Source organism: Chaetodon auriga, chromosome 22, assembly GCF_051107435.1.
Source record: "Chaetodon auriga isolate fChaAug3 chromosome 22, fChaAug3.hap1, whole genome shotgun sequence".
NCBI classification, from domain to species: Eukaryota; Metazoa; Chordata; class Actinopteri; order Chaetodontiformes; family Chaetodontidae; genus Chaetodon; species Chaetodon auriga.
Genome location: NC_135095.1, coordinates 6,224,336 through 6,281,747, shown reverse-complemented (window position 1 = coordinate 6,281,747; position 57,412 = coordinate 6,224,336). Strand labels below are relative to the sequence as shown.

At 42.7% G+C, this 57,412-nt stretch overlaps 3 protein-coding genes across 3 annotated transcripts; all 3 read right to left on the bottom strand.

Moving 5' to 3' along the window:
- Nucleotides 1-27,315: 27,315 nt before the first annotated feature.
- On the bottom strand, nt 27,316-42,282 carry etnk1 (ethanolamine kinase 1). The gene is made up of 8 exons (XM_076722824.1): nt 41,944-42,282; nt 40,226-40,485; nt 39,560-39,700; nt 36,851-36,993; nt 32,039-32,122; nt 31,215-31,375; nt 30,467-30,540; nt 27,316-30,225 (listed from the first exon to the last, which is right to left on the bottom strand). The coding sequence occupies exons 1-8, from the start codon at nt 42,088-42,090 to the stop codon at nt 30,153-30,155; spliced, it is 1,083 nt and encodes a 360-aa protein (XP_076578939.1). The 5' UTR covers nt 42,091-42,282; the 3' UTR covers nt 27,316-30,152.
- Nucleotides 42,283-44,025: 1,743 nt separating this feature from the next.
- On the bottom strand, nt 44,026-50,034 carry pyroxd1 (pyridine nucleotide-disulphide oxidoreductase domain 1). The gene is made up of 13 exons (XM_076722807.1): nt 49,675-50,034; nt 49,473-49,553; nt 49,181-49,300; nt 48,698-48,826; nt 48,217-48,290; nt 47,895-48,091; nt 47,687-47,784; nt 47,452-47,554; nt 47,231-47,346; nt 46,659-46,781; nt 45,977-46,114; nt 45,684-45,773; nt 44,026-45,301 (listed from the first exon to the last, which is right to left on the bottom strand). The coding sequence occupies exons 1-13, from the start codon at nt 49,750-49,752 to the stop codon at nt 45,143-45,145; spliced, it is 1,506 nt and encodes a 501-aa protein (XP_076578922.1). The 5' UTR covers nt 49,753-50,034; the 3' UTR covers nt 44,026-45,142.
- Nucleotides 50,035-54,302: 4,268 nt separating this feature from the next.
- On the bottom strand, nt 54,303-57,005 carry iapp (islet amyloid polypeptide). The gene is made up of 4 exons (XM_076722697.1): nt 56,886-57,005; nt 55,603-55,698; nt 54,992-55,132; nt 54,303-54,883 (listed from the first exon to the last, which is right to left on the bottom strand). The coding sequence occupies exons 2-4, from the start codon at nt 55,680-55,682 to the stop codon at nt 54,709-54,711; spliced, it is 396 nt and encodes a 131-aa protein (XP_076578812.1). The 5' UTR covers nt 55,683-55,698; nt 56,886-57,005; the 3' UTR covers nt 54,303-54,708.
- Between the last annotated feature and the right edge of the window lie 407 nt (nt 57,006-57,412).

Here is a 57,412-nt window from a genome sequence, read left to right as displayed (position 1 = left end):
GCGGCCACAATGAGCACGCTCAGAGGCCGCGCCGAAATTGAGCTGGACGCGGACCAGCGGACAGGAAGTCGACTAATCCTCTGGAGCCGGAGGTCAGGGGTCAACGTCCTGCTTTTGAAGTGGAGGAGGAGAGGCCGACAGATGAAAAATATCATTGTCTCCTCGAATTTTGTTTAGTGTTTTCATGTGACAATTGTTTGCTTTCAACTTTGCTTTTTCTTTTTTTCTTTTTTTTTTATTTTTCCCCCCGCTCAGATCCACACACTCAGAGAAATGCCCCAGACGGGTGTAATTGGTGTGTAGGGACGGCTGCTGCAAATAACTGTAATTACCAGAAATGACTTGTTTCATGAAAACAGTCACGCGTGTCATTTTATGTTTGAGTGCGGGGGTCAGACGCCAGTGGAACTTTGGGTAACAGCACTTTGCAACTCATTTTTAACACATTAAAGCTCATTGTTTTCAGTCACGCTGCGGCTCCTGCTGAACTCTTCACAGGCTGGTGTGAAATGAACTTCTGAGTGTTTTTACTGCCGCGGAGCCGGTAGAAAGAGGGGTCAGCTGCCCCCTTTGATAATGATAATGCACAACACACGCGAGCATACGGATACACAGAACAGGCGGGCGGGCGGAGGACGACGAGCGTGCCTGCAGAAGCACTTGTCAACAGAGAGGCGTAAACACACACAGGCACAAAACTCACTCATCGCTTCAGTTGTGCCCTTTGAAGTCCTCAAATATCATGAAGCATTGACAATCTAATTATGTGCGTCCCCCCCCCCCCCCCTTCACTCTCCCTCTGTTCTCCCCCCTCCGATCCCAGCTGTGAATCGAGGGGGGAGAATAAAAACCCCAACAACAATCAACAACCAGGAAACAGTGAAAGCATGACGCTGAGACCGCACGGAGAGAAGCAAACACAGGGGAGGGAGGGATGAGGAAGAGGAGGAGGCGGTTGTGTGTTGACAGTTGGTATGTCCGCCACTCTTTGGGTCATTAGGAAAGAGACACCCCCGCTGCCCATACCCCCTTCTCTGGGAAGTTGATCTAGAAGCTGCAGGCCACTTTGAACCAGGCCCAAGACTCATCACCCAGGCCTGTCCACCAAACCCCACCAGGCTGAGCCCGCGCTGGGATACGGAGCCTCTGAAGGCCCCTCGAGGCTCTGCGGGGACGACCGCAGGTGTTTTGTCAGTGTTTAAGTTCGTCTGTGTGAATTTATGTACAAATAAAAAAGCAGCTCCGGGCCACGGGGCCTCTCCAGCCAAGCCCGTCTTCTCGGTAAATAAATCTAAAACTGTCTCTTCACCGAGAGCTATAAAGAAACATTAAATCAAAAACAAACTCTCACTCGGAGGGAACAAATTAGTGAAAGGCAATCTGGGGAACAAGCTGTAAGTGTTGTGTGTGTGTTAGGACAACTGCTCCTGTGTGTGAACGCGTGTGTCTGCTGTCGCTGCTCAAACAGTTCGAAGTGATACAGTTTTATTTGCCACGGTGTGTGTGTGTGTGTGTGTGTGTATGTGTGTGTCAGTATAACAAGAACATAATCTATAGGAGGGTGCAAGGTGTGTGTCTGTGCACGTGGGCGGGCGATGGCTTGTGCCTCGAGTTTGTGCGTGTTTTTTTTTTTTCTGTGAATGCTAAGAAGGGAAAGAAAACACATTTAAAGAATATGCGTGTGTGTATGCGTGTGTGTGTGTGTGTGTGTGTGTGTGTGTGTGTATAGGGGAGGATCATGTGCGTCGGATGTGTCCCCATTTCTGCACGGTGCTCGTTTCTTTCCCTGTTTCCACCCATCGCAAATCTCGGCGGTGGCAGCGGCGGTGACATTTGGGAGCAATTTTTAAGTGCGCCTGCAAAGGTTGTCAAGGGATTAATCTCATCTCACGCTGGGGCGCAGAAAAAAACGGCTTCCTCCAAGAATTAAACACAATTTACCCATCAAGACAAGTCTTTCAGGACGGGAGACAAGCATAAATAATATCTCCTCGGTCCAGATTCGCTAATTTACAAGCTTAGCATCTCCAAATGTTATTAGCAGGAATGACGAGGTTACCAGAAGGCGCTGTAGGGAATGATTTGTTATCCGGGCAAGCAGCAGCTGCAGCAAAAAGGCGCATGTTGGAGTGCTGGGATAGAAAGACAGACATACCTGACACCCACTGCCTCACCCCTCCTTCCCCTCTACGACACCCGGGACTGCACACACCTCAGGCTGGCAGATAGTGAACTTGGCATCTCTCTAGCTAATGTTCTTTTCCACTCCTCTCATTCTCATTTGCTTTCAGTCTCCCCTTTCTCCCTCTCTCTTATTGCCGTTTATTTTCTCTGTTTTCCCTCGGTTCCTCTCCCTCTCTCCCTCTGTATCACTCTTTCTCTCCCACTTGCTCTTGAGGCTCGAAACATCAAATAGAACATTTGGGCAACCGTTGTCATCTTGGCAAGTGTTGAAGTAGCTCTCGTCTACAGTCAAAAAAAAAAAAAAAAAAAAAAAGAGAGAGGGAGAGGGAGAGAAGGAAGTTAGTTTTTTAGATATTCAGCCGCTCTCAACGTATCAGTCAAAGTGAATACAGATGTCTCTATGCCTCGTCCAAAAATATGTTCATCTCTTCTAAAGATCTATATCGGCATCTTTGCTTGGTCAACGTCAATCACGAGCCGCCTGAGTTCTCTGGCCAAGTATAGCAGAATTTTCCGTGATTAACTTTGTAAATAACCAGGTGCCTCCTGAATTTGGATGCTGCACCTTTTCTAAGCTGACAAGGAGCTAACACCCTCAATCTGACGTCGCCGTTGTGTGAGATGGATCACTCGCTCTGTGTGTGTGCGCCTTTGTGCGCGCATGTAGGTGTGCGTGCATCAGTGTGTGTGTGTGTGTGTGTGTGTGTGTGTGTGTGTGTGTTAAAGGGAGAGTATTTTGATCTGTGCTGGCTGTTTATCTTGCTGAAACAGGAGTCTCCCGTCACTCCAGCCCCTTTCTGATCCTGACAGATGAGTTCAACCCCAGCCTGCAGCCTCCGAGGGGAAGAGAGGAGAGAGAGAAAGGGAAGGGGAGGGAGAGAAAGAAACAGATGGATATAGGAAACAGAAATAGGAGAGAAAGTGAGAGAAAGAAAGAAACACACATAGGGATGGAGAAAGAGAAGGAGACAGACAGAAAAGGGAGAGGACTGGAGGAGAAAAGAGAGGGCGCTTAGCTTCACCTGCCAGTCTGTGTTAGCGGGGATGAGCCAGAGTTCCCTGCTTCTGGAAGCTTAGTGTCAAAGGTGGGACTGCAGGGCTCTGTCTGACGTGTGTGAGTGTGTGTGTGTGTGTGTACTGTATATGTGTGTGTGTGTGTGTGTGTGTGTGTGTGTGTGTGGGCATGTGTCTTCGTGCCCAGTAGGGGTTCCCCCGCACATTCCCACTTCTCGCCTCTCCACTGCTCCTCACATCACTTCTCCCTCTTGCCATCACTCAGAGGTTGGGGGGTTGATTTGTGTGTGTGTGTGTGTGTGTGTGTGTGTGTGTGTGTGTGTTTGTGTACAGTGGCGTGGATGGGTAACGTGGCAGGCACCTCCTCAGACAACCAAAACAGAGGACCCTGATCTCTCCCAGACTAATTGGATGATACAACTGTGTCTTGTTTTTGACGTGTTTTTTTTTTTTTTTTTTTTAACTATATTTTAAAATTATTTTGTGGGTCAAGCTGTTTTGGAGAAACAGGTATTTGTAGAATTGAAACTGGTGTAAAATAAAAACTGCCCCACAGTCAAATGAAGAAAAACACAGCAAGGGGGAGTTTAAATCTGCTGTGCTTCAGCTAAACCAACAGTCTCTACATTATATTCACAGGAGTAATATTCCACATCGCAGCACCAGGGATTACTAGTCACTTTTACGCATGTGGGCAAAAAAGTGTAAATATTACTCGAACGTCTTGTAGATCTTCCACTCAGACATCTTCTACCAATATTCCCATTAGTCACATCAGCACCATATTTGGTCAACTTTGATATAATCGGTCAGATTAAGAAGCTTTGTGACCTGCAGTGAACTATGACCTTAAAAGGAAAATAAAAACCAGCTCTTTAAATGCCTCCCTAATTTCAATACATCACGTTTATCATGTCGGTTACTGAGGAACACGGTAAATATGGATGTTCTGCATTCGGCACACATCACTGAAAAAAGGTGTTTCAGTCCACTGAAACAAAATGCTTTGATTAAAATTTTATAGTAAAAGAATCAAACTTAAAAAAGATGAAAATGCACCTGCTCCATTTAAAAACTCCTTCCCCCTCACAGTGGAAACAAGCTGTGAGCACGACACTGACACAGTCACCTTTTAAGTTGATATGGCAAAGTTGTTAACATACAGCCATTCATCAGAAGATAAGGAGCAACAGGAGCGTTCAGCAGGAGTCGTGCAGCCGGACGCCTGACGACTGGCGGTCCAGCCTGCACTCCGCTTACCGCTCTGTAACCGCTCACTCCTGAGGGGACTCTCTGGCTCTGTCGCTGCTAAATGCTCCACGGTGTTCACTCCACTCGTTAACTTTGTCTGCCTGGTCGCATTAGCATGCAGCAGGTTGATCAGAGCTTTTTTCATTCGAAACAGCGGCTGCTGCTGGAAACGAGACTGATGAGAGAGGTGAGAGCAAACTGAAACAGTCGAGCTGTGGGCCAGAAAACCATGACGGTGAGGTGAGAGTCACGATCAAGCTCGGTGGCACTGAGAGGAAATGCAGAGTCAGGTGATAATCCTCTGTTGGTTCGTCACCAAAAGGACCCCTCTCACTTATAAGCAGTCAGGTGTGTACAGATCAGGACTGCAGCTAACAATTATTTTCATTATTTCATTAATCTGTTGATCATTTTTTGTTTTTGTCCCAGAGATATTCAGCTTACTGTCGGAGGAATAAAGAACAGAAATGATCACATTTAAGAAGCTGGAATCAGAGAATTTAGATTTCATTTTATTCTATTTTATTTTTATTTGGACCCTTTTTTGTAAAAAGTTACTCAAACAGATTAATCAATGATCATAATAGCTGCTTATTAATTTAGCAATTGACAAGTAATTGATTCATCCCTGCAGCGCTCTCTATATGCTGCTTCCTGCGATTAAATCAAACAAGCAAATAACAAATGATGATAAAAGGGGTTATTATTTTTCCATATTTATGGTGGTGTAACAAAAAACAGTAATGCTGAGTTAATGCTGATACATAATGTAGTTCCTGCTTCACAGTAAATTGCACACTGTCTTTTGCCTGTTGTTCAATTCTATCACACTAATATTCACTGTAAATAAAAAAGAGATTTTTTTTTTTTGCCTCTGGGGGCAATGGCCAATGTTTAGGGGCTTCTGGTGTCATTGTTTACAGTCTGATTAGCAACTTGACTTTCAAACTCAACAAGAAGTCCACATTTCGGCTAATTTCTGTTAATATATCTGCAAATACTCAGCAGGTAAATGAAAAATAAAAAGCCAAATCATCATCAGACGACAGCCGATTTGTTCCCCCTCTGCTGCTCTCCACACGAACATGCAACCAAAGCCCGCTCAGTCGGGATTGGTTAATACCACTCGGACTACAAACACCTTGCCTACAGATTCTGCATGCATATACAGATATCTGTTAAAAGCGATTAAAGACAGACCTGAAACTATCAGCTGTTGCCTTTTCTTCATACAAAAGTACTGATTCTACCTCCTTTAAGGATGCTCAGGAGATACAGTTGAATTTCTAAATCATTTTTTACTTCGCTCTCGGGTTGCATCGAGTATTTTTCTGTTCGAGCACAGCAGCAGGAAGACACAATGACAAAACATTTAATCCACTGTTACCATGACGTCTGTGTCCTTCACTTTCCTCCTACTTGCTTTCAACTGCTCTCAACTTGTGTGACATGTGAGTCAACTGGTGGGTTGTAACCAGAAAGTGGTTCACCTGGCACTCCATAACAATGGACCTTGGAAAAATCCAGCTGTACTCCTATTTAGGTAAGCAGGCTTTATCCTGAATTAAAGGGCCTATTAGGCTGCAGCAAGGATATATTTTCCTCTGCTTGTGAGACAAAGATTTTTTGCCTTTAATGAGTGTCTTTTCACTCTCTGCAGGCTACTGGAGCCCTATTATTATTGCCTTATTATTTTGCTCATTACCCACCACTCTCACCTCAGATGCATGCGCTCAGTTAGGCCAGAAACACTGAAAGAATCGCTGTTGGAGTCAAAAAAACGTCCACACCTCTAAGACCGTGGTATGTCCATTCCTGCCTGCGGTGCCTCCAATGTGCAGGCTGTTAGCTCCGTTACTCTCTTTCATTTTTACCTTTGCATTTCTCTCATTTATCTGCTGCCACTTGTGCCTCTACTTTGCCTTTGCATCGTGCCACAATCTGTTGAGTGGTATGGAGTTGATCTGGATATGACTCCTGGGGTATAGCTGCTGTTCTGTTAGCTTCTGTAACTCAGTGCAATATACATGAGTTATTTTGACTGATTAGAGTTAGCATAGCCCCAAGCTAGCAGCTTGCTTGAAAGCTACGGTAGCCCTGCAACTAGTCGCCATGTCAGCAAGCTTCCACAACCGCATATAACGTGAAGACGCAAGGATGAATTTTATGGTTACCTTCCTGGTGTTGAGCTCAAACCACAGATCACAAATGCAGCTAAACAAACAAATATTAAACATTTTTAAAAGATGCAGTTCCTGTCAAGACAAATATCGTGAACTACACATGCTCAACTGAACCTCCCACCTGCCCCTCTGATTGACACCTTGCCCCTCTGACGAACCCCGACCACCTCTCCAAATCATTTCGTACCTCCCCGCCCACACGGGCCTCCTCCCCGCTTGCCTCCCTGTGCCAAGTCACAGAGAGCCCCCACCGTTGCCCGAGGCTCCACAGCGCTCTATCTCACTTGCATGCACACACACACACACACACTCACACACACTCTCGCCGCCACCACCTCGGCAGCACTGGGCCATCTGTAGAGTCTCGGTGCGGAGAGCCAAGTCACCTTGCTGCTACACAACTACTTTTCTAACCTTTCACATGCGCTACACCTTCAATTAGCTACACAGTCAGCAACAATGTGGGCTTTGTGTGTGTATTTGTGTGGAGGTAGGAGGCTTTTGCTCCGTGTGTGTCGGTGTGGAAGTGTGTTTGTGTTTCTGAAGGAGACACTGAAGCAGGAGAGCGCGAGCACAAGGGGCCAACGTGATTTCAGCCCAGCTATTGAATTGGTGTAATTGGGAGCATGACCGACAACGTAACGGCTGGAAGGCTATATGTCAGACCAACTGCTTTTTAGTAACATGTCTCCTTCCTTTTCTCTCTCGTTCACACACACACATGCACTCTTTCATCGCTTACCATCGCTTTACATTGCCTATTCTCACCTCCCACCCCTCCATCCATGTGTCTCTCCTGAATGGAAGCTCATTCCTTTCACAGCCGCACATCCTCGCCGAGACTCAGCCGAGAGGCCTTAAAGAATGCACCGTATGTGCAAGGGTCGGACCTTTTGCCCTGTCTCGACCTGCCCCAACACGAGGAAAAACAGCAGGTCTTTGTAGGCTTCTAAGCAGGGTCTGAAGTTTCTCCCACTCAGCGACGCAAAGAGACCTTGACTTTGACCCCGCGCTGTATCTGGCACCGCAAAATGGGAGCCGTAAATGCAGAATAGTTTTCATTGAAAAGAACGCTGGGCCGAAAGATGATGGCCAAATAGGCCAAATTGTCTGCAAACACCCCCCTACAAGGTGTTTGTTCACATTCTTGCACTTGTTATTTTATTAGAGAGTGTGCTTCTTGAAAAGTGGTGATAATGCTACAGGCCTGTAAAATTAGACCTTTCGGAGAGGTAGCTCAGCGATGCTTACCACTTAATCCACTTAGATACCCTGCCCCTGAGTCTTTCTCCATTTTTCTTTTTCTTTTCTTCTTCTATCTTGTTTACCTTAAACGCCTCTTTCTCTAACTCAAATCTACCTCACTTTTCATGTTTGTTTTTTTCCCTCTCTCCTCTCTCTCTCTCTCTCTCTCTCTCTCTCTGCGTCTCTTTCTCTCAGATCTGTGACAGATCGAAAGAAGACTACAGGGGCCACGGAGCGGAGGCTGTGAAAATCTCACCACACTTTTAATGACTTTTAATGAGATTCATAAAACATGCAGAAACTTGCAGAGAAAGGGAGAGAGAGAAAGAAACAGAGGGAGGGACTGAGAGCGAGAGACGGAGAGAAAGCAGCACCGCCCGCCACCAAGCTGACAGCGAGCAGGCTTGACATTTGGCCTCTCGTAATTAGGGAAGTGCCAGATTCCGTCCCACTAAATCTCAGCTCAGAATCATTATTCTCGACGGTGTTGACTCCGCAACGTCCGACCCGCTTAAGCCCTCCTCGGTGCTTTTTTGTCCCCCCCCCTCCTCCCCCCCCTTCTCCCCCGTAAATATCGCAGCCAAAATTACATTACAGTTTTGCGCTTGCCTCCCCCTTAATTGCTTGCCCTCCAAACACAATCTGCTTTGGCAATACATAAGATGGTATGTGAGTTAACAGCGACAGTGAGTTGGCAGCGAGGCAGCTGAGCGGCGGTCTGTGAAAAAAGGGAGCACTAAGACGAGGAGATAAAGTGTGGAGGAGAGCTGGAGAGGAGCTGATCACACACAGACAAGCTGGGGAGCAGCAGACAGATGCCATGAGAGCACGGCTGTCATCCGCACAGCCAGGATGGAGGGAGGAGAGGCGGAGCAGAGGGAGGAAGGAGAGGCCGGGGTACAGAGAGGTGGAGGAAGAGAGAGGCACGGGAAGAAAGGAGGAGTGGGAGAAGGAAAGGAAAGGAGAGGGAAATGTAAAGAAAAAGGTGAAAAGGGGTGAGTTGAGAGAACGGGGTGAAGGGAGGAGGAACGGACACGAAGGAGAAACTTTTAGAATTTAGCCAAAAAGTACAGGGAAGGAAAGGATGCGTGGTGCTATGTGACCGCTCAAATCTGTCATTTTCTCTTTCCATGCTTGCTCACGCTCCCTGAAAAAACTCTTTAAAGGATGCTTGCTCAGTAACACTGAGTATATGGACAAGCAGGACACGCGCCATAATATGGTGCTGTCTGTGTAAACTTTGTTTGATTTGTATACTGCCACTAAATGCTTAAAACCAGTCTAAAAGAAATTAAAGAATGGGAATAAAATATGCTGTTTTCTAAATGTGCAAAAACGCCGGGAGACAAATGACTCCTCCACTTCATTAAAATGCTGAGGAATTATGTTTTTCTGTTTAAGCACAGCCTCATTTCAAAGTTTGTGCATGTCCGTACTGAGTTTGGTATAGTTTTACACCGTGTGCACTGGTCAAAGTATTAATTACTGTACATGGATCTGTGCAGTGTTGACTGACGTTACATTTTAGAAAGAGAAAAAAGAGATCATTTCGGTCTTGTCTTGTATTTTAAGTTGCTTTAAGTGAATATGTTCTTCTTTTTAAAGTTTTTTTTCTTCAGTATTCTCTGGTTTCATTGCCTGTATGATTGTAAGTTGATATTAACGTCACACGTTACTAAATGCAAATACAACCTATTGAAGAAAAACAAAATGACTGTTAGAAGTGTAGATATATGTGTTATTTAACACACATATGCTAAAGTTCACTGCTAAATTAACTCATATAAAGAAGACAAAATGCTTCATCATTACAAGTCTGAGTGTTATTTTCTATTAATTAAAATCAATCAGTTTCAATCAAATGAATTAGAACAGCTGCACATTCTTTTTGCTTTGATTTACAGATATAAAATAGACAGGAAATTATGAGTGATGAAGGAAGTTTGATACTGGAGAAATATTACACAGTTAGAGCAAGAGAGTATAAAATATCACTACCTAATAGAATCACACTGTATTTCCTTCATAACTCTTTAATTGTAACTCTTTCATTATATTTTCCAGCCCGTCAAATATGTCAGAATGTTGAGAGACAAGCCGGAGCTGTTACTGACCTTACTTTTATTTTGAAATGTTGCACCATGTGAAGTATAGTGCATGAGGTTTACTTCTCAATATCCATTTTAGTTCATCATTCAACATCTGTTAAATCCAGATGATCCAGTCAGTGTCATCTTTAAAAAAAAAAAAAAAAAAAGTGCCGTGATTTGTTTTAAGCCTTTGCAGTCAATCATTTTGTATAAAAAAAAATAAGAATTCAAATATGCCATAACCACAAGTTAATATCCCCCAGCATGCACCATCATCCCACCGCACGCACAAAAAAATAAAAGAATTGCCACAAGCTCCTTTTTTTTGCCACTTTATGAGAAGTTTAGACAAAGTTCCCTCCTTTTCCTTACACTCGGAGGCTTGTGTCTTGCAGAGAGAGCCCATCACAAAGCGTCAGCTAATCTGGGAGATGGCAAAGAGGGGACATGGGTTTGACAGGGGCTCGCTTACTCCATAAGCCTGCCATTAACGCTAATCCTTATGTGTGATGAGCAGAGGAGGGGCAGTGGCAAGCGGGAAGGGACGAGACAGCCTGTAAATATCAATAACAAATAGGAGAAGTGGTGGTATTAGCCCCCTCCGCCCAGTTCCACCACCGCCACCAAACCCTCATCCCAGCCCAGTTTGGCCCTCATGTCTGTAGTCTTTATCTTGCAGGGATTGGTCTGAAGTTAATCTCTCCAGCCGTTATGACAGTCAATTAGCAGAGAAGAATATAGCTGGACTCAACATGCTTGAAAGTGAATGCATGGGGGGTTCATGGGGTGCGTTTGTGTGTGTGTGGGTGTGTGTCGGTGAGTTTGGTATCAAGGGGTGTGTGTGTGTGCGTGTGTGTGTGTGTGTGTGTGTGTGTGTGTGTGTGCATGTCTGTGGAGAGATGTTCCACAATGACAACTATCTCTCTGTCCGCCCCCCTGGAGAGCAGATGGGATATGAGCCTGCCAATGAGACAAGAAGAAAGAGTGGCGTGTGTGTGTGTGTATATATGTGTGCAAGTGTGTGTGTGTGTGTCAGTCATGCATATGCACGCACACATGCATAGGGGCGCTCTGTGTGTGAGTGTGTGTGTGTGTGAGTGAGTGTGTGTATCTGTGCATTCAGTGCAACAGTGTCTTCCCATAGTTGCACAGTTGTACAGTTCTACAGAGTTGATGAGAGCACATTTACTGAGGCTGCTGCCTGTGAATGTGATGCCTATGGACGTGACTCATTGGAGCAAGAAACACTGGCATCACAAACATCAATAATCAGACTTTTCTTTTCAGACTGTTTTTGATTGCTTTTCCTCACGGATTTGCTTTTAGAGGTTCTGAAAGTTTGGGTGATCAGTCAACTCGGAGGATGCAAAATCCCACTGTTAAATCACTGTTCTTAAAATTCCATTAAATGCTCAATTACAGGAAGTGCAGATTCACTAATCTGACGAATCAAGTTGATTTTTGGTCATATTTCACATAAGGAATCATGCATCCACCCACCGGTAGGTCATTTAGCTGAGAGCAGCGCACCAAACTCCCCTTTGAAAACAGAAAAAAAAGTGTTCCTTGAAACAGTCATATTTTCTATGACATTTTGTACAAGTTAAAGAAAAAAAAACTAATTCTCAAACCTCCCCAGACTTGGCTGTGAATTTAAGATACGTTGAAGTTTAGCTTCAGGGCTGCTGCAATTTCTTCTTTTCCCACACTTTTGAGGTAATATTATGATCAATAGCAGCGTGAACGATCTAACAGCAACAGATGGGTGATTTCAGTCTCTGCTCTCAATGTTTAGGAGTTTGCCAACAGGGCCAACGCTTAAAAACTTGTTGTTGACTTTTTAAACCTTTTCTCTTAGTTTTTGAGTTACATGATGTGTCATTCCTGTTTGAAAATGTTGCGCACCGTGGAGATATCAGACCAACAGACAATTACATTTAGGGTTGCAACTGATGATGTTTTTATTATGTATTAATTTGCTGATTATTGTATTGATTAATTGATGAATCACTGCTCTGTATAGTGTCAGAAAATAGTCTGTTTTGAGTGACCAATAGTCCAAAATTATCAGAAATGACCATGAAAAGCAACAAATTCACACATTTGTGAAGCTGCATTCAGAGAAGCTTTGACATTTTTGCTTAACTAATTAATAAATTATCAAAGTAGTTGGCAATTAATTTGCTGTTGATTGAGTAGCTGATTCACTGGTAAATAATTCCAATGATATTAAATTACATACTCTTGTACATTACTTAATTACTTCATTTAAACATGCATGCCTTCTTTTGAAAATGCCACTGGAAAAAAATTGTAAATGGGCCTTATTTGGAAGAGAGTAACATTGACATCTATCAAATTAAATCTCTCATCTAAAAAAAAATAAATAAAATGAAATAAAAAACAGTTCTGGGGAAAGAGCTAAAAGCGTCATTGTAAACTTGTTTACCTTTTAAGATGCTGGTGAAATAAACAGGCGGTGGTGGAGCCCAGCTCAGCACTGGCCTCCAGGGAGAGGTAGGGCAGCCACCCAGGTGCCCTGAACCAGAATGAGAGGCTAAACTGGGCCGCAGGATGCCCCTGGTCCCTTGAATGCTTCTCCCAGGACAGAGAGGATCCGGAGGCCAGACCAGCGTGGTCCAAAACTGAGCCCAAGTCAGCCCAGGGGACCAGGACAATAGCCAAGAATGTGTTCATATGGTAATGCAATCAACATCAAATCTAACTAGAACAGATTTGGGGTTTTCTGTTTATTTATGGTGCTTTTTTTTAAAGTTATGAAGGCGCACATACTCTCATGCCCATAAACCTTGCTGAACTGTGGGTAAACATAACCATCTCCACACATATAAGCAGGCTTACACACACGCGCGAGAAAACACACACAGGAGCAGCAGCAGGAGCAGCTGCATAAGTCTTTGGGTGAGTGCACATCTGTTAGACTGGCTTAGTACAGTGAAACTGGCTGTTGACAGCAAATGTTTTCACTAAAGCCCACATTGTGAGTTATTGTATATGGTGGCTGCTGTGTGGGGAAAAAGGACAAATTCATTTATGCTTTCTTTCTCTCTGTCATTCTTCTGTCTCTCATGCAAACTCTTTCAGCCTCCCTCTGGTTTTCCTTTCATCTGCTGCCCGTTCGAGACGCACTGGTCAGCAAGTTAAATCAATTATACTGCGAGCAGTTGAAATATTTGTGGCCATTTGAAATAAAATGCTTTGCCCGGGTATCTCTTGAAAACCCCCCATTTCCAGAGGGCAGGCGGCAGGTCGAGGTCACATAACTCCAGCCATCTATCATCTGCCACCTCTGCTTTGGCTGTAATAGCCTCTATTCCTTGTAAAATCAGAGTGAATGGTCGCACTAATAGAGAGGCATGTTTTTATGTACCTAAACTGTGGATAGATGTGATTGTATGATTGATTTGAAAACCTAGTGTTCTTTCCTGTGAGTCAGAGTATTTGTGTGTAGGCAGCAAATGAAAAATACCAGCATGTAGTGACTGGAACAAAACGATCTGACCCTCAACCTTCCAATCTTTTTAAGCGTCTTTCCATTCAAAGGTAGCTTTCAATGTGTTGAAATTCAATGGTATGATTACGCAGATGCAGCATGCTGTGTGTGTGTGTGTGTGTGTGTGTGTGTGCATGTGAGGGGAGTGGAGGGATATGCGTGGGTGTGGTTGTCGATGGGTAGGTGTGGAAGTTTTATGTGTATATGCGCGTGCTAATCACCTGTAGGCTGCTGGTTGGGGGGTGTTTGTGTTCAGGGCACCAAGCAGGCCTTTAGAGTGAGGTTGAGTGAGCAGCAGAGTCACACACACACATACGCACACACACACACCCACGTAGCAGCCAAGTCCAAGCCAGAGCTGAGCCAAGACTGTGTTTAGAACAAGAAAAACACTTTGTTTACGCTTTAGGGCCCTTCACTGCTCAACCGGCGAAAGAGGGAAATCAACTCATCCCTGGTTCCCTAGCCACCACCGAGTCGTCAACAGATGAAGTCAGCATCTCACACCCAACAGATGGGGCGCAGGGAACAGCAGCCTACTTTAACAAATGGACTTTTCTTTTCCCTGCTTCCCAATCTACTAATCAATGCTCGTCGTCTGCGCGATGGCACTGATGGCTGCAGGCGGAAGGTTAGCAAGTTGCTGGCTGAAGCAAAAGCACGATTATTCGAGGTGTGTGTCGGGGCTCGCTGCAGATCCGAACTCAATGTGGCATCAAGCTGGGTGAGAAAAGAAATAAAAATACATTTATTGTTGAAAAGGAATGTCTTTTCTTGGAAATAATCCTGCAGGGCTTGGTGGAAGTGCATCTGTGGCAGGGGATGTTTAATATCAGATGCTGCTTTTTTGAAATTGTCTTGCTGTGGTGAGATCAGAGCATCCAGATGATAAGGACACGCCCACCTAAACGCCCTCAATCAGATGAACAAACAACTCTGGCTCCAGAGGAAAAAACACACACACAATCTATTTATTTATTTTTTATCATTTATCCTTTAAGTCGTCTGGTTTTTTGTCCGTATAATTCCTTTATTCTTCACACCCAAATCAAGTGCCTCTGTGCGCAGCAGATAAATAGGAATTCCAAACTCCAATGGTTCATTTGTCATGGTGTGAATTCCAAGAGTGGAATCTAGAAATAGCTCGAGTGTTCAAGCGCGGTTGTTGCCTGGGGCTCGGTGGCATGTAGGAGGCTTTGGTGATATTTGCTTTTTGCATATTTTCTACTAGGGGGCTTTTTTGGAAGGGAGATATGCACTTTTCCCATTGCAAACATTGCAAAAAAAAAACCAAAAAAAAAAAAAAAAAAAAAAAACAGAAAAGATTTTTTTGTGTGTTCTGAGCTGCACGTTGTAGGAGGCTTTGCCCATTATTTTGGTATGACATTACAGTTTTAATTGAATTGAATGCAATTTATTCTTAAGAAAACTTTTAATTAAGTGCCATATGGACAGATTGTGGAGTAGTGGCCTCCATGATATTCCCTTGGGGACATTTGCTGCATAATTAAGAATATGAACTGTAATGACACAGTGAGATTTAATGGAAACTTGCAGTCTAAATAGACGATGTTGGAAAGCCATTATTACCCAGACAGAGAGAGCTTAGTAGGGTTCTCAAGGGACTGCAGGCTCCCCAGAGTGGAACCCTGGGAATAGAAACCCTCGAGAACAAGGAAGGAAGGAAGGAAGGAAGGAAGGAAGGAAGAAAGGAAGTGTCGTTCTTTATTTGACTCCTAAATGTATTCACTGACCAAAAACAGCAAATGTAGTGAATCTACCAATGTTGGCCGTAGCTAGCTAGCAATGTACGCACCGATCGACATACTGTACGTTTGCGAATTAGAGTCATGCAGCCGCCTGCTTGCCAAACGTTTTCACTCAAGATTAGACACTGACAGCTGACAGGGACACGTCTTTGCCGTAGTTTGCCCTCTCTTCAGCAAACTTGTGTCTGTTCGTGGCCACGTGGCTTCATGGAAAATTCGCTTCCCGTTCAGCCTGAACTTGATATAGAAGGTGCCGCTACGAGCAGTTAAAGTTTTTCACATGGACAAAAGAAAAATAAGTAAAATTGCAGGCGTAAGAGTTGTTATTTCTGTATGTGAACTTACAACTTGTACAGCTGGCTGGCGAGCTATGGACGGAAATGATGTCCTTAGGCCTAACCCTGCCAATCAGGCTCTGACATGTCGACTGTTTCTCACAGACCCATTTGAATTGGCTAATACTTCTTGTTATCATGCATAACTCTTGTCAGCGTGCTTCGGCTTTTACATTTCGACTTGTGACATACTTATTGTGCTTATTGTGCATCTCTATAGCTGTTTACACCTGTCACCAGGTGATGCAGTATAAAGAGCGACAAAGTCCACACAGGGAGGAGGTCACAGGGGACGAATGGCATTTTTGCCATTTATGTCGCTGTAACTTTACTTGTTGTGTTCCTGTCACTCTTCAGGCAGCCATTTTGTAATTGTGTAAGGACTTCATACTGCCCACAGGAAGCTCCTTGTTCATCAGCACCCTTTGATTCCCATGGAACAAATAACTTTAACAGCTATTTCTGTCAGAAGAGAACTTGGATGCCCACAATGGCTCAGCACAGAACTCATCAGTGTTTTGTGGAAAACTTCAATTGTTGTGGAGCACTAATAACAGTTGGAGGAGACTACCGCAGAATGAGGCTGCTGAAGTCAAGGTAAACTATTTGCCGTGAGCAACGCACAGCAAAATAGAGAATTCTTCTGTTGTTAGCGTTCAGTGAGCAAACAAAACAAAGAGAGGGAACAACGAATAAAGCAAAGATGTAAAAAGCTCACCGCGCCAAAGAATGTGGAACTGAGAGAAAAGAGAGGGAGAAAGATTGAGGAGAGAGAGAGAGAGAGAGAGTGAAAGAGAGGGTGTCGAGAGAGCCAAGGAGAGGGTAAATATGGAGGCCAGATAACAAGAAAACAAAGGCAAAGAGAAGAAAATCAAAAAGTGTGTGTGTGAAAATGAGAGAGAAATGAAAGGAAGGATAGACAGTTAGCCGCCCGCAGAACATAACAAACTCATTTACAGAGCAGTGCCAGACTTGAAAACAATTATCTGCCATCTCCGTTGCCTCTGTAGAAGAGTAGCCCGTTTTGTGGGGCTCTTTGTTTTTCTCAAGGACATATTCATTATTTCAGATGAGACCCATTTGAGTCTAAATAAAGACTTTCTCTCCTCTCTGTCAGATTCACTGGTGCTGTGATGCTGCATCTGAGGGGATGTGAAAACACGTTTGAAAAGGAGTCTGATGAAAGCACTTCTATGCCACTAATGCATGTTCATTAAGTTCAAATTCTCTTTTATTTCCACCTCCCTTTTCACATTTGAGTCCGGGTCCTAATATTTGTGTTTTTGTGTTTTTCTGTGTTTGCACGGTGCACAAGTTCTCTTGAAAAACGGAACGTTCGAGCAATCGGTGACATCTTTTTCTTTCGCTCGCCGCCCACGACAATAGTCGTCTGTCCAAACGGGCTCTTTGAAAGCAGGCCGCATCTTCTCCTGTGCATGCAAGGAAGAGGAAAAGGCTGGCACTAATCACATCCAGACAAAAGACACCTCTGACAAACAGTAAACAAGGAGCCAGAAGTCTTTTATGACTCACAGGGAACACACACACACATTTACAGAAAAGTGTTATTCCTCTCCGGATGAGAGGAGATTTTGACATTGCAAGAAATAATTCGCCGTTGTGTTCGTAGCCCCCTCGCTCCCTCTTAAGGTCACGACGGCGAGCGCGGATGGAATCAAAGTGACACGGTGGACGGCGGGGGGAAAATAACCAAACGGGCTTCAGGTCCCATCTTACCTGCTCGGGAGGTTGTCTCGTCTTCGCTGAAAGACCTCTGTGTGTGGAAATGAAAGAGGAGGGTACGGAGACAAACACACACACACACACACGCGCGCGCAAACACAACACACTTCAAATGGCCTTCGAGAGCGCCGCATTCCACATTTAATTGGAAGCGAAAAAATCCAGCATAGAGCACCCTCCAAAGTAAACTTCTCACAGCGGCGAGCCAGCCAATCACACGGGGAGGCCAGGTCTCCGGGGCCCCGCCCTCCAGAAACGGGCACAGATAACCTATTGTTGGAGCTCAAACAGTGGTCACACACACTCACACAGATGCCCTTATACACAAAAACACATATTCGCAGTGAGTATTACTTCTGAAAGTCGCAGCAAACATGTTTTGTGAAAAACTGGATGAGAGCGAGCAGCAGGTACTGCCAGTGTTTTCACAGCTATTTAATCCCAAAATTTGTCCACGCGATGAGAAACTAATGGAAACTAATGGATCAGAGTGGAGCAGAGCAGAGAAAGACACCGAGAAAGCAGGGATGGTGAAAAATAAAGGTATCCTTGGTAACTAGAATAACAAATGTAATATCAGGTTTACAAAGCTGGATTTCCTCCCCTCACACACACTTTTACGACGCACGCGGCACAATAACGAGGGATACACTCGCCTTCTTTAATTCACACGTATCAGTGCGATGTGACGTTTGCACTGTGGCATTGAAACGACAGCAGGTCTGCGAGCCCATGTGGGAAATTTGACGACACTGATCTGAGCTGGTGTGACTGCAGCCTGTCTCAAGATGAGGACAAAGGGCAGAAAAAAAACCTGCAGAGAGGAGAAAGTATTTTATTTTCATCGTGAATTGTGTTGAATTTGGGTTCAGAATCATCGGAATGTCAATAATCAGCCTGACATTTCTCCAGCGCCTGAAAGATCAGATCAGCTCGATGTTGCTGTTTCAGTCATTCTTCCATATTTCTCATAATTTAGGGCATTTGTTTTTGTTCTGGCACTGTGTATTTCCTATTTATTTTTTTTATTTTTTTTATTTTTTTTTTTTAAATGCACGATTTAAACTCTCACGCTCTGAAATAAATAAATGTGTCTGAATCCAATCTGGATTAAAACATTATAATTGTGAGCATTTATCCCTGAAAATCCACAGCTGAAATTTTAAGAGGATGTGAGCACTAGTTTTTATTTAACGCAAACACACACAGGGGGGACATCTGTGCTGAACGCTGACCAAATCCGCGGCGACTTTACTCACAATACAATTTTGTTGGAAGTGTTAGAATTTGTTTCAAGTTGATGGCACAGCCTCCATTTTGAGTTGACTTTGATATCATTCTGCGAACAGTGAAATGTCTGGATAAGTGTTGCGTTTAGGCCAGCCATCTGTACCATCTCCAACTCCAGAGCAGTTACATGCAGAGTACCCTCGATTTGCAGGGGGAGAGACGCGGCGGCGTTTTAAATGGTTCACTGCTGGCATCTACTGGAGAAACGGAGAAATCCAGGCGCTGAGACAACTTTGGCGGAGCCGCTGCCTTCACTCCTCTCCCTGCTCTTCCCTTCCACAGATGATCCGATTCCAGCATCATGCATACCATGATTAACAGACATTATGTGGTTTGGCAAGAAAGGCAAGATACAGTAGTTAATCATCATCATTTTTGCCAAAACTGACAGATTTCAGACTTCAGATTCCAGATTTTTCACTTCAGAGTGAAGTTTAAAAAAAAGTGTTAGTGTACATCACAATTACGCATCATGTCTCCCGCTAGGTGTAACGTACATGACATTAAGGACATCTCTGACATGGAGCTGCGGCCCATTTTGCACAACTCGTATTTTAACACCTAAAAAAAAAATGCCTTTATCTTTATATCTTCATTTACACCCAATCTGTACCTGATCTGTACCAATTTAATAAAGGAGAGCAATTGAGGGTTTCACAGGGATTCTATAAACTATAAATACAGCAAAGTAGAAATAATTGTTTTTCAAAGAAAAGCGTTAAATTATAGCTCTAATGTCAATATTTGGATGTCAGGTTCCTCCTATTTGCTTAAAAGTGCAATGGTTACTTGTATTGGCCACAAGTGTTAATTGTACAAGTCAGCACGTTTAGGCACATTAGTCATAAATTGATCATATGTCACTTTTTTCAGCTGTAAACTTTAAATTGCCGGACAAAAAAACCAAACATTTTTGCATCTGCACTGTCCTTTTTAAGAGCATTTAAACCCTGGAATGTTTTCACTGGTGCAGCAGAGTCTTTAAAAATCCAAATGGTTGTATGTAATCACTCAAAATCCCTTTTTTCTTGTGGAAATAATACAAACAACGGCAATAACTGTAAATACACGCACAAACACTACACGTGTTTGCGGTGCTGTATGTATGTGCATTCAGTATGGGTGCGTTTATTTTTATTCACAGCATCAGCGACAAATCCCACTGCTATAAATGCCTCTCTTCATCAAGCCCCATAATGTGTGTATAGGTTTGACTGTGCGAGTTAAAAGTGCAGTAAAAATGGTGCTAAAGGCATAAAAAGACTGTAAATAATGACACGCGCGCAACATGCTTTAAATAAAGATTAAGTGCCAGATGAATGATTATTTTCTGTCCCTCAGCTGATCAAGCGTTCGTGTGCATGCGCCGAGCGTCTGCTGAGGAATTTGCTCGTTTAAGTGTCACCAAGTTAAGTGAAAATGGAAAATTAAAGATGATTTGAGCACAATAATATTTCTATTCTTTCTCTTTCTTCATTTTTATGTGTGTTGATTTGCATGGCTTGGGGAAATCACTCGTGACAGAGGAAAGGCGGGAAAAAAAAAAAAACCCAGTCTGCGATGGAGATTTCCTGTGTGAAGGAATGTGATTACTGGGAGTTTTTTTTTTTTTTTTTTTCCTGCCGAGCACAATCCTCATCTAATTCTTGTAATTGTTGCCTCATAATATGACACATTCACATAAGCAAACGCATTCAGCTCCAGCCTGTTTGGGACGCTGCAGATTGAGTTAGAGAGTTCATCCATTACAATAAAGAACAAAGCGCTCCCCTATCTTTTTCAGACATTTCTCTCTTTATGATGCTGAGTATGGCTCTGAGGTTGTCAGAGAATTCAGCCAGACAATGTGTCGCTTTGAGATATATCGAGAGCTCCACAATAAGATCCTGTGTTGTTGATCATTTTGAAAGGGAGGGAGAGCGAGAGAGACAAACTCCAGACAAAAGCGATTGTCTCGATTATTTGTCCGTCAGCGATGTCAGGAGCGCATTATGAGCGACGATGGCTTCGAGGATAACGGCGACTGAGATTAGGCCCCGCTGAGGAAGAGAAAGGAGAAGAGAAAGAGGGGGCGAAAAAAGAGAGGAGCGAGAAAGAGCGAGGGAAGGAGAGTGAAGAGTGGAGAATAGGGATGTGACTAGACTGGAAGAGAGCTCTGTGATAACTGCCAGCCAACAGCCTGTTTGATCCTGAGGGATGGCAGAGGGATGTAAGGCGTTTGAAGCTGACAATCCCTTTGTGATGATAACACATGTTTTTCAGTGTGCGCGCTGATCCTCCCTCTCCTATTGTATTATGGGCAGCAGACGGCAGCTACCTTTAGGCCCAGCGCGGTTATGAGCAGCTGTCGGCATTGTGGGAAGTGCCGCTAATCTGCTTCAGTATCTTTAGCCCCTCGTTTAGCTCTTTGATCCTCTCCCACTATGCTTCCCTTCCCACCACGACGAGCGACTGAGCTCGGCAAAGCTGTGCTGGAATGTCGGATAGATAGCAGGAAGGGGGGAGAGAGACAAGGAGGAAAAATACACAATGCTCCCATCAGAGGCTCGCTATTAACAGATGTTTCTGGGGGGTTTTTTTGCGTGTGAGTCTCTGACAGAGACACAGGGGACAGGGCCTTTCATTTGTTCTCCATCGCTCTATTCAGGCTTTCAGTGTGGAGCCAGAGGTTGTGGTTAGGAGCAAAGATTTGACTCCCTCAAGGCACGAGCTCAGTGGTTAACATCACCTCAACTCATGGTTTTTAAATCCCAGTCTCTGCCTTTTCTGCTTCTTCCCACACTTCAAAGACATCTGAGGCAGGTGGGTGACACTGAGGAGCTTATTTGGGTTCATCAATGGTGCATGCTGCAAAGCGCAGTCATAGTAGGATGCCACGAGCGTCCAAGGTAAGCAACATGACTTTTGGTCATTTTTTGCAGTCAGAGGGGACAGCACACCCACTGTTAAGAAAGATGGGAGGACTTACAGTAGAGGAACACATCGTCTGTGGGTGTAGTAGCGGTTAGTGTCGGTCATGACTTACCCCATCACCTCTTTTCTTTGCACGCGGTCTGCTCTGTGTTGTAGCACTCAAACACTTGTGGGATCAGGATGTCATCACGAAAGGAAACCGTCTTTGTGCAGAAAGTGCAGAATCACACATCACCTGAAATTAGAGACAAAGATATACCTCTGGTTACCAGGATGCTGTGACTGTAGAAAGTGTCATGTCTGTCCTCTCGTGGAATCACTTTCCCAGGTGACAGTGAACCTTTTGAGGGACTCAGGAACTTTATCTGTTTCCACCAGACGAACCAGGTTAGCTGCTTGGCCATAACAGTGCATTCATGTGCTCCTCTGATGCCCCTCTGATGGTCCCACTTCCATAACTGGGAAGTTGTTATTCCAACTTCAGAGTGGCAGTATCCAAAGACGATCTGTTGGATTGTTTTCTAACGATCCACGTCGTTCTGCATGGACAGCAGTGGTTACAACGTAATACAATGTGCGACATAAAATTGATGTGCAATACGAGAATTAATAAAAAAGTTTCTGACTATCAATCAAAAATGTACTTTTCTCCACCATGTTTCTGCATAGATTGGAATATTTGTGTTGTGTATCAAGATTTTCGGCAACTTTCCCAGTCGGGAACTCATTTTTCCAATTATTCCGCCACCGCATGAATGTGCTATTACTGCAGTACTTTACAAACAGAGTGGGGTGACTCCTTCATGCAATTACAATGCTGAGTGCATGTGAACATCAGAAAAACACAGCAAATCTTCAGTTTTTATTTTTACTGTATTTCCTTATTTGAAATCATATTCGTCGACACGGTGTTCCTGCCGTTTGTTCTCAGCGTTGGTCTGTCCTGTTTCTAACTAACAAACATAATAAGAACGGAACCATTGCGCTTAAGAAACCTTTTCATTCCTACAATAGTTTCAGTTCTTGATAATAAAAGTTTCCTGGACTTTTGGTCAAAAATGCCCATTTTCAAGTCAAAGATATAAGCCACTGTTTTCTCTAGAACACATTCAAGCCAAAATGTGGAAAACTGGCAGGTAATTTCTCACAAGTTATCACTCTTTTGAAGACGTTTCCAGCATCCTCAAAGACTCCTCTATCCTGCCAGAACCATAAATATTCAGTCCAGTACAGAAGATTTTATCCAATTTCCCCATGTGGCTTCATTCCTTCAAACAAAGATGGCAACCAGAGGTGACACACATTTCTTTGCCTTTTCTGGTTGATATGAAGCATCACCAAAACTGAAAAGTTTCCGTGTCTGGCTCACTTATCTGTCATGTATTTGGGAATGAATAAGGTGGTTATATTTTGGGTGGCACAAACACTGATGAGTGGATAAAATAAGGCATGAACTGAGGCAAGGAGCACCGAATGTTCCTAAAAAAAATATTAAAAGCCAAGACCAGGACGTATTCTGATCAGAGAGGCAATGCCAGCTTCCACCACTCCTGCACGGCTTCATTACTAAACATTCACAGTCTGCTGTGCCCCTCTGTCCTCTGAAGCGCAGCTAAGTTCACCGAGAGTCATCAAAATATCCAAAACAAGAAAGGAGAGGTGAGAACGCACCGGTGAAATGTTAGACCGGAGATCCAGGCTAATAAGTAATTATGGCCAAGAAACAAATCAGGTATGAGACGAATGACAGTCTTTTAACAGCTTTGAGCAACACATAAAACATATAATAAGATGAGGTGGGTGTAGCGGAGGTGTGTCTGTGTGTGCGGATCATTGTGTGTGTGTCGGTCGGGGGTGCGAGCAAGCCGCAGCGAGCGGAGCGGATACAAGCTGCACACAATTAACAGAAACATAAATATCTCGCCGTGCTTAAGCAAGCCATTAATCAGATATAAATAGAGCAAAGGAGCCCTTTGTGATTAACGAGGTGAGACTCACTGCTAATTACTGTTTCCCTCTCCTCTGGTAATTAGGTTGGCACGTTGAATGGGGATGAACGAGACCGCCCTAACCCCACCCCACCCACCCACCCCTCCACGCACACACACACACCCTGCAATTGTTCTGTTTTGCTCTCTGCTCTTCTGTTTGATTGTAGTGAGGTGCATGTACAGTATGTGAATGGGGTTTTAATGGGATGGCCAAAGTGAGGCACAAACCATCTCCTGATCTGTGTGTGAGCGGAAATCCAGTTCTTCTGGGTATTAGAAAGGTACCAGGGATGGCCAGTTAGAGGTCACATGGCCAGTTAGAGGTCACATGAGGCAAGGGACCTCTTGGCCCCTTGAACTTCTTACAGTTTAAGGCCCAGTGTGTCGGATTTAGGGGCATCTATTGGCAGAAATGGAATATAATATTCACAATTGTGTCTTCATTAGTGTATAATCACCTGAAAATAAAACCAGCTGTGCTTTGGTAGCACAGGAGAGAACGCCAGAGAGCACTAAAGAACGCCTTTCACATTTTTAGCAGCCACCGGAGGGGAGGGTGAGGCGAGGGGGATTCGATGTCACTCAATCCTACATACTGGTCATTTAACAGTGATTGTTGGCAGAGCTGCTTCAATGCCATTGTAATATTAGTTGATGTTTCAAGGTTGGAAGCCATAAATTTGCATTTAGGGCAGTAAAATAGTGGATTGTTTATATTGGAATGTGGCAGCCAACTGCACTGAATATGTTTAAGCAAAGAATTAATATTATTTTGGTATTTGGCTAATTTATTTAACCCCGATTGCAAAAAAGTGGAGACGCTGTGTGAAACCTAAATAAAAACTGAATGCTGTTGTATTTAGCACTTCATAATATGCCATCAGAGTCAGGGAACTCTGGACCAGAGAAGATGGAAGTGTTTCTGGATGTTGGTGACAGGTGGCTTTTGCTTTGCGTGGTAGAGGCATAACTTGCATTTATAGATGTAGTGATGAACTGGGTTTACTGACAGTGGGTTTCCAAAGTGTTCCCGAGCCCGGGTAGTACTATCCTTTACACAATCATGTCAGATTTTAAAGTACTGCCGCCTGAGGGATCGAAGGCTTTCGGCTCAAGGTCAGTTCAACAAGATATTAAAGGCGCCTGCAAACCGCAATAAATATAATGCAATTCACATTTATTCAAATATTATATGTAACCAGCTGCTTTGGCCTTAGAGGTCGACAAGGCTAACTATTAGGCGATGAGACTTATGGATAGACAGGTTTTTATGTCATTCAGCACCTTGTTTCTGTTTGCTGTGACGTATTTAAACACAAAGAGAAGTTGGGGAAAGAAATCAGACTCTTTCTAACTATAAGATTGTTACGCCTGCAGAGAAATGAGACCAATGAGATTGTTCTGTGTGCCTGAAAGGTTTGCTGATGAAACTCCTCTCCAAAGGGACTCTGCCTTATGAATTTGGGGAAATGGCAGCTCTGATGGATGTGCATCACAGCTGTGTCAGCACTTTCCCTCTTCTCCCAGGCCTCGGCCTCTGACGACCAACAGGCTTTACTTACCCCGCTCCCTCTCTCTCTCTCTCTCTCACACACACACACACACACACACACACACACACACACACTCTGTGCTCTGGTGATATACAAGTATAATCCATTACTACACACTTACACCAATTGTCTTCAGTTGGAAGTGGCTGCTATGACCTTTTTATGGGAAATGAAAATAAGTGGAGGCGCAGAACAGCCGATATTGGATTCTGTTGTTAATTAATGTGTGTATTATCCGCGTGGATGAAGCCAGGGGGAGGAAGTTAATTGAATTACAGTCAGCGAGTTGGATAATGCACTGTTGTAATTGTTCAACTGTATAAGACAGTCCTCACATTAGGGAGATGAAAGGCAGGCTTCTGGAGAATGGTAAGAAATTACTTGTTTGGTTTTGGGGTGTGAGGCATGAATGGGTTTCTAATTTAACCCTTGGGATGGCAAACTATGTGCACTGGTAAAACACGTCTGAGCATTCCTTATTTACTTAGAGCACTTTTGCAGCACATAGACAAAATAACGCATCACTATATCCCATCTTATCGTAGTTTTCACCGACTAATAGGCCTAACAAATAATGTTCGGCTCGAGCCCCCTAGAGCTCACCTAGTCACTTTGAATTCATCCATATGGCCTTCATGTAGACTTATTTTTTTTTTTTTACATCCACTCTGTATAACCAAATTTGGTCCTCCACAAAGGAGAACTGGCCCAGGGCTCAGTGTTGCAAAGCAATCTAAGCCTATTTGAATGTGATGTTTTCTTCAGTAAATTCAGTATGTTCTTATTTGCTTTGAATGGAGAGGTTCAATACAAGGCACATTAATGAGCCGCCTTTATTTTAAATTTAGAAATCTATGTTAATAAGCATTAATATCACAAATAATAAATGTTGAATAGGATTATTTTTGTTGCATGTGGTGAGCTTTTCTGCCAGGTTTGGGAACCTGCGCACACACTAATTTCTTTCTATGGGATGTGCTGCCATCTTGTGGTCAACTCTAGCACAAACTCGGCCAAATACAAGTATGTTACATTACACATACACTTTCTCAATCCCAGAACAGCTCATTCTGATGGGATGATGGTAGATGTCTGGATCTCTAAAGACAAAAAACAACTTCCTAGAAACATGCAGGTGCAACATTCATTACTTTCTCAGCATCCATATCAATAATGGCTGTTTGGTATATTACCATGCAGTGGCACTAGAGGCCCATTTAAACCATAGTGCTAGTTCTAGCTGTGCAGTGGCACAGAATGAAGGCAATTTAGGTTTTAAGTTGAAAAAACCTGTCATTTCACCACTAAAGTTAACCAGTTTCTTTTTTTGGAATATCCCTCAGTTGTACTTTCATACAACAAACCTGTCGTTCAACTGGTACATTTGTTTTAGGCAGCAGATTTATGTTCACACTTTAAATAAACAATAAACACATCATAGATACAAGACTTACACATTCATTAAGGCCTGTGATGTTCAGGCTACTTATTTAAGCTTATTACATCACAGCTTAAAACCAGATGAAGAATGAGGGAGCTGTCACAAACACAGCAGACCTCAGCACAGGCTCCAAAGACAAGGTGATACTCCCATAAAGACGCGTTTAAACACCTGGAAAGAAACCAGTGAGCAGAGAGACAGACAGGCATGGGGTGCATTTCACTCACCTTTTTGGACGTTTATGCTCATTCTTCTTTCTTTCACGACAGATCCATGTCAGATGATGTCCCGCTGGCGCTCATTTTGCTTGTGACATTACTCCTCATCTTCTGTCTCCATTGCTTGTAGCCGAGCTGCTGTCATCTCATTAGCGGTTCTGGAAAACAGGCTAACTTTCCAAAGTAATTCACGTTCAGAACTTTCCATTGTTTGTTTTATTAGGCACGTACGTCTCGTCACATTTCCACAGAGCTGTCTATTTAATTTCCATTTCTTTTTTTCTTACCTTTTCTCCCATTAGTTAACTTCTTTCCGGGTGCAATACCGTCTTTGACCACACGACTAGTTGAGGTTTACCAGCATTTAGCTGAGGGGCGCTGTTTCACTCGATTAAACTCGATAAAGTAGGGATGACGTTGGCACAGCGTCTGATAAAGAAAACTATGAAATGTTGGCAGAAACTTTTACCTCAACTACTTTACTTTGGTCAGTAACTCCTAAAATTATTTTGTCTTTTAATACAATTGTCGCTACCTTAACCGTGATCTTGTTTGGCAGACAAAGATGGACAGAGGACACATAAGGGTAAACAGACTTTATTATAATTTCTTTGTTTACAGTATTGAAAATGTCTTTTTTTTTTTTTTTTTTTTTTTTACTTTCACCTCTTACCCCTTGCAACTATTCACTTTAATGCAACTTTTAGAAAACAAAAAATAAAAGAACTCCCTCTATGTACATTCATTCATATTTGAGAACACGCAAAAGGTATTACTTTTTACTGTACATATAAACATATGCTAAAGTGGCCAGAGAGATCTGAGGGCAGACTTTTTACAATGTTAAATATGAAACACACACTTGTAAAATATAGAGGTTCATACTATTAGCAGTACTACGATGAGCTGTGTAGAATGTACAGTTTCAGATTGATGGGGAAATAAAACCTATAGGACACATTTCAGCAGTACAATTTGTAACATTTTGATAATTCTGATTATGTGCTTGTCAGATTTGACAATCTGTGTGTGTTGTGTGTAAACGTGGTCTGACAGTGAACTACCCGGACACCCCACAGAAAATCTTCCACAGACCCGAACATGTTCCGTCAATACAACTCAAGCCTGAAACTGAATCAAAACTCTTCACCATTGAATACACTTTTATGTAAGATCTTCACATTTTAAAAGCCAACGTACACGTTTCTAACTCCCGCTAGGCCCGACACAAACTACTTAATTCACCAGCATGACGCACACACTGAATTAAAGAGGGGAGTGAAGTTACAGGCCTAACCTTCAAAGTGTGAGTACGACATAAGCTTTCACAGGCATACAAACACTTCAGTGTCTACTCCTTCGCTACCACTGTGCAGGAGTGTTAGCATGAGTGCACGATCCAGTTTTGTCAATAACTGTCTCTTCACAGAGCTTTGCAAACTCGCTACAGCAGAGACCACCTGGGCAAACGTGTCATTTAGAAATTCTTCACCACATTTTACTCATGACGATCCTGTTTAATCTGCTCAGGAAGCTGAAAATCAAGTGCTCTTATTGCGTTTTTTTTTTTTTTCTTAAACGTGCTACATTTGCCCAGGAGTCATCTGTTGCTGCATCAGCAAACATTCACACACTCTCAAGACCTCAGCTTTAACATTTCCATTTAAATAAGTATAAAAAAAAGTCTATATAATTGCCATTCTCTTTGTGCTACATGGAAAATGATACAGTGTGCGTTATGTACAGGCAAAAAAAACATGTCAGCACTTTGGTGTAGGCTTATTAAAGTAATGAGAGATGAACCTGTTTCAGTTTTTAAAGGGCCTCCTGAAGCACATTTTAAAAACAATTCACATGAAGGTCAATGGTGGATATCGAGAAGTTACTGACAGCACCTGTTGTTTTCTTTTTCTCCAGAAGATGGTGCTCTTGCTCACTAGATGCCACTAAAAGCCGACTCCCATTGCATCATTTGACTGAACACAGACGGCCCGACTTAGTCAAATTAAGACAACCAACTCCACCCCAATCCACCTTTCCACAGACCTTCACCTCAACGCTGGATGCTTAAAATGAAGAATGCCAACAGTAACTCAGCAATCTGACAGTAAGCAAGGCTACATGGCAACAAGTGAATGAAAACTAGTCTACGTGTGTATAAAATGGTCAGTTCTCAGTTCATTGGGACTGAACAGTAGTGTTTTGTAAGATTAAAGATGATTCCCAAACTTTCCCTGACATGGAGCAGACAATACAAAGGTTTGGTCTCGTTTTGTACAGCGTCTTCCAGTCGACATCACAGTGGATCAAGTCCCCGACACGGCTGACTTGTCATGTGACCTACAACCAAATTTCCCGTCTACCATTATGAACACGGAATGTTCAAATTACAGTGAGATGCAAGTTTGTCCCCAGTTACGATTCAGACAAAAACCAAGTGTCAAAACAAACAGAATGTACAGAACAGTGAAAATCTCCCTCGAGTCAAAAGACTGACGGGTGCTCAACTATTTGACTCATCGTAGAAGTAAGATGTAAACACAAGATGCTCTCCTAAGACTTGATGTTTCTACCTTCAGCCCAGAAAGCCTGAGGACACAAGCCCTCATCAAACTACACAGCAACAATGACTACATGGCTATTCTGGTGCACCACCTATGCAGAGTACGTTGGGTAAAATAAGGGTGAAAACAGAAGTCATAAGGCAGGCCACAAGTTTTGTTTTGTGTGTGTGTGTGTGTGTGTGTGTTGTGGCTCATATCACATGGGATTATGGGACAGCATGGGCCTTTCCATGTCAGCGTTTCCTCTTTTTAGGGGGTTTTGTTTTTTCCTCTTGGTTCCTCAGAAAACAGAGCAGGCTTCATATTGCTATCACGTCAGTATGTATTTGGTTGTTAGCAGGGCTGGCGCTCAAGGGTTTTCCCCCATGAATGTGCATACGAGGAAGGCGATCAGATTAGTGTTTGGGCCACCTGTCTGTCATGTAGGTGGTTACCATGTATTGGTTGTGACGGAGGTGACATTCCACCTACAATGTTGTTATAGTGATTTGAAGAAAAGCTGCTTACAAACACAATATGCTGATATCGTGATAATGTCCTAATTGATATTAGAATGACTGAAATGGCCACGATAAATTCTGAAATCTGGATATCATAGCAGGTCTCGACACACAAGCCCACAGTACAAAAGACCAGGGCTGCCTCCTTGTTCACGGAGGTGTGACAGCAGAGGATGGATAAAGTTGTGCTCGATTCAAACTATAGAGATAAGGACATGTAGAGGGGACCCTGTAGGCACTGAACAGGACAGACTCTCAAGTCTGGCTCTTCCCTACATACACCCTAAGAGGGTGCTCTGCAGTCATACAATGTGTAGAGCAGGAGAGAAGATGAGGGAGGGGGAGGGGGGGCTTTTATTCGGGTAAGTTCAGCGCAGCCACCTCCAGTTTCATCTTGAAGTACTGGTTGAAGCGCAGGATTGCATATCTGAGAGCAGAGACACAGAGGGAGGAGAGCAAAGTCAGTGATAAGTTAAATATGTAGGTGACACAAAAATATCAGACTGTTTAAACACACTGCGTACTGAGATGACACAAATATTATCCATCTGGGTGCTTTGTATTTTGTTCTTAAACATATGTTTAAATAACTGAAATCTGCTGTTCAGAGCAAAATAAAATAGCTCATGATAAAATGTGCTTGATGGTTTAGTTCAAGATGTACATACCCCAAGAAGTCAAAGTCGATGTTGGAGAACTTGGCCTGAATCAGAGCCCAGAGACCCCAGAAGAAATGAGACGCCTAGATACAGAGGAGAGAGAACACAAAGGATTAGCATGCATTCTCTGACTAAAAGTAAATGTCGTTTCTAATTACCCAACACAGCTCACTCAAGCATGTACAAAGCCAGCAGACGCCCTATGGAAACAACACCAAATAGCTGACACAGAAATGCAACTGCTTCACTTGCCCATCCTCCACACTGGCCTCTTGTCCTCTTGACAGTAAACAAGGCAGAATGTGGCTCAGGGGAGAATGCCAAGCCTCACAAGGGTTACCAGTCGTCATTAAGAGTGGCTCCCATATGGTGGCCGCATCAGCAGGCACATCACAAACATCTTTCTCTCACATTCAGAGCAGGCAGGTTTTTATAGCCCGCATCACTCAGTACTCTGTTTAACCGACATCACACCAAAATCCATGTTTACTGACCCAACACCTGGCAGCAGGCCTGGAAAATCCACTCTGATTGAGCCCCCGGGACGCTTACTGTGCTCTACAAGTGTTCAGTTCTTTAATTTGGCCTGTCACTGGGAAAGGGCATGGTACCGCAACTACCATCTATCTGCCAATCAGAATCCGTAACCATCTTGGTCTTTAAAACCCAAGACTTGACCAGAAAGACCAGTCAGATGGAGATGAGCCCTACTATAATCAAATGTGGCTCATGATGCATGTGCGATACGAATGCTTACCAAGGCAAATCGGTTGACTTGGACGTAAAGAATCTCCACCTCCCTGTCGGTCACGTCACTGCCCTGGCCTTTGTACTCCTTATAGGCCTCCAGGTAGGAGTGGAGCCACTGCAGCTGAAAGGCCCGATCTGGGTAATTACTATAATCCACCTCATTCAGGCCTGCAACACATGAACGCACAAGTTACACACTCATATTTCAGTTAACACTTCTTACGCACATCTTTTTTATGCACACCATAAATAAAAGAGGCAGCAAATGCTACAAACGATAGAATACGTGAAAGACGGGAACAAAACAGTCATTGTTGAATAAATATTTTTTGTATTTGTTTTAAAAATGTTCGCAGAGCTTACACCTCTTACAGCCTTTGGTGGGGAATTCAATAGTTTTGGTGTGTAGTTAAAAAAGGCTGAGCTGCCAATTTTCTTACTTGTATTTAAAGAACTGGCAGCAGTGGATCTAAGAGGCCGTGACGGATTATAAAATGACAAACAATTAACAATGTAGGCCAGTGCCAAACCATTAAGAGCCTTTTAAACAAGGAACAGAGCTTTAAAATCAATCCTAAAGTTACTGGGAGCCAGTGCAGATTAGCTAAAACCGGGTGATATGCTCTCGCTTTCTTGTTCTAGTTACCAGCCTGGCAGCAGAGTTTCGAAATCATTTGAGTTTATCAACATATTGTTTTGGAAAGATAGTGTAAAGTGCACTGCAGTAATCTAATCTTTATAAATACGTGAGCAAATGTTTGCAGCATTTTGTCGGGATAGGAACAGCTGCACCTTTGCAACATTTTTAATGAAAGCACAATTTCTACTTACCAGCAAACTCATTGAAATGGTTCCCAATGTCGTAGGCTTGGTAATTGTACCCAGCATACTCGTAGTCAATGAACTTTACATTTCCTGGAAAGAGAAGCAGCGTTGTTTAGACAGAGACACGGGAAGCAGACATAAAATGATTATGTTGTCTTTTCCCTTTGATTACTCTGAATGTTAAGGCTTTTTATTTCATACTGTAACTTTCTTCCTGTCTGACTGGACTGGCTGGCTAGCTAGCCAATTGTGGGGCAAGGAGTAAGAGCTTGCATTTTGAGGAAAGTACGACTGTAGAGGGAGACTTGGGCACAGAAAATGAAATAAAGGGAACTAAGACAGACAGGTTTCAACTGAAGAGGGACTCGTCTGAAAATAAGTGCTGACAAACACTACGCATGCACTGTAATGCTGTTTGGGACTAACGCAATCATGCTGTTAAGATTTAGGGAACTCGAGAGTGTACAAAATAAAAGCTCTTGTTAAGTAAATGTGGCAAGATATATGCTTTTATATCATCTTTGCTTTTCTAATTAGATATAGTGAAGAACTACAAGGGAAGCAATACAAAAGACAACATATAGATAGCTCGCAGGTCTTCACGGAGGTTGAGTCGTCAATCTCCAGTGATATTTTAGTAAACAAATTAGATGTACCAGTGACTTATTATCAGCCTTTTTTCACAAGACCACAAAATACACAGCTGGGATGCATTAGCAAGAGATGAAAACACATGGAACACATACAAATATCTAGGGGGGGGAAAAAAAAGATTGCATCTGGCTTTTCACACAATGTTTGTTTTGGATACATGCACAGAGTAAAAGAAAAAAGTCCAAGTTGTGTTTTGAAGAGATGCGAGGAGGGGGGAAAAAAAGAGAAAATGGCAAAGAAATTAGAGGGACAAAGGGAGGAAGATATTAAAATACAAAGAAACACTAAAGCAGTTTGTAGAAAAGCACAGTGAGCTGCCAAAGCAAATGAACAGCAACACACTGTTTGAGACGCGCTCTCAGAACTTTGTTGTTGTTGCTGAGAGCCAGCTGGAGCTAGAGATCCCAGATACACACTAAACCTGCTCGACACACCTATTTCTAAAGTTTTTACAGTCTTGTGAGGAGTTCTGCACTGCACTACTGGCTTGAATGCTTATGTTTGTAAGATACTTCACCTACATGTGAAAAAGCATCTCTTTCACTACCACTGAAATTTGACTAAAGATGGCTAAATCTGATGTTAGAGCATGGAGAGGACGGGTCAAAGAATGTGTTGCTGTTTGCATGCAAAAACAGGAGGTGTCGGCATGAACAATGAACAAAGGGGGAAGCACTCAAAACACAAACCCTTACTGACAAGCCCCGTTATTACAACACACTGATTTTTACAAAAAAAAAAATGAAATTTTGAGAAACAAAACATGTCATTAAATGTCTCTACTCTTAAATCTCTTGGTTTGTTTTGGCCTTGGCTAATTTCTTTGCCCTAAAATGTGGAACATTAGTCTTTGAGGTGGTGCTGGACTACAGAGAAAGACACTTTGAGGTGGGTTACCAGCCGGCGTGTAGGTCCTAGCGGGACACAACTGAACACCTCCAGGCAGTGGCTATAGCCCCCCTGTGCAGCAGATGAAAAGGTTGGGGCAAACACATCTTTCACACATGCTCACTCTCTCACTGACATATTTTGTCTTTTACCCATGCTTGCTCCCACGCACCGTGTCGAAACATCAGGTCTTGCTCCTAATTCCCATTCCCCGCCCTACCCGTGCAACCTCACTTCCCCTTCACACAACACTCCCCTCGAATGCTGCATTCCAATTGGTCTGCTGTGAACCCAATAACATGACACCTCTGCCGCTTCTGCAAATGGCAGAATCTTTGAGAGGCTTCCTGTTGGCTGCTGAGCTGCAGATTTTGTGGCCCTTGGGGCTGAGTAAAATGCGTGCAGATTTTTTTTTTTGTCTGCAAATATCTGAGGAAAGTGAGAGGGGGCAGGGAAACTACAGCAGCCTGTGTTAGAGGCTGAGGGACAAAGTAAAGAGAGACAAAAGAGAGAAGTAATTCAGCACTTGTTGAGTGTACTTTTATTTCTTGACCATATTTTTGGGAAAACTAACAAAAATGAGTGCACTGCCACCATTTCTGTTTATGGTTTTATCGGTACAGGAAGTGGTGGCGTCTCTGCTGTCGCGTTTGGCAGACAAGTGGTTTCATCCACAGCGACAACAGCAGAGCAGAAGTGACAGGAAGCAGCGTGGCAGCTGTTTTATCTTTTCATGCCTACTTTTCAACCGAACAAACAGCTTTAAGTGCATGGTGAGACCGGCACTGAGCGTACTCCGACGGTTCGGATAGTTTGAGTGGGTGCGGTCAAAGATTTTGTAATTATTGCTTGGTGTTGAAGTCCCTGGGCTTTTGCGGTGTCCATTCCACTGTGATTGTCATGTGTAGGTGTGGTCTTGTTGTGTTTGCATTGTTAGGAAATGTGTGACTGCACTGGAGATACTGGGATAAAGGAAAATGCGTTTCTATTCTGGTTTTTAAATCAATAATACTGCCAAACAGAAGTCCTGATAACCTCAGGTTTACTTACTGAAGCCTGAAACATGATTCTGCAAGTCTGCAAATGTGCAAAAAACGCTTTGCTCAGACTTTAACGTGCTTGTACATGTACCTTAACTTTAAATTAGCATGTGCACTCAGGGCAATGTTGCATTTGTCACTACTGAATGTACAAGAACTGAAGTGAGTTTCATGCTGGGTGTTGGGCCAAATTTTAGTAAAAGCAATCAGCACTTCAAATGAGAGCACCTCCACTCCTCTGTGAGCTACGGTTAACCAGAGACTGTTTTGCTCTTTCTGTGTGACACAGGTACTTCCCCACACTTAGGTCGAAGCATGTTTCAGCCTTGACGGATACGACTGATGATGTTCTATATTCTTGCTAATGTCAACAAATCGCATGAAAAGACCCAAACCAACAATGCACTAGTCTGTCTTGCAGTGCTCGCAAAACTTTCCCAACCTTTCCTTCTGAAAACAAAAGAATCAAAGAAGAAAAAAAAAAAAAAAAAAGGAGAACGGGGGGAGATATCACAAGCATTCACTCTGATTAAAAATATCAAAAAGAAAAGGCTCAGTAGTTTTCAGCAAATGTTACTCAAACAGTTGAGGACTTTTATCAGTGGATTAATACACATTTGGTGCACTAATGACTATGTGCAGCAGTGGGACAGTGTATGTAGTGTTGACTCAATAAACTACACTGTGTTCAGTGTAGTGAAACTGATCGCGTCACCCAGTGAACAGTGTGGCTGCTTTAAATAGTGACAGCCAACAGTGGAGCTCTATGCCACTGGGGAGGAAGCTATCTGTAGGCTTTTGTCTAAACAGGCAATACTCGTTAGTCTGATCAACTCAACGCTGGTTTTCATTTTTTCATGGGGTTTGTTGACGATAAGAAAATTACAGAGTATCACCAGACATATCCTGTCACTTACACGGTCTGACCAGTGGTCAATACTGATGCCATAAAATGAAAACCGAACAGTTAGGAGCAGTGACGGAAAGCAGTTTTCCAGCTTTCAGCAAGTGCAAACCATAAACAGTTGTGTAATAACCAGCAACGTAAGTGGCCTAGCTACTGTCAGAGGGACAATTGGTAGATGAGTAGCACTGGAGGGAAATGGGTGGGTACGTGGCTCCTACTGCTGCCATGAACTCATCCCGATTTGCCTGAGCAGTGGGCAGACTACGTGAGGGCCCTCAGAGCCGACTGTGCGTGAGGTTTGTCTCTCTCCATTGCCTCCCCAGGGCAGGGTGGCACAGGGCAGCCACAGCCTCAGCTGTCATTCCTAGGGGAGAAAGGCTAGACACAAGGAGCTGTGAGAAAGGCCCCGCCCCTCGTCACAACCTGACGAGGGGGCTGACAGCTCTTCAGCACCCCCACCCCGCCTCCCACATACATTAAAAAAACCCTGCACTTTCTTCTTTCCCCTCTTTCTCACCAGTTTACCCCGTCATTCCTCTGCTACAAAGACAATGACTACAACAGTTTCACTGACTGGTACAGTGTCATTGGCCAGTATCATTTAAGTCGCTCAGTGCAAAAATAGGCAAATAAGTTTGCTTGAGGACAGGCTGCCCTACATTTCTTCTTTCATCAAAAAAAAAAAAAAAATCCCAAGAAGAAGGAGGAAAAAACCCCAGCAACACTGCTAAAGCACCAAAGACACGTGCTGTCAATAAAACTGAGATTTGGTATGTGGTATGATGTAATGGCATTACTTGTTCAGGCAGATGGTTTACATTCTAAGTTTTCATCACAGAATTAGAACAACAGATCAGACAAAATGTAGGAAAAAGAAACGGCTTCACTTTGCACAAAGCCGACGGTCTCCCAGGATTTAAAGGTATGGGAACCGAAAATCCAAAAAAACTACAATCTGTGACAGATGAGTTGCTTTAACACATAATTGCCAAATTTATTAGAGGCAGATACACAAAACTTTGCCCCACCTTCCAATCTCTATCAATCAGCACACCACTTTAATTTATGTTGCACTTGCCCCATTTCAAATGAGGATTCCATCAAGGGTAAAACAGAGGGTCCAAATAACAGGATTGTCTTTTCTGACCGTTCTAATTCTACACCTGCAGCCCAATGCAAACACTGACAATGAGTGAAGCATGTGACTAGCGTTGACCAAGTGCAGTTAATGCAATCCTACCTGAGCGCAGGGACCAATGCAGTTCACACTACAACACAATTCAGTCACACAGCAAAGTCAACGGCTGCACTAGTGCAGCTTATACTCACCTGCCTCCTCATTGTAAATTATGTTTTTGCAGAGTAGGTCGTTGTGGCAGAGAACTACGGGGGAGCCCAGCACCGACAAGCTCTGCTGGAGCCACACCAGCTCTTCTCGGAGGCACAGTAGGCTGGGCACCTCCACATTCAACCTGGAGGGGGCAGAGAGCCAGAGTGTGAATACTGTGTACTGAAAGAGGTAGGAGCATTACAAGTATTAATAGAAAGACAGAAGGAGGTGAAGTCAGTACAGGGGAACCTGAAAGTAGACATACAAACAGAGGTGAAATAGGAACTGAAAATAAGAAGCATGAAAAGAAAAAGAAACAAATAATCTAATGTTGCAGACAGGCTCAAACAATTTATGTGGCAAAAATAGATGAAAAAGAATAAATGCTTTATTCATGATTGCACAATCTCAACAAAAATTGATACACAGCAAAGGAACCACATGATCTTGGTACACAGCCTCAAATTTAAGTAATGTTTAGTCAATGTGCCCAACACAGTCAATTCAAACATGTCAGAAAATAGTGATAAGCTCGATAAAAAGAATTAGAAAAAGTCAACCAAAGTCCGACTAGAATAAAGACTTTGTGACAAAAGTCAAGTCCTCACTGCACTTTAGTTACAACCACATTTCCTGCCTGTTTAGGTTGTAAGATTACAGCAAGATAGCTAATACATGAATACAGTAACACAGAAAATACCCTCATTAAAAAGGACTACGACATGAGGAAAAACACCTACGCAAATAAGCAAAGTGCACACTTTACACTGCAATGCAAAACAGAAGAGCAGGCTTCAGGCCCCGTGATCGTATGCACTCCACCTATTGGATGTTTTTTCCTTCAACACACATACACAAGCCCCTGAGATGCTGCGGGTGTCGCAGCCTTTCGGAAGTCTTTATCAGTGTTTGTCTTACCACGTTAATATTTGGGTGACCTACACAGAAATCAACAGCCTGCAAAGTCAATGTTTGTTGTGGATTCATTTTGGGTGCCAACTTAAATGGCGGTAGTTGTTACCGCCAACACTATTTTCAAATGATCAGGAGCGAATGGTGCCAAAGTGCCCAAAGCGTGTTCGCTTGAGACCCAGGATAATCAGAACTCCATCTGCCTGTGACGTGGTGCACCTGAATTCTTTTGTGTTGGCACTGACACAAACTGAATGGAGGGAAACTTACATAACGTTCATTTTGATGATGACAAAGATGTAAGAACTGATTAACACCAATACATTTAATGCTTTTAGCTTATTCAAGATTGATATAAGACTTCAGGAAAATAAGAGTGACTGCTAACTCAGTGTAATATTAATGATCCATTCCGCTAGGGGTGGATGATATGACCTAGAATATATATCACAGTGGGATTTTTTTGGTTTTGTTTTTTACTTTGGAAGCAGTAACCCGTCCGATACTGGAGGTTAATCGGTGAATGTAATGTCAATCATTCTCAGAGATAGACAAGGGGCAGGATTAGGCATTGAAACAGCATTTATTTGGTAGAAACCCTAAAGCATATTATATAAGTGCAACACAGGGCATGTCTATCGAGCGCACTTACATACAGCAGCAACGCACACACATGGGCTTTCATGTAACAACAAAGCCAGCTGAGCTTGGGTTGTAGTATGAAGTGTGGAGACGACATAAAAAGCAACGTTACAAAAAAAAAAAAAAAAAAAAAAAGCTACTACACTGGTTATTTCACTGCCGTCAAATGAGGCTTAACATTCACACAGTTTGTCTTCACTGTCCCTCAACATGAAATACGCAAACATTGCTACAGCGTGCGGGTCTACAATAGATTTGATTAGATTAGAACATTTGCTGAGGCACATGTTAATGCTAAAATTCAAAAGGCAAAGCAGCCGATTCTGCTTTGTACTGCCCCTCAAAGCAGTGCAAAGTAAAATCATTAGCGCACACATAATGATATAACTGCTATCCTACGAGTTTCCAAGTTAATCCACTGAGTCTTCCTGTATTCAGATGGTGTGAGTAGATAATTGTGTTGGTTCTTGAAGGCAGCAACATATATTTTCAGGATAATACTCTTATGTGTCATTGTGTTTAGAGGGAAATTCACTCCTTTGTGTTATCAGAATGCCACGGCTATAAAGTGAAGTGATACCTGCTGAGCATATGAAAGGAAACTTACGTACCTCCTCAGACATGTACAACTGATAATAAACACTTGTGTTGTGCCATTACTCGTGAGGTTGTTTGGATCATTTGTGACTCACTGATAAGAGAGGTAGGGGGTCATAGCTCCACATGGAGACAACCAAGAGCATAAATATGCAAGAGGCAAAGCCACATACTACATAACAATGTAATTAGTGTAGTCAAGTTACTTTATACTCCCGCTTTACATTTTCAATGAGTACACTAGTTTTTAAAGCTTCATTCTTGCCTCATTTGTAGCTCTTTAGTTAGGCTTTGAAATTAGTAATGAATTCGGCCTAAGTAGTATTATGCATCTTTATTGGTGTAAATATAGTCTATATAAAGCCTGCATATGAACTGAACATGAACTGTCTGACTTTTTTTAAACACTTTTGTCAGCCAGGACTGTGACAATGAAACTGAATTAGGCTTTCAAACATTCATTAATGTACTGAAACATTTAGATGGCATCAGAGAAAAGCAGCCACTTCTAAAGGTCTGGCAGATTTCAGTAATTAAAAGATTCGATATGGCCTCACCTGGCAGTTTGCTCAGGGTCCTCTAAGCACTTGGGGATGAGAGCAAAGTACTTGCCCATCTTCAGCCACAGATCAGACTGCGGCACCCAGCCATTGTGGGCATGGATGGCGTGGTACTTGGCCAGCTGCCTGGCAATGAGCCTGCAAGATAGAGAAGACAGAAAACAGGGGAATATGAATTAGAGCAGCACGCAGCCACTGGGCAATGAATTTAAATAAATACAGGTTTTATGTTTTCATTAGGTAAGAAACTGACCTGTTCATAAGGATACACTTAGACCTAATAACAATGTTTTAATGTGACATCAGGACAAATCTCTATATTTTAAGAACTTCAGTTCATCAAACACATGTCCTCTGTCCATCAAAGTGCATGTTCACAAAGTGGTGAACCTCTCACCATCCTCGCTTGTGAACAACTGAGCCTTTCCGGGATGCCCCTTTTATACCCAGTCATGATACTATCACCTATTACCAATCAACCTGTTTACCTGTGGAATGTTCCAAACAGGTGTTTTTGGAGCTTTCCACAACTTTCCCAGTCTTTAGTTGCTCCTGTCCCAACGTGTTTGAAACGTGTTGCTGACATCAAATTCAGAATAAGCACATATTACATTATATGGACCCTTAAGGAATCTTTGTTGTATAACAAAGCATTTTAGTTACCTGAAAACAGGCTGGCTGCGAATGTCCTCAGGCTCTAGAGCAGTTCCTTGCAGAAATTCATAACACAGGCCATTGTTGAAGGTACAGTATAGGCGCGGGGCACAGCGGTGTGCATGCAGTACCCTGAAACTTTTCACTTCATTTTCCCGGTCAATCAGCAGTTCAGTTTTGTTGCCATAAATACGGACCAGAACCACATCCTGCATGACTGCACCCACATAGCAGCCCAGCAGCTTATTGGTTATTCCATCTGTGAAAAACTGCAGAGACAAATAAAAGAAAGAGAAGAAAGCAGGTGAGGAAAAAAATAAATCAGAATTTGTACTTTGCTTCAACAAGCTAGCTTGACATCTAGAGTCAGACCCCTCTACTAAAATCTACATTATTTTGGGTGTTACATAAGTTCTGGGAGGAGTCTGGATCTGGCAAACTACACAATGGAGAGAAGAGGAACGAATGTAGCCATGAAAAATTAGGGCTTGTCTGGTTTGATTTAAGCTGAACTGCCTCTGCTGTGAAGCTGGGAACATTTTTGGGGAGAGGTGGGGGGTGCTAACATACCAGCCCTAATTGTTCACTCTATAAGGGATTGGCTGAGAACGATGGGACTGTCAGGAATTTTATTTTGCATGAGGAAGCAATGACAGGCATTTGCTGAGTTCCCACTTTGCTCTCATTGATGAATATAAGCAAGGGTGGTGGAGCATGTGACCAGCTCCTACCCTCACTGTTTACCAAGAGCCACACCCCCAGTCTGATAAAAGGACAGGAAAATAAGTCACTGCAAAATTCATCACTTTCTGGATATCAGCCCAGGCTGTAATGTTCAGCACATGTCCCGTCGTGACTCTCTGGGATAATGAAATGTTAGGAGATAAGTTTCTGATAGCTTTACTTGAGAACTAGGCCTGTTTGAGTTTGGTAGACCGAAGAGAGCACTTACAGGAAGACACATGCGAAAAGTAAATACATGGAATAGTTTATATCCATGATCTATTAGTCATCTGTGAATAGACCAGGGATTTCTACTAATCTCTGACATGTACCCTGAGGCTCAGTCAATGCTGCGCAGCATGATGACAGTTCTGGGCCGAGATGTCAGACACCTCTCCTCTATCTGTATCACCACCTCCAAACAGAACCCTGGCTTTGATTATTAGTTACCTTTCGATCGGTTCGCTCCCTACACGACAACGACAGAGAGCAAGGTGTGTTTAATATCCGTACATCGTCGCCGAAGTTACGCTGGTGAACAGGTTCGCCTGCATTTGCAAACTGCGCCAAAGGCTACGACTGCTGCATCATGACCCGGGCTGACGCAGATGCTATTTGCAAAGGCAAAACATTAACCCTAACGAGGGAAAATACCGCAGTATCTTCGGAGCTGTGACGTTAATATAACGAGGAAATTACCTTCTATCTGTCTGTGGCTTATTAATAGCTGCTTTATAGTGACATTAGCGTAACGTTAAGTTACTTCTTGATATTTTAGCTGCCTGTGGTGTCATTATATTGACGTTAGCTGGTTTTGTGAGCCATTTATTCATTGAATAAATGAACGTTAGTGTGTGGTTATTCATATGGGAACACGCTGCTAGCTAACATCGGCTCGGACAACTTTTAGCTACAAAGAAATGGATATACAAGCTATGGCGAATTTGGAGACATGCCACACCAAGCAGACTATTTGTAAAAGGTTAAAAGGGAATAAATAGTACCTTCACTTTGACCTCGGATGGCTTCCAGCTCGGTCTCAGCTCCTTGATCAGCTTTAATGCGCCGGATCTGTAGTCGCTTTCGTCAACTGTCACATCTATTTTGGGCACAGCGGGAGCCTCGTCGGGTACGTGAATATAGTTGGCCATGGATAAAACTTTACTGCTTGGAATATCTTGAACTCTGTCGATTACCGTACCGTACGTGGTAGCAAAACACGCAATGTATGAAAATGTGTCACAAACTGCGGGTATATAGACCTTGAGCGGTCGGTGTGCGGCAACGCCTCTCAAAAAATCCCACCCACCCGAGAAAAAATGTTCTCCCGATGCATGCCGGTAGTCGACAGATTCGCTGGGAGCGCATGTTCCAGGCACCAGCGTGCACCGTCGGCGGAGCCTAATCACTGAAAATATCTAGAAAAATGTTGTCTCAGTGCCCGACACCACCGAAAAACAAAATACATAAAGTTGTAACATACATACGAGCACAAATGGAAAGTATTAGTGGGCATATGTCATATTTTGAGACTTTGAAGTTTGAGCTTTTTCATGACTTAAACTTCTCAATTGTGTAATCATGTCGGTGGTCCTTGGTACATACACAAAAACGTACACTTAATGCGTAATACTCACTGCGTCACATCCGTAATCTACTTGAATGAAATAAGCTTTGTGGCAAGTCTGAGCGTTTTAAATGTCAGACCTGCGAGAGGCCGTAGTCCGACAGAGAGTTTAAACCCATTTGAACTCAAATTAATCCGGCTTTCTGACCTCATACACGCACACCTCAAATGTTAGTTGTAAAGGGAAAACGAGAAAGGTTATGCTTTTGTGAACACAAAATGTATTTCTGCTGTTTGTGCAGTAGCAACATATTGGAAAAGGCTGTCCTCACGTCAACATAAAGCTTTTATTTTATTTTACACATATGAACTGAATGACAGACAGTGTGCGAACGTGCAATTTCATGTCACAGAGAGAAATTTAGGTGTTTTTCTGGGCTCATCATCGTGAGCAGGATGGATGTTTCCTTCCATTTTTAGAATCTTAGATTCTTGGAATTACAATTCTGATATCAGAAACAGAGAGAGAGACTCTTCTAGACTTCCATCAGCAGAAGATTAGCCTTTGTAAATATATATCTAAATATACTCTATATTAATAATGACACCCAGGTGTATTTCCATCTTGCCCACAAGTCAGTATGACCATTTAATGTCAGTTCCACGCTGGCATCTGAATTCATGCCAGATCTGCCTCTTTGCTTGGTCACATACTGTATAAAACACGACATGGGATCTTCATGTGCCATGTGTCCTGCCCTCCATACAGCTGCTGTCTGTATCCAATAGAGACTTGAACTTTATCTTGACATGTGCCACTGTGGCCAGTGTTGACTCACCTGGTGAACAATGCCCTGCTCTCCACCCACACAGGTACACATTTACTCTTGGGAGAGCTTCCCAGAGCAATCAGCTGGTCATTTCCTGCTGGACAGCCATCTTACCTTATCAGCATGCTCCTTAGGGAAATAAGTGCTTTTTATTCGTGTTTATTGCCCTTATTTCTTCAGTCTCTTTTGGAGACTCATGACTTAATTGCACAGATGGAAATTAGGGAAAAGAACTGCAACACGGCCCCATTCCCTGCAGGCTATTATACACTTTTTCTTGCATTACAAACCTTACTCGTTTTGCATAGTGCTCAATGAGTGACACCACAAGGTTGCCATGCCAACTTTTATCAGCCAATGGGAGAAGATAAATCAGTGTGGGCAGCTTCCTGTTGCTTGTCTACCCTATAAAACACATATCTACAGGAAAACCGGTTTACCTCCAGTCTTTGAAATTGTCCTTGTGGAGAGAACTCTTTCCACGTTACCGCTAATGTTTCTTGTCCTTTCAAAAGTTGATTTTCAAATAGCAGCATCCCCAAGAGCAACACATCCAAGGAACAATAGACAACACTGTGCACGCTCTATAAACGCCTGCTGAGGCGAAGGAGGAGCCGCAGCTGCTGTTTAGTTAGAAATTTGATCAAGCGTCACTAAGACAACAGGATTTTCTTTTCTTTTTATTTTTTACCACCATGCATTGTTGAACACATCCCGTTCTTCTGGGTAAAAAAGCCTCAGTGTCTCATCCGTGCAAGTGTGTCTCTCACACTTTATGAAAACAATGGATTTGTATTCATGCCAAATTAAAAAAGGGCTTTTCTAAACATATCACTCAAACACTAATTTAGTGCTCTTGGTTTTGAAAATAATTTATTTTAAAGCAAAAATATATTCTTTAGTATACAAGTGCAGTGAAAGTATACTACGCAGGATTTGTCCTTTGTTCTTTGTAAGTGAATCATTCAAAGTTGGCCCCTCCTCCATGGCATTAGAAAGAACAAATCAGTGAATCACAGAAATAAAACCTTATTTTCTAACTGCTTCACAACGTTACCTTTTAAATCCCACATAAACACGCCCACACCTCTGCACAACCCTGAAAGAAGGTGCCGCATTGCCGGATTCTGTGTGAGCGCAGCCAATGCGCAGGCTTCATCCTGTCTGCTGTCGACTAGGTCTATCTGCAGACACACAGTAGAAACAGGAAACGCCTACTACATGATACACCCCCAAAATGGTTAGGTTTAGAGACCAAAACGACTTGTTAGGGTTAGGAAAAGATGTTGTGTCGTCTGCCAGAATGCATGTAGACGTTTCTCTGCTGTCGCCTCTCTGCTCTGCGTGTGTGTAGTTCGGCCTCGCCCTCGGTCAAGCAGACACAGACCCGCAGGTCTGTCCACATTCACAACACAGACAGAGAGCAGAGGGGGGAGACACAGACAGGGGCCCGACCTCACACCCTGCGCACTGTTATTGGCTGGGGGCAACACACCCACTGCGCAAAGGCTGATGCTCAGAAACATCCCAACCACAGCAAGATAGGGAAATACAACGAGAGAGCAGGGTCTCTGCAGATTAATACGCTGCCACGCACTTCTAGTGGGTGGGAAGTGTTGATTGAGACATTGTTTTTTAGGAAAATCCTGTACAATATACCTTTAACAAGAAACAAGATAATGACTTGACATGGCCATGAAGGCATGAGAACCTAGACATCCTTCAGGTTATCGATCAGTGTCATCTACCTTGGATGGCCGGTGAATTTTCATTGCTCAGCGTGCTCCTAAATTGCCCCCATCGTGCTCAGTCAAAGTAGTCCTCTATATCAATGTTGGGGTTGAGCAGCTCCTCTCCATACGGGGTCAGATCCATCTGGTTGAGGATCAGGTTCTCAAAGGTCTCCTCCAGGTCTGTCTCCCCGATCAGCACCGCACCCACCATCCTGCCTCCACTGAGAACAACCTGGAACAGTAACACAGGTTGAATGTGTGTGAAAATGAAGATGTTATCTCCCGCGGTGTATGGAATTATTCTGTTGGACACGTGAGGAGCCATCTTCAGATGCTATCGCTTTCTAAAGATTTAACAAATAATCAGCTGATCCTGTTTTGCTTCTGGCTCATCACCAGTATGAGATCACACACACAGAAAAACAATGGCTCCCTTCACACTACTCCAAAAATTCAAATGGCAAATTTTCCAAAGGCCACTGAGACCACAAGAATTTCTTCAAGGAAACAAACAACCTGACATGTGTGATAACAAATTCTTTTCTTATTTTAGAATATTTAAGTAATACATTAACACACGTGTATTAACACATTGTTATTCTCTTCAATATCACCTTGACATACTCCTGGCCTTTGGTGCAGCGCACCAGTAGCTCATGGTCGGGCCCCAGCCCCTGCCCATTAAACTTTCCCAGCAGGACCACCTGTGGAATGACCAGCAGACAGGAAGTTGTTTAAATGCACAGTGCGAATGGGCCTGGAGGTAGAGAGGACACTCACACACTCACAGAATAGCTCTTTGAAATGACCTTCAAGAGTCTTGAAGCACTGGCTAGAATTTTCACAGTAGATGATTAACATATTGGTTGTTCTTTAAATCACTCCCCTGTAGTAAAATGTCACTCACCTTGTAGTTGAAGAATTTGGTAACGTGTGAGAAGAGTTCGAAGCAGAAGTCCAGTTCTATTGGTTCTGACAGGACGTGTGCCGCAATGCAGCGGCCGGCGTGCCAGCCCATCTGACGGGCCTGCGTCCACAAACGCATCTGCACATCACACAAACACACACATTCACAGCAACTGAAACAAGACAGGTGAACGCACATTTCTTTACATTACTAAATAAGTTATACTACTATATATTTTCATGTGTTTCCACACCCATTTTTAATGTTATCCTGCTGTAAATTCAAGTACTGTGTGTGAATTCAAAAACAGAATCATTCACTGATATCAAGCTTATCAATTTTTCTTTAGGCTTCACTAAAAGCTTCACAGTGCATGTGTTTAATGATTGATGACAGAATCAGTTCGGATGCTTTTAATTATTACATTTACAGAGCTGTTATACTTTAATTCAATTTAATGAAGTGTAATTGGCAGTATGTGAGAGATAAAGAGGCATGGACTCTTCGAACTTTAATCCAATAGGTCTTCAGACGTGGAAATTGACATCAATTATCCTATAGGCAATTAATCAGCCATTATCCTTCTATGTTGTCCTACACACTGTACTTTCTAAAGATGCAACGTCTGAGGGAAAAATGGCATTCTGCACAGGTCAATGCAAAGGCTGGTCAGTCAGTTTACCTGCTGCCACAGTGGGCTGTGTTCCCAGCATGCAGTGCACACGTCTCCTGCGGCATACACATCTGGCTCTGAAGTCCTCATGTGGTCATCTACCTGCAGGCCACCATCATCAGCCAGCGCGAACTAAATACATAAAACCAACAAAAAAAAAAAAGTTATCATAATTAAGAGCCAAAATATGACACAATGAGGCGGCTCCAAGTGGGGAATTCAGAGTTAAAAGCAAAGTGAGAAAAGCTCATCTGTCCTTTAGTGACATCTAGAGGCTTTCACATCAAACTGCTGAGAGCTTTGCATGATTTTCTGCTTCTGCTCCACTGTTTATGAATAGTGCACTGTCCCACTTTAGGAGCCCACAAAGGCTTCTGTCTGGCAGGAGGATATTTTGAAGGTTACCCACAGATATGGACAAATCTTGCTGATTAGGCACTGAGAAAATGGTAGCTAGAGCTCATATTAACAGATTACATAACACTGAACTTTGTGAACAGACACAAGAAGATGCAGACTTGCAGTGCTGGCCCAATGAAAGGACTTGGGAGCACAAGAGAGCTTTCTGCTCCTTTAGTCACCTTGTTGCCGGGGAGAAATGGCTCAGTGTTGGGCACGACACCGGTGGCACTGACTATAAAATCACAGCCAAATGTTTTGCCATTGGTGAGCTGGATGTAAAGTGGCCAGGATCCCCCTGAGACAAGAGAAAGAGAGAAGCTTGAGGAATGAAAGGCTGGAGGGGGAGAAAAAGGGGGAGCGAGGAAAGGAGTTCAAATCCAAGATCAAATCTAGTTCTCACCATTCTCAGGTCCGAGTGTTTGCTGTGGGGAATTGAGCAGCTCCTCGGAGGTGAAGATCTTTTCTACCTCACACTGGTATTCCACTGAAACTCTGCGGGACACCTAACGGGGAGAAGAGACCCAGAAGAAGAGGTGGAAGGTATGACATAACAGAGGGTCAAGATGCATACAGATTTATCTGCAGAGGCCCATCACCCTCCACAACCTGTAACAAAGCTGCACACGCTATCTCACCTGCTCTGCTCCTCTTAGAACGATTCCTTCATGCCAGTCTGGACCGAGGGCACTGCCAGCCTCTGTAGGACCAGAACCACTCCCTCGTGCATGTCGATCTGAAAATTCACACACATACAGAAATCGTTTGTATAACAGAAAAACAAGAATATGCTCTTGGCACAGAGTCTGCACAAGGGAAAACCTTTGAATAAACCATGATGAGGACCTGCTGTGAAGGTCTGGGCTGCTCCAGGTGCTGGTTCCTCTGTGGTGTAGCGAGGTCTCTTACAGGCAGCAGCTCTCTCTGGTTTGTCAGCCTCCAACGATGGGATGAGGAACTGTGCCGCCCCAGCATCGAAGAACGTGTTTCCGATGGCCTTGTCCTTCACGGCCCAGATCACCTCACAGCCCTCCACCTCAAACCTATGCAGAACATGTTGGAAAACACTGAATGAGTGGACATAGTGACCAAAGTCTGAGTCTGTAATGTTAGACAAAGGGTTTTTTTTTTTTTATAGGCTCAATGCGCTTCAGCTTTTTTTACTCACACTAATTCCAGAGCAATCCCTCCATTGCCAACAACAACAATTCTCTTTGCTGTGCACAGTCGCTTCTGAAACTCCTGAAGCACAAACACAGGATAAACTCTTCAGCATGTTTTACTTTTTTAATCGCAGACTACGGAGGTTATGTTTTCAGTCCAGTTGTTTTGACTGTTTGTAGATTAGCAGGACACGTTACACAAATGCAAGATGTTATAGCAGCTGCAGCTGTTGAAATTTTACTGGACGCACTTTTGTACACAGAGCCGAGGCCAAGTGCTGTGGAGGTTACTGTACCTTAGCAGGAGCAGTCACAGGGAATCAGGAGTAGAAATACAATGATGCACAGTACAAAACAAACAAAATACAATCTCGGGACAGAGTGCAGACTTGCTAACGTAAAGAGGACTTACTTCTTCAGTGTCCTCAAGGATTCCACACCTGCATGTCAGTAACAATATTAACATCCAGAGTGATGCCGTGTTACCTGGGCGCTGTCTGTGTCCCGTATCCCCAGCACAAAAGGGTTGTCTTTGGTCAGGAGCTTGGGTCTGCCTCCACTGCAGATACACAGCGTCTCGTAGCCAAAAATGCGGCCATCTGCAGTTTCCACAGACTGAGGATGGATAGAGAAATGGGAAACATGAAGGATTGATTCATTTGAACAGCAAGCTTTGAGTCTGATTACAGTCCTACTGCTCTGTACTTAGACCATAAGCTGTAACCTCGTGTCCACAAGGTGGCGATAGTACACACATAATAGTCATCAAAGAGCGGTTGCTGAAATGTGTTGCCGGACATCACTGTCTGGATTTTATTGCAGTTCTGACATGATATTCAGTAAACAACTAATGGGGGAATTACAGCATGTGTGGAATTCTGTGTTTTACTTACAGTTGCAGATGTCAGTGAGATACACATTTTACGAACAGTCGCAATTTCTTGTTAATGTTCATGTGTGTTACATTACATGTGATTGGGCATGAAGGGATTTGACGGCAGAGTGGATGACAGTCAGGTTGGGATATTTCTCCTCCAGTACGCTGGATGGTCGCTCCTCAACATCAAACTCCTCCAGTGTCTTGGACACCTTTGCCAAGGAGAACAAATTAATAAAAACTTAGCTTTAATATGTGATGTTGTCATCATTTGATGGCCGACTCACAGTACATGCGTCCATACATTTAATGCCAGTCGTTCGTGCACATTAACAATATAACTATGTTCCCTCTGAACACCACCATCATCATCATCCTCCTGACCTGTTTATAGTTGGTCACTGCCTTGATGTGGGGACCTGCTGTAATCAGAGCCACGTCAGCTGATGGAATCAGGGATGACAGCTGTCAATGAAGATTAAGGTTAATGTCAAGTAGCTTCTTGGTATGCATTACAGTTGTAGACCCTACGTATTAAAGTTAATAGATTTTTTTCTATTAGACCGAACTAACAAATCATTTTCACCTGCTCAACACATGTCACACCCGCGATGCCACCTCCCACGATCACAAATCTAAATGTTTTCTCTTTTTTATCTGCCATTTCTTGCTTAGAAAAGTGCTAAGCTAACGGTATCTAGCTTACACGAGCTCCCTTGCATTTTGCGACACATGGACTTAGTTAAACGGTCAATTTTGTTGTTCTTTCTCTCTCTCGGTGCGGACTCGTTGATAAACATTTGAGACCGTACTACTCATTGGTAAGCGTGTAAAAATGCTCTGAGAAATTTCTTGTAATAGCTAGCTAACCAAATGCTTCTTCAGCACATGATAACACAGGACCAAAGAAATATGACTTCCGTGTTTACAGTTATCTACGGCAAGCAGCAGGGAAAGCTTTCAAGCGCACGCACTGAGGCACGACCAAGTAATTGACTACCGCCTTGTTAAAAGATGCTGTTAGTCGTGTAATTGTTTTTTGCATAATCTTTAATGGTCCACATAGAAATCACATGCACGCTGTGTTTCATATAAAAAAGACTTTATGAACATAAAAACAGGGATAGGAAATTAATGAAAAACAAGATGGGGAAAAAAACCCACTTGTTAACAATAGTAAAAAAATAAGCAAAAGAATATGGATGAAAATAAAGATAAAAAATATTAAATCTAAACATGAATAATTAATAAAGATATTAAGATATCGTGGTCATAACAGCTGTTTTAAACACATCTGGAAGATTTGCAGAGATGTATTTATAATCTTCAGAACATGGCTTGAAACATCAAACACCTGCTTAAGAAAGCTGTAGGAGGGGTCAGCACATGAGGTGGATAAATGTGACTCAGTGAGAGTCTTGCAGAGCTCAGTTAATGTAATGTAGGTGCATTTTCTCCCATGCTTACATCTTTTACACAGGGTTTACTGAGCTCATCTGTGTTCACATCAGCAGCAATGGAGGCTCTAATTGAGCTGATTTTGTTAGTGAACAACAGTGCTAGTTCTTCACAGTTTGATGTAGAAAACTGTGGACGAGTGGAGGCAGTGTTGAGACGATGGTCAATAGTCGAGAACAATATTCCCATCATTCTCTGTAACAATTTTGGCTTCTTTAAATATATTACAGTGAACCGTGTGTCCAGTTTTCCTCCATTTTCTTTCAGCTGCTTTACAAAATCTTTTCCTCTCATTAACACTGCTGTTGTTGAACCACGGGGAGATTCTGCCAGTTGACCTCTTTTTAACCTTTAGAGTAGAAGCATCATAGGCAGATGGCATGCTATTGTTGAAATGTTCAACTAGGTCATTTAAAGGGCAGTCAGCTGTGTGTGGCTCAAATGATCTCATAATATTGGAGACCTTTGCTGCAGTCTTGCTATCTGGGAATCTCTTTTGATTCAAAAATTCCCTTTTTGTCTTAGATTTGGTTGCCATCAAAAACCACACAGTGATGGCCAGAAATAAGTATTTCTAATACTGAAACACTGTCGATATTTAACCCTGTTATTATGACCAAGTCCAGAATGTTACCATGCTGATGAATGAGGCTTCATTTATATGTTTGGTAAGCCTTAATGCTTAGTGGTGTGATTAGCTTCCCTGGCTTCAACATAGTATTATAAAACCTTTTGTCATTCAGAGTCAGTGGCTCATACCTGTTTTGCAATGGGAGTTCAGTTGGTTAAGACAGCGTTGGTGCTTTCTTATTTGAAATCTTACTGGATTTGTCTTTGCAAAAGTGTCAGGAAGGCCAGTTTGGGAGCCTCAACATCTGATCCGGTGGCATTAAGACACATCCAGGGGAGCGTGTCAGTCAAATCTGTGCCAGGATGCTCTACAGCTGAAGCCATCCGTCTATGCTACAGAGTCATTGAACTGCTCATTCTTACATGTGTGATGTCGTGTTTCAGTCTTCTTTTCAAGCTGTGCCATTCCCTCGGTCAGCTGCAGCTCACAGTGATTTACAAGAATCCAGGATCCACTGTGCAAAACCTTTGGCAGAAAAAAAACAAGGATATCAGAAAAAGAATGTAAGCAAAGCAGAGAGCAAGCAGGAAAAGCATCTAAATCAACTTAAATTGATTTATTTTTTTGTCTAGCTGTAGTCCCTGTATTAAAAAACCTGTAAATTAATTTTGCAGTGAGAGCTGTTAACAGTGACAATCCTTTGCTTTGAATTTTGGTGGTAGGGCTACCCTCTTGTTTATATTTGGATCACAACTGTATCTTTAATGTCAGAGATTAATGCTGTCACCAGGTCATGAATCAGATCTGAAATTCCATCAAAACATTCATCAGCCATCATTAACGCACCGATAAACAACTCAGCACCAGATAACACTTGAAGTACAGTGCCATTTGTGATTTTACATGAAGTAATCGACAGATCTTGACATGATCCCCATTCTGTGTCAGGGGGTTTGGCGGATAATGGCTGCATTGTTTTTGGATTCATCAGTAAAAGCCGGCACTCGTTCTATTTTTGAAAAACCTTTTATGCCGGTTTTAACCGTGCATGGGAGTATTGCTGTCAGTGTCTGAGATGATCGGGTCACTGGTAATCAAACACAGGTTAATGCCGTGCGTCATGCTTCCCCTCTTGATTTTCATTACGTTACCCTGAATAACCCCTGCGGGAAGACAACATGTGACTATATTGAATACAGTATCGTGATCACAACGCTGTCATAAAAAGGAATTTGAACAAATGGTGGGCTGTTTTTTTTTTATAATATAGACACTAACTGTACTCAGTGTATGCAACATCATTTTTATTTTTCATTGATAAAATGTGCTCTCTGACTGTGGGGCCCTTGACCATATTATTGAAACCGTGTTGCTTCTGAAATTAATCAAGCTATTTTTATTTTACTTTAAAGGTAACCAAATGCCCCATTACATCCATTAAATTGTTAACATAATTCATAGACTAGATACACGCGGTAGAATAAATGTAACTAGGAGTTTAGCGGGGGGAGACTGACAGCCTCCATTAGGATCACAGTTAATTAATGTGACTATATCGAGTGAACTATAAAGGCCATGGATTTTATTTAACTAGAAGTACATGTGTTACATATGTCAATTAAATGAATAATTTCACAGAAAAATCTGCAAAATTCTCAATACAATGCTATTTTATTGTTATTTTATTGTTCAGCACAGAGGAAATTTGTCTTTAACTACACTTCTGCACAACAACACATAGAACATAAGAAACAACAACATGTAAAACAGTGTAAAATTAGTGCTGATATCTAAACCATGGGTTGTCATCAACTCATAATACCACGTGAACAACATCTGATGTCTCTTACTCCAGTCACACCATGAGCAATAAATGAACTATTGTGATAAAGATGTCCAAAAGTCTCCTCTACACTGGTATCATGCGTAACAGCCTGTCATATGGTCTGTCCAATAATAGCACTGATTCTTCTTCAAAGATCCAATTTCATTTTTTTGATCATTCATTCACTTAAATACCGTGGAACATGCAAAGAAGGGAGGTAACCTGATTTGAGACATGTCTGATTGCCTGTTAAATTTAACTTGCTTATTTGCTTTTCTTACTGCAAGCAGCAACTGTTTGCTCAGTTTACCAGAGAGAGTGGAACTGGGGAAACAGCTGGTCTGGGTCTGTCCATAAGAAGAAAAAATCCAATAACCAGCACCTTAAAAAATTCACAATATTTGCCCATTTTGTTTTGTCTGTTCCAGCTGTACATTTACTGAAGCATAAAAACAATCATTTGTCGTCACATGTGGGGCTGCAGTTGAAGTTCCCTGTCTTAGGTCAGTTAGGATCACTTTATTTTAAGAAATGTCAGAATAATATTAGAGAGAATGATTTATTTGAGCTTTTATGTATTTCATCAACTTCCCAGTGGGTAAGTTTACATACACTTAGTATCACTCACAATAAGAATTTTGGCCTATTTCTCCTAACAGAACTGCTTTAACTGAGTCAGGTTTGCTCACACACACTTTGGCCGTTCTGCCCACAAATTCAAGGTATTGGATGGTCGCTCCAATACCTTGACTCTGTTGTCCTTACACCACAACTTTGGAAGTATGCATGGAATACCCAAGTACACCACTTGGAAGACCCACTTGAGACCTTCCTGGCTGATGTCTTGAGATGTTGCTTCAAAATATGGACATAATTTCCCTTCCTCATGATGTCATCTTGTTTGTGAAGTGTGCCAGTCCCTCCTGCAGCAAAGCATCCCCACAGAACAACACCAAACTCACATAGCTTATAGAGAGTAAGGTATTCCTCTTGGGATACCTGTGGCAACTCCCAGCACATGACACAATGCAACTAATTAATGTGCAGCCCTGAAGCGAGGGGTGTAGCACAAAATGTTGGCCCCTCCCTACATCCACAGCTATTCATGTGGGTATCCTTGTGGGCCCTACTCACATTAAGGCCCCTGGTCCTACACCCCTAATAGTTAATAATCTGACCTATTTGAGCATGACGAAACCCCTGATGTGGCAGATGGGGAAACATGTTGAGAGCTGGTTAGCAAACTGTAATACTTCCAGGCGTTTTAATGGGCATTTCATGTCGGAGTGCCAGCTGTGGATACGTGAACAGCTCACAGCTGCATGCAGTCATGATACGCAATAACGTGGCTTAAAACGCATCAAGATTTTTAGAAATATATTTTCATAATTTTATTATCAAAACCAACAGATAACATTTATTTCATATGGCTTTTACATCTGTTTTCTTTTATTTATTGTTTTATTATTTACTTTGACGTATTTTGATGTATTTCTATATTCACGTCATGCCATTGTGGAACAGCATTAACAGAGTCACAACACACAAAGCCAGGAAAAAAAAAAAAAAGAATAAAACATATATATCGACTTTGATGGTTTTAAATTAAAGGCACTGTTTCTTAAAGTTTATAAAATAAAGAAGAAAACTCTGTTCATAATCATCATCATGACCATCAGCGTCATCATTATTAATGTCATTCTCACGATCATTGTTACATAAGATGTCTGGTTATATCATCAGTGCACTGGGAGTGCTGGTTGGTACTAGAGAGGCAGGTAGCTGGGAGGCTGCAGTAGGTCCCTCTTGCCGTAGGTGGCAGATCCCACGTTGGTCGGTGCGTAGACGGTACCGATAGTGTTACTGGAGCGGACCAGGAAGTCTGCTAGCCTTTGGGTGACACAGGTGGCTGTGTTGCACTTCCTCTTTTCTATGTGGTGACTGGGAGGATGAAGAAAGCACAGACTTCACAGTAACACGCACACAGATAGAAGGTTTTTCACGTAATGCGGATTTAAAACAGTGGCTGATTTCTGTCAGTGCCGTCACCTGTTCATAGCTGTGAGCCCCCTTTGTGGCCGTGTACCCATGAGGCCGAGGAACGGGTTGGAGATTAGCCCAGGAGCTAACCAGCCTTCGCTGTCTGGGAGAGTACTTTCCTGCTCGCTGGATGAGCTGGGAGTGAAGTACCTGAATCACAGGAGGGAAAAGGGCCAAACTATTTCACACTGATAGCTGATGATACCCTCTTCAAAACATCCACTAGCCCCAAGAGCAAGAAGTGGCCACTTAGCGCCCCCTGAGTTTCACAATGAAGCACTTTCCCACAGATGAGCACAATTGGCTTCCACCTCCACAGTTATCAGCGCCCCGCTGCTCCTCACACACAACATTACAGCCCTACTAATCACACAATTCCCATGATATTCAGCTACTTGTGCAATGACCTCAGGTTAAACTCATACACTGGTTTCCTGACTGTTAAGACAATGGTCATTTAAGCCGGTGCCTGATCTGATATGATTCAAACCTCTGCAAAGGAAAACCTGCTAAATTTTATTGCCTACCGCATAATCCTAGAGAACCATAATAACCTTTTTTATTCAGACGTCATTGCATAGACACACCAAAGAGCTGACTGCTCTGTATTATACACTTACCTGTAACTTGGGGCAGTGGTGACACAGCGCAGCAACACAAGCAGTATGAGGAGAAGCACAGGCATCCTCAGGTGATACATAGTGTAGGGTGATTACCTGGATCAACACAGTGGATAGAATACGTTTTGATTTATTGTTTCAGAGGGTCAGGGCAAACCAGAGAATGCAGGATTTGGTTTATTTGTTGTAATTAACTGTAATCTAACCACAAAGAATGGGGCAAATGACAAAAACACAATAGCATACCAATTTATGTACATTATCAGTACATAATGTGAGAATTTAACACATGCAAACAAGCATAGAATGCTATAGTTCAAAGTAGTAAACAGATAAGAGAGAGTAATACATTGAGCGTTTTCATCATAATGAAATTCTGAACTTGAAGAGTCACTAACATGAGACAAAAAGAAAAGCATTGTTAATTCTATAAAATCTGTTATTCACCTACAGTCTAATTTAAAGCTGTGTTCAATGATTCAGTGACAATAATCCACCTGCACCAGCTGAGCATGAACCAGTTCAACTCTGATATTCAGAATATTCTTTTCTCTAATGTATAACTTAATAGTTTAATAAGTTAATAAGTTTCAAATAGGGTTGATTAATAATGTCTATAAAACGTCAGAAAATTTCACAGAAGCCAAGGCAGTGTCTTCAAAATGCATGTTTTGTCCAACCAACAGTCCAAAACTCAGAGATATTCAATTTACCATCACACAAGACAAAGTATCAAATCCTCACAAGTGAGACACTGGAGCCAGAGAATATTTGGCATTTTGCTTGAAAAATTAAATAAATGGTTAATCAGTGATCAGTATAGTTGCTTATTCATTTTCTGCTGAGTGCTCGTTTCCAATCCATTTGACATCACATACATGCATAAATTCTGTGTGCACATGTTGCACTTTATCAAAGCTTCTGCACATATTTCTGTTGTCTAATATTTGTGGTGCTTCCTTACATCAAATAGAAAATTCCAAATTGCTCGTGCATCATTTTATGCAAGAAGAAATATTCGGTGTCTCTGGACACCCTTCGGATGCTGAATGTAAAATATACAGCAGTTTGGTTTATCACACCACATGAGTTTTAAAGCTCTAAAAAAAAATCTGGAAAGAAGCAGAGATTTAGCAAAATATCCTAATTAGTCCTTCATTAACACAATTGTTACAGAAACTAAAAGCACTGTCCACCTCCTGACGCACCCCATTCACAAGACTCAGACACAGGTCCTATAAAAAAGAGACACACTAAACCCTTAAGAGAGACAGAGGACTTACTTTCTGTTGTGTTAGCCAGTAGATCCCAGTCTGTCACCGGAGCAGTCCAGGGTTTGGCAGACTGTCACACAAACCGACAACAGTTATAGGCTCATCGCTCAAACCACTTGTGACATCAGCTCTCTCCAAATATAGCCTTTTTCATTTACATAGAATGGGGAGGACGAAGGGGGAGGGGGGGTGTATGGGGGTGTAGGGAAGTCCACGAGGGTCTTATATATGTCAAACGGACACTCAGCTACCTTAATGTACACTCTTAAACTCGTGCACACGCCGAAAAAATGTAAATGTTGACGGTGTACACACACACATACACACACACACACAAACGCACACACATCTTTGCACGTCACCATCCTCATCATCACCTTCGTCATCATTCTCATCAGCGTCTGTGATGGGACTGACCCGTCATAAACCCACACCAGGGAGAGGAAAGCTGCCTTCGTATTTATCTGGAGACACGTACTGAAGTTTCAGGTCACCAAACTCTGGCCCTGCTGCCTCCCTCTGGGCTTCATGGACGA

Bases quoted from the DNA above. Each gene is read 5' to 3' on its own strand.
- etnk1 (XM_076722824.1), bottom strand. From the start codon at position 42,090: ATGGCCAACTATATTCACGTACCCGACGAGGCTCCCGCTGTGCCCAAA. The intron at 40,486-41,943 runs GTACTATTTATT...TTGTCTCTGCAG, and splicing joins CATCCGAGGTCAAAGTGAAG to TTTTTCACAGATGGAATAAC. The intron at 30,541-31,214 runs GTAAGCATTCGT...CTCTGTATCTAG, and splicing joins AAGTCAACCGATTTGCCTTG to GCGTCTCATTTCTTCTGGGG.
- pyroxd1 (XM_076722807.1), bottom strand. From the start codon at position 49,752: ATGGCAGATAAAAAAGAGAAAACATTTAGATTTGTGATCGTGGGAGGT. The intron at 46,782-47,230 runs GTGACTAAAGGA...TTATGTATTTAG, and splicing joins CATTTCTCCCCGGCAACAAG to TTCGCGCTGGCTGATGATGG. The intron at 45,774-45,976 runs GTGAGTGACATT...GTCATTCCACAG, and splicing joins CCAAATTCTTCAACTACAAG to GTGGTCCTGCTGGGAAAGTT.
- iapp (XM_076722697.1), bottom strand. From the start codon at position 55,682: ATGTATCACCTGAGGATGCCTGTGCTTCTCCTCATACTGCTTGTGTTG. The intron at 55,133-55,602 runs GTAAGTGTATAA...CCTGTGATTCAG, and splicing joins ACCACTGCCCCAAGTTACAG to GTACTTCACTCCCAGCTCAT. The intron at 54,884-54,991 runs GTGACGGCACTG...TCATCCTCCCAG, and splicing joins GGGCTCACAGCTATGAACAG to TCACCACATAGAAAAGAGGA.